Source organism: Nelumbo nucifera, chromosome 7, assembly GCF_055504915.1.
Source record: "Nelumbo nucifera cultivar China Antique chromosome 7, China Antique-T2T, whole genome shotgun sequence".
Classification (NCBI taxonomy): domain Eukaryota; kingdom Viridiplantae; phylum Streptophyta; class Magnoliopsida; order Proteales; family Nelumbonaceae; genus Nelumbo; species Nelumbo nucifera.
This window is the reverse complement of record NC_142655.1, coordinates 11,112,198-11,164,767: the sequence shown is the minus strand read 5'-3', so window position 1 is coordinate 11,164,767 and position 52,570 is coordinate 11,112,198. Positions and strand designations below refer to the sequence as shown.

The 52,570-nt window shown below is 42.8% G+C and overlaps 1 protein-coding gene across 1 annotated transcript; it reads left to right on the top strand.

Annotated features, from left to right (window-relative positions):
- The first annotated feature begins 22,111 nt into the window (after positions 1-22,111).
- On the top strand, positions 22,112-48,342 carry LOC104608930 (uncharacterized). The gene is given in 8 exon segments (XM_088892213.1): positions 22,112-23,027; positions 23,157-23,321; positions 24,553-25,722; positions 37,933-38,074; positions 44,104-44,798; positions 44,801-44,974; positions 45,077-45,259; positions 47,162-48,342. Coding segments are annotated over 8 exon segments (4,596 nt in total). The 5' UTR covers positions 22,112-22,141.
- Positions 48,343-52,570: the final 4,228 nt, after the last annotated feature.

Here is a 52,570-nt window from a genome sequence, read left to right as displayed (position 1 = left end):
AGGCCCACAAACTTGATCTTCAAGTGAATGCTGGGGAGACCATCATCGAAGGAGACTCTCTATTAGTCTGCAAGGAAAATCAAAACCACGTTGGACGTGTCATTTTATCTTCAAGGAGTACATGCAGATCAAGCAAAGGAGTCGGGCTATGTTCCACTATGAGCACACTTTCAGAGAAGGTAACAGAGCTGTGGATTGGTTGGCGTGCAAAGGTTATGTTCTTGAAGAAATGGAGGTCGACGAGAGCCTGTGGAAGTTTAGGTTTCTGGTTTTTCTCAATGTTGCTGGCCGGCTGCTCCTCCTTTGGCAAGTGATTTGTATTTGGTAAAAAGTGGAGAATAAATACTTTTTGTTAAAAAAATACTTCTTAAAAAGGTGATTTGAATTTGGTTTTTTTTCTAGCACTTAGTGCTTTTTTCAATAGAAAGGGACAAATCAGTCTTTGGTATTTTTTAATACTCAAAATACCCCCACATGAGGGTTTTACCACCTTCTCTTCTTATTCAAACATAGTGAATCAAGTAGCGGTGCACCCCAGTTACAGGCCCACCAACAACGATCAACGGTGAGGAAAAACGACCAACGGGCCTGTCGTTTTTCCATTTTCTTACATTTTGTGAAGTTTGTCTTCATATTAAGCCATTTTTCTACGATTTGGAAGAGTTTAACAACAATAATCTCACCGTCTAGCTAGCGACAAGGGGGTTAGTTCCGCCAACTCCTCCCCTTCATGTTTGGTGTTTTTTTTTTTTTTTGTATGATTATTTGTCAAATTTGAGAGTATTTTGGTTTGGTATGAGAAATCTGATTTTTTTTTTGTTAAAAATCATGCAAAAAAAGATTGTTGAAGTTGGAAGTGGTCCTTGAAAATACTTTTTGAAAGTACTTTTGTGAAAATTGATCCTTGAAAGTGTTTTTTGGAAGTACTTTATGAAAATCGATCATTTAAATGCTTTCTGAAATTATTTATTATTATTATTATTATTATTATTATTATTATTATTATTATTATTATTATTATTATTATTATTATTATTATTATTATTATTATTATTGTTGTTGTTGTTGTTGCTGTTGTTGTTGTTATCCATGTGACACTCAATGTGTGGGCCCACATGGGCTCTCATGTGTCATGATGTGGTGATGTGGTAATTTTTCATTGAAATGTATATTATAATTATATGGAAAGCATTGTTTATATGTATGAGTGAAGTGAGGGTTAAAGCTGTCATTTATGCTAATATAAGCATTTATGGGGAAAGTAATTCACCAAACATCCCCATCCAATAAATGCTTAAAAAACAAAATAAGTGATTTGGCAAGTGAGTCACCAAACATTCTTAAGTGGTTGTACTTGTTTACTTCTTTTAACAACCTCTTATTCATCAAACATAGCCTTATTCAAGTAAGTGGTGAGACCACACAATAAGTGACAAATAAGTACTTATTTATATTTGGTAAAAAAGTAAAAAATAAGTACTTATTTTGAAAAAAGTGTGTAAAACAAGCAGCTTTGGATAAGCTGATTTTAAGCACTTATTTCAAAATAAGTACTTATTCTTAACTTTTTTTACAAAACATAAATAAGTTCTTATTTGTTAGTTATTGTGTGGTCTCACCACTTATACTTATTTGAATAAATATTTAAAATAAATGATTTGGGAAAGGACCCGTCAAATAGTAATAAGTACTTATTCAAATAAGTACTTAAAAATAAGTGTTTATTTCTCAAACCACTTATTCACCAAACATAGACTTAATAGCCTAATGGGAATTCTAAAAATAAGTACTTATTTGGGCCAGGACTGATGCGATGCAATCTGACTGCTCTTAGTTGGAGATGACTTGGCTTCCAGTAGACGACGGAGTTGGCTAATCTGCACAGAGAGAATCAGAGAACCAGGGGGGTGCTTACCGGCGAGGTCGCTCCGATGCTTAAGTCGGTAATTTGCGAGCTAATGGTAGCTTAGAAAGCAAGAGAGCTAGTGAGCAGAGATTACGCGTACCTTTGCCCCTGGAGGGTTGGGGTCTTTATATATTGGAGTCTTCGTAGGTTTTTCGGAGTGGTTTCGGGATCCTTGCTATGAAGAGGCCCATTTCCGTATTAACAGGAGATAACGCTACTAGCCGATAAGGCTTATCACTGCCGCCTGAATCGGTCGAGGGAGATAAGGCTAGCGGTTACGAGGCGTGATCCCGTAAAGCGTGGAATCTGGTGGCGAGATCTTTGGGGTTGTCATGCAGTGGTCAGTCACTATTACCCGAGCTAGTGCCCTTTGGATCCGACCTAATTCGAATGCCGAAGTGCCTTGGAACCGAGGTGGTCCTTATGCGATTGTATCCCGAGGTGAACTTGTCCCGAGGTGGACTTACCCCGAGGTGGACTTGCCCCGAGGTGGTTTGGTTATCCGAGCTCGGTCAATTTGCAGACTTGATGTGTCGGAGTGAGCTGTCATCCTGTCAGTTAGGTTGTGTCCACGTGTCCCCCTATTACTAGATCGGGCCAAATCACCCTAAATCAAGGACCACTTTTTTTTAAGAGTAAATGGAAAAAATTTTATTAAAAAGGAAAAAAGAGAAGAAGAGAAGAGAGAAATACAAGCTAGCTAAGGCTAAGACAAGCGCCCAAAGAAGCACTCCAAGAAACGGCACACTAACACAACAAAAATAACCACACCAAAGGAGAACCCAACAAACAAAACAATAAAAAAAAAAAAAACAAATTCGGAGAAAACTTAGGACCCAAAACTTTGCTTCTAGCAATTCCTAAATCTAAAATCTCCGAAGCACTACCACCCTGACAATTTTGCTCTACCTCCTCTACCCCTAGTTGCCTTTCTTCCTCCTCTATCAGTCTTCTTCATATATACTCCCCGAGACACCCCCATATTTAAAGACCTCATCGGCTTCAACCAATCATTACTTTCTAGATCATCTTGCACGACACTAACATCCCCTCTTTTGGATCGCGCCCCTGCTTCAAACCTTCGAAAAGCTTCTCTTATGAAAGCTTCCATGCCCCATAAATGTAACCCAAAGACCTTGCCACCTGAACATCTCTATCTGCACGAGCTTCTACTAAACCAGTCACCTCTAGCAAAATTGGCAATCGGTGGATAGACCCCCTGCACAGAGTAGCTTGCCTCCGAGTATAGTTTGTCCCTCTCTCTCTCTCTCCGACTCTCTGTAATGGTATTTGGGAAATAAACCCGAAATAATTATTTATTTTAACAATAAATACTTATTGAGAAGCTCAAATTTTATGCTATTAATTTTTAAGTGTTTATTCAATAAATGCTTATTTTTCTTTTATCTATTTCAGTCCATCATGTCATTTAGAAAATACTTAAGGCCCGTTTGGTTCGCAGTTGGAATCAAAATCGAAATTCTTTGGAATCGGAATCGGAGTGATCCATTCCCATAATCTGTTTGGTTCAAACAAGAATAGGAATTAATGGAAATGGGAATAAGCAGGAATGGGATTTCATTTCCAAGTGAGGGGCAAGGAATGGTCATTCCATCAAATGGGAGAATGCCATTCCAACAAGAATGGGAATGGGATTACGATTCCACCCAACCAAATAGTTGGAATCGGAATAACCCATTCCAATTCCAATTCCAAACTCCTATTCCCACAAACCAAATGGAGCCTGATAATATTATCCCTATTTAAAATAAGTTCTTTTTCACAAAACACTAAGCACTTATTAAAATAAACACTTATTTTAAAACTCTTATTTTTCAAATAAACACTCACAAAATTGGCGTAGTCAAACAGAGAACATTAATAGTGGTGATGGGAGGATGATTTGACCCAACCCATTGAGACGATGACACATGGACCTGACTCAGCACGAGCAACAGCTCTACACCACAGCCTGACTGCAACTAAGTAACGAGCCTGTAGGACAGCTTGCTACGTCATAGCTCACTGTAGGGGGCGCAAGCTCTAAGTCCCCCCGAGCTACTGAGAAGGGAATACTCCAAGACTATTTCAGGTCGCGAGCTAGGGTAATCAGCTCGCTCCAACACTTAGGCAAAAAAACTGCCCTAAAGACAATCTCGATGAGGGTCACCTCGAAGTATCCCTAGGAGCTCGCTACAAAGTAGCTCGCGGCAAAGATAGCTCGCTACACGACAGGGTAGCTCGCTACAAGGTAGCTCGCAACTATGCAATGCAATGCTCTCAGGAAGTTTCTATCTGACAAGGCCGTACCCGTCAAACTGCACCACGTCTCTCGACTGATGGCGCAGTCCCTGCCCATTTGACAGTCTGCACCCACGTCTCTCGACAGATGGTGGCATGCCTGTCCCTTCGGGACGTGTCACTCATCCAAGCGGATAGTATGTTGTAATGATCACTTGCGCAGATCTGGCAGGTAACAGCTGTGACAGGAGCCCAGTGGCGGTTACCCCCGATTTGACAGGAACGCCCCTATAAAAGCCCTTTAATCGAAGGGAAGGGGATTCTCTTGAATTGGATCTGAACTTGAATTCTTACTTGCTCACGATCTAATCTTGAGAGACAGTGATCTAGCGCGACCAACACTCTTCGCCTTTTATACTCTTTTCTTCCTCCCCAACGTTCTAACTTAAGCTTCGGAGTATTCCCGCCGGGCAAATCCCCCGGGAATCCTTCACCTTCGTCTTCTTACGATGGCACCCTCGGTCGCTCCACTCCCTTCCACAGTTGGAGCAACCTTTGTTGAATCCTCGGCTGTGCCCCCAGCGGCCAACCCAAACCAGTTGGAGGACTTAATGCACTGCATGCGAGCCATGCAGGCTCAAATGCAACAATTTCAACAATTCCAACTCTATCAACAACAAGTGCTGCACCAGGTTTGCCAATACCAATACCAGCAGCAGTTCCCCTCTCTGCCCTAGGCCCAGCCGTCGCTTCCCCTTTGGCATCCGGCCACAAAGCAGACCAAGCCTTCCCACCGGAGTGAGCGACCTCACCGGGGAGAGGCCTCCCAGGCTCAGGATCCTGCCAAGAGCCAAGCCTCCTCCCATAGCAAGGAGAGGCCAACTACCCCCGCCTCGCAGCCTATGGGCAGGTCGGGGGCCTCCCAGCCAACCAAGCTCGTACCGCCCCGGCCTTCGCAATTCGAGCTCCCACTCCCGGAGAATCCATTCGAGGTCTTGGCCACAGACTATAGGCAGGGCCCTTCGGTCCAGAGTCACCACCAACAGTCTGAGCCTATCGAGCTCGGCGATACTGAAGCGTCAAGCACCAACACCGAGCCAGCAAAGATGCCGGCGAGCTCGCCGAACTACTACCCGAGTCTCTCCCGAGCTCAAAGGAAAAGAAGAGGTATGCTCAGGTGAAGTGGAAGCTACCCTCTCCTCTCAGTTTCTTCCCCGTTATCTCCAGAATTGTTGTCCCCATGCCAAGGGACTTCAAGCTCCCTCCACTAGACAAGTATGACGGATCCTTCTATCCAAATGACCATGTGGACGCTTTCCAATCCCAGATGCACCTGGCAAGAGCCAGCAAGTCCTGCATGTGCGTGGCCTTTTCCACCATTTTCAAAGGAGTAGCCCGCACCTGGTACCGAAACCTCGCGCCCGATTCAGTAAGAAACTAGGCACAGTTTGTGCAAGTTTTCACCTCCCACTTCGTCACCAGCAAAAGGTGCCCGAGAACTCAGGAAAGCCTCCTCGGCATAGTCCAAAAGGAAGGGGAGTCCATTCAGAGCTACATCAAGCGGTTCAATGACGCTTGTTCGCAGATACTCGACCTGGATCCCGTGGTTCGCCTCACCGCAGCCAAGCGAGGTATCACCCACAAAGAGTTCAAGTGGTACGTAGTTGTCAATCAACCCATAACCGTGATCGAGTTCCTCAAGCTCGCAGATCGGTTCATAGGAATAGAGGAGGAAATCAACTAGAAGGGCGAGCAGGCCCTTGAGAAAAGGAAGAGGGAACTAGAGCCCCCATCTTAGGGAGACAGCAGGAAGAAGAAGGACCAAGCTCGGGGGGCGAAGCCAAATCAGCCTTTCCGAGCTTCAGCAACAGAAAGGGACTATACACCCCTCAACGCAAAACGGGCCGAGATCCTCATGGCGATCAAGGACGCTCCGTACGTGAAGTGGCCACCTTGGCTGAAGGCCGACCCTAACGTCAGGAATAAAAATTTGTATTGTAGCTTTCATAAAGATCACGGTCATAGCACCGGAAGTTGTAAAAATCTCCGCGATGAGATAGAAGAACTCATTCATCGCGATATTTGAGAAATTTATACAAAGTAATAATAGTAATAAAGCAGGTCGACAAGGGGAGCAGAGCAGAGACACTCCCGAGTCTAGCAGGCAAGCGGAACAGCAGCAGAAGCAGACCCCCGAAGAGAGACCAGTTCGGGGGACCATCCATGTCATATTCGGAGGTTCGATTGTGGCAGGCTGCACCTCAGCAGCAGCTCGCGCATCAGCTCACGAGACCGGAAGGGAAGAGCGGAACCCACCTGATGGAGTGCAATCCGGTCGGTCCTAGCTGTCAACGATCTTGCCTCTGACTGGAGCAAAAGGTGCATGAAATGGGAAAGAAAGCGAGTAGTCTCCAGGGAGGAACCTAGTGAGAGTGCTCCGAAGCTCAAGTTAGTATTTTCTCAAAGGCAAGATAAAAAACTAGATGGCGCAAAGTTATCACGTACCTCCATTCTTGGGGGGAAGAGGGCCTTCTATAACCTCTTCGCGCACTCACTCCCAAGCTCCTGTCAGGTCGGGTATAATTACCTCTGCACTTCTGCCAGTTCGGGTGTCATCACCTCTGCTGGGGCAAACAACTGCCACTGCTCTCTTTGTCGGAGCCGTCTCTGTAACTGGAGGTGGCAATGGCAGGTGGCCGTTGAAGTGCGGCTGTCAAGCGTCAAATCCTAAGTCAGTCAGGTGCGCCGCCTCAGGATACGGACTCCTTTGGTGTCAGGTACGGTTGTTCAGTTCGGCGGCCTGGAGACGAAGTGCCGGAGTGGTGTGCGAGGTGAAATCTTGAGTTCAGATAGAAGTGTGGCCCGAACTGCCCTGGGGTGGGCCGGTTCGGGTTGTTGCCCTTTGCGCTCCTCGTAAGGCTCGAGGTCAAAGGGAGAGTTCGGGCTCCTTTTGGGGAGCTCGGACTGCTGGTTCCTCCTCTCGGAGCTCGCGCCTTGAGCAAACTGCCGTGCCGAGCTATCACTCCTGCCAGGTCACCCTCGGTTGCTTCCACGTGTTGGCTGGCCAAGAGGTCGGGCCAAATCTTCCACGTGTTTGTGAGGTAACGGGCAGATTTGACCCGTACTTCAAACCGGTTGACTGATGGCGTGAAGTGTGCATACTTCAGGAGATTTTCGGATTCCTCGAGCGCCAAAAAGTCAGAAAACGCGCCAATCCGTCTTTAAATGCTGAGAGACGTGATGGCGGGCGTTATTTGAAATTCAAAAAACGTGCCACTACTGCCTTCAATGCTGGGAGACATGCACCGGTGCCGCTTCGGTTTCCAAAGATGTGCGGCCAGTCACGTCTCGGTCTTAGAAGGCATGCGGTCAGCTTGATCGTGAGCCGTTGGATTTGTCTCGATCAGGGCCGTCGATTTTCGGTCACTGTGGGTATAAATAGTAGGGGACCCCTAGTTGCCTTCCATCGCCATTCTCCTGCGTTCGCTTCTTGAACTCACATCCAAGTTTTAGCTCGCGTCAACCTTCCATAGTCCATTAGCTTTTTACGGGTGAGACAGTACTTTCTTCCAGGTTTTCTTTTCCTCCCGATGTCTAGCTCGGACAGCTTGGACAGCTTCTTGAGGGGGTCAGATGCAGGTTCCACGAACCGAGCTGCAGCCCCCGACATCCTTAGTGAGCCCGAGGTAGAGCTCGAGGAAGAGCTCAAGGAAGAGTTCAAACCCGTAGGCCGAGTCGCCTCGGGTAGTTTGGCGTCCTCCTCTCGTCGAGGTCAGACGTTAGACAAGTTCGGGTCCGCAACCATGACGCCTGAGGGGCTTTACTCCCTTATCACCCAGTTCAACCTACCCGGGGAGTATACTTACTTTATACCCTCGGGCGACTTCCCTTGGGAACACGGTCCGAACGAGTTCGTGATATTCTGGGAGCAGCTCGTCGCCGGGCTGCGCATACCTTCCCTCTTATCGTCGAGGTTATGAACCACTTCGGTGTCACCGTCGGTCAGCTCCACCCGAACTCTATTCGCAATTTGGTTGGGAATATCTCTCTCTTTTGCGAACACATTCTTCCTTTAGACTTAAAGATCTTCTCTTCTATTCTCATGCTTAAGAAGCAAGCGGGTCCCCTTCCCGGGCGTAGGCGGGCGTACTACCTGTCTCCTCGCCCGGGGTTCAAACTTTTACACGATCTTCCCAACAAGGTTCCGGTGTGGAAACGGGAGCACTTCGTGGTACGAAGTACAACGGGGTGGCCGTTCCAAACCGAGTGGGGGTTGGCTGCCCCTGACCCCGGTGTTACGTTAGATAGGGAGACGGTGAAGGGCCTCCGGGACTAGGCCGGCTCGAGCTAAAATTTCACCATTATTTGACGGAGGCCAAGCTCATCCAGGTTGGCCTGAGTTCGGGTAGGTTCCTTGCTCAGAGGCTTGCCTTTGTTTTCCATTTTTTTGTTTTCCTGATGCCGAGCTCTTTATGCAGGTGTGATGGACGCAGAAAAGACTCGCGGTGGGAACCTGTTTCATGTCATGAAGAGGAGGAAGCGAGTTGCCAAACGGGCTCGTGCCGAACCGCCCTGAGATGCGGAGCCCGAGGTACTGAGCTCTCCGCCAATGGATCTGCCCAGGGAGCCCGAGATGGCCCCTCCAGTACAAGAAGCGGCAGGGGCCCCTTACGCCGAGGCTGCTTATACAGGGGCTCCTTACGTTGAGGCTGCTTATACACAGGTTGGGCCTTCAGGCTCGGGAGGCCAAGGCGAGTTCAAGAGCGTGCTGTCGCCGAACTGGAGGTGGCGATGGAGGCTGCTTACCTCTGCACTTCTGCCAGTTCAGGTGTCATCACCTCTGCTGGGGCAGACAACCGCCACTGCTCTCTTTGTCGGAGTCGTCTCTATAACTGGAGGTGGCAATGGTAGGTGGCCGTTGAAGTGCAGTTGTCAAGCGTCAGATCCTAAGTTAGTTAGGTGCGTCGCCTCAGGATACGGACTCCTTTGGTGTCAGGTACGGTTGTTCAGTTCGGCGGCCTGGAGACGAAGTGCCGGAGTGGTGTGCGAGGTGAAGTCTTGAGTTCGGATAGAAGTGTGGCCCGAATTTCCATGGGGTGGGCCGGTTCGGGTTGTTGCCCTTTGCGCTCCTCATAAGGCTCAGGGTTAAAGGGGGAGTTCGGGCTCCTTTTTGGGAGCTTGAACCGCTGGTTCCTCCTCTCGGAGCTCGCGCCTTGAGTGCACTGCCGTGCCGAGCTGTCGCTCCTGCCAGGCCACCCTCGGTTGCTTCCATGTGTTGGGTGGCCAAGAGGTCGGGCCAAATATTCCTCCATCACCACCGAAGTGGCCAAGGACAGAAGACCGCATCTTCTTCACAGGGGACGCGCGCGGGGTCCACTACCCCCATGATGACGCGCTCGTCCTAAATGTGAAGATCAACGACTTCGAAGTTAGGTGCGTCCTTGTCGATTCAGGCAGCTCAGCAGGCATCCTCTTCAAAGCGACCTTCGACCAACTCCAGCTTCAGGAGTGCGACCTAAAGCCCGTGAACACTCCCCTGGTAGGCTTCAGTGGAGAGGAAGTTCGACCCCTAGGAAGGGTAACAGTAGCTGTGGAAGTCAGCACCTGGCTCAGCATAGTAAGGCTCAACCACGATTTCTTAGTGGTCGCAACCCCCTCCCCATACAATGCCATAATAGGTCGGCCGATTACCCATGCCTTACGGGTTATGGTGTCCACCTACTACTTGGCCATGAATTTCCCCACGGACTTCAGCATCGGGGTAGCGCGAGCTGACCAGCTTGAGTCTCGCAAATGCTACGTCGCCGCCTTCAAGGGAAAAGCCAAGGTGGCCGATGACCTCGAGTTGGAGCGACCTACGGAGCAAAGCGAGGAGCGAGCTGCCCCCACGGAAGAGACCGTCTCTATCCTAGCCTCAGCGGACCCTGCCCAAACTCTTCAGATCGGTGCTTCCATTGAGGAGGTCGGCAAGAAGAAACACAACCTAGCCCTAGAGCGATGGAGGGCAGTTGACGAGGAGGTCGGGAAGCTCCTTGCAATCGATTTTATCAGGGAAGTCCATTACCCGAGCTGGGTGGCCAACCCCGTTCTGGTGAAAAAGGCTAACTGTAAATGGCACATGTGCGTCGACTACACAGACCTGAACCGAGCTTGCCCAAAGGACTACTTCCCACTTCCCAGGATTGACCAACTGGTGGACGCGACCTCGAGGCATGAGTTGCTGAGCTTTCTAGACGCCTACTCGGGCTACAATCAGATCAGGATGGACCCGGTAGACAAAGAAAAGACTGCCTTCATAACCGAGCTCGACCTGTACTGCTACAAGGTCAAGCCCTTTGGGTTAAAAATGCCGGGACAACCTTTCAAAGACTTGTAAACAAACTATTTGATCCATTGATTGACCAAAAGGTAGAATGTTATGTAGACGACATGGTCGTCAAAACCTAGTTCTCATGTGATTTAATACAAGACTTGAATTTAGTTTTTGAAATCTTGCGTAGATTCAATATGAAGCGAAACCTGAATAAGTGTATCTTTGGTGTCACCTCGGGTAAATTTCTGGGATACATCGTAAACCGACGCGGCATTGAAACCAACCCGGACAAAATAAAGGCCATCTTAGATATGAGATCACCCCAAAAAATGAAGGAGGTTCAGAGGCTGAATGGCCGAATAACCGCCCTGAGTCACTTCATGTCCAAGTCAGCAGATCGCTGCCTACCATTCTTTAAAGCAATTAAAAGCAAAGGGTTTGAATGGACCCAAGATTGTCAGCTCGCGTTTGACGAGCTCAAAAAGTACCTCGCTGGTATACCGGTCTTAACCCGGCCCAAAGAGGGCGATGTTTTAGAGTTGTACCTCTTGGCAAGTGACAAAGTCGTCAGCTCGGTACTAATAAAAGAAGTAGATCGGGTCCAATGATCTATCTACTATGTTAGTAAAGTGTTGCAGGGAGCAGAAACGAGATATCCAGAGATAGAAAAACCGGCATATGAACTGGTCATTGCAGTCCGAAAGCTCCGTCCATACTTTCAAGCTCATACTGTTATCGTCCTCACCAACAAACCTCTGAGGCAAGTCTTACTCAAGCCCGAGGTCTCTGGTCGACTGACGAAGTGGGCCGTTGAGCTCAGTGAGTACGACCTCCAATATAAGTCGTGAGCTGCTATTAAGGCCCAAGCCTTAGCAAATTTCGTTGTGCAGTGCACTTTCAGCTCCGAAGTCCCCAGGCCGGTTGAGCACGAGGCCCCCAGTTCGGGCAAGCCCGAAGCTCCCAGGCCGGTTGAGTCCGAGCACCGTGAGGTAGCAGCCAATGCGACATCTTTCCTAGTTAGGCCAAGCGTGAATTGGGATGAGGAGCCCTGGATCCTTCACGTAGATGGCTCCTCGAACCAGTAGGGCAGCGGAGCTAGAATAGTTCTGCACGGCCCGAGTGGCACGAAACTAGAGTACGCACTACGCTTCGAGTTCGCGGCATCCAACAATGAAGCAGAGTACGAAGCGTTGATAGCCGGGATAGCTCTAGCCAAAGAAATGAAAGCCAAGCACATTATCATCTGCAACGATTCCCAGCTCGTGGTCAATGAGGTCAAAGGAGAATACAAAGCTCGCAAATCGACTATGATTGCCTACTTAGCCAAAGTAAGAGAGGCCCTGCCCAACTTCCAGTCACACTTTATCAGGCAAGTCCCGTGGTCTGAGAACGTTGAGGCCGACGCCCTGTCTTGGTTAGCCAGCACCAGTGATAACACCATAAGAACCGTATACATAGAGAACCTGCCTCGGCCTAGCATTCTCGGGGGGGGGGGGGGGGAGGCAGAGGAGGTCGCTCCTGTCATTCAACCAGAGCCGAGCTGGATTGACCCACTCGAGAGCTTCTTGCTACATGGGACCCTCCTTGCAGATCGCAATGATGTCAGAAGGGTAGAGCGTCAAGCGGCCAAATACGTCATGATAGACGAATGACTATACCAAAGATCCTACATGCTCCCCTACCTGCGCTGCTTGCGACCTTCCGAAGCCGAGCTCGTACTCCGCGACACTCATGAGGGCCTGTGCGGCGGACACTTGGGGGGTAGGGCCCTCGCCCAAAAAGCACTACGACAGGGATACTACTGGCCAACAATGAAAGCAGACGCTATTGAGTTCGTCAGAAAGTGTGACAAGTGCCAGAAGCATGCCAATATCCACCATCAGCCCGTGGCCTTTCGCGCAATGGGGCATCGATATACTTGGGCTGTTTCCACTAGCAACAGGCCAGAGGAAATTTCTAGTGGTAGCAGTGGATTATTTCACCAAGTGGATAGAAGCCGAACCTCTCATAATGATCACAGCCCGAAACGTTCAGAACTTCTTTTGGAAGAATATAGTGTGCCACTTCGGGTTACCTCGGGTACTAATTTCTGACAACGGCAAGCAATTCGAGGACATAAAATTCCAGAACTGGTGCCAAGACATGGGGATCCGACAGAACTTCACTTCAGTCGCACACCCTCAAGCAAACGGTCAGGCAGAGGTCACAAACAGAGCTATTCTCCGCGGACTAAAGGTACGCTTAGACCGAGCTAAAGGACTGTGAGCAGACGAGCTACCCAGTGTTCTATGGGCTTACCGAACCACAAAGAAGACCGCCACATGAGAGACTCCCTTCAACCTCACCTACGGCACCGAGGCAGTCATCCCAGCTGAAATTGAGGTTCCCTCGCTACGATTGGAAGCATATGACGACAAGGCAAATGAAGACGAGCTACGTACCAACCTCGACCTACTCGACGAAGTAAGGGACCTCGCATATATCAGGACCGCAGCTTACCAGCAAAGAGTAGCTCGGTACTATAACGCCAGGGTCAAGAAGCGGAACCTCCGTGTCGGCGACCTGGTCATTCATAAAGTTATGGTACCTGAGCCCGGCGTTGGCAAGCTCGGACTGAATTGAGAAGGACCCTACCGAGTGAAATGGGTGCTCGGGGAAGGAACATACGAGCTCAATACCCTTGAAGGGAAACAAGTACCTCGGGCATGGAATATTGTCAACTTAAGGCAATATTACCTGTAACTACTGAGTAGACCACGAGTCACTCTCAGAGCCTAAGGGCCAGAATGCCGAGGTAACACGACCTTGGCGCAACAAGACCCAGTCGCCTCCATGGCATGGGCAAGCTACTAAGTAGACCATAAGTCACTCTCAGAGCCTAAGAGCCGAAATGTCGAGCTAACACGACCTCGGCGCAATAAGACCTAGTCGCCTCCATGGCATGGGCAAACTTCAAGGGCAGACTATCACCCCCCCAGCCTAAGGGCTAAAACACCGAGCTAACTAAGATCTCAGCATCAAGGAAGACTTAGCCACTTCAGTGGTGAAGGTAAAACAGAGCCTCCAACCTCAGGGGTCCACCTCGTCCTCATCCTTCGGGGAGTCAGGCTCTTCCTCCTCCGCCTGGTCCGCAGTCTCGGGAGCCAGGCCCTTCATGGTAATGCCGTCAAGGTTGAGCCCAGAGAACTTCTTTCGGACCAACCAGCAGCAGAGCTTGAATCCGGAGCGGTATGAGCTCGAGCCAAACTCCACTTGGAGGTTGTGATACTCCTGGGAGTCCTTGAAGTCCCAGACCGCCCTGTCCCGCTCGGCCTCCACCATGGTGTCGAAGTTTCGAGTTCGGTCTAGAAGTGTGAACTCCAAGTCCCGAACCTATTGGCGAAGGAGCTCCCTCTCCGCTGCCACCCTCGACGACTCCTCCCTGTAGCGTGCGCTCTCCTCGGAAAGCATGGCGATCTGTGCCTCCTGGTCACGGATGAGCTGCTCCTAGGACTCGCTCCCCCTACAAGTGTGAAGGAGCTCACCCCGGGTCCGGTCGAGCTCGCCATGGAGCTTCTGAATGATGACCCTCTGATTGCGAGCGTCGCCGGAGTGGATGTTCGTGTGGAGGGCCATGGCGTTCACCTGCCAACAAGAGACTAAGGTTAGAAGACAGCAAAAGGAAGGAGAAGAACGAGAAGAGGGGAAGGACTACTTACCACCATACAATGAGAGGCAGCGAGCGCGGCGAGATCCCCGGGCTCCATCTCTCCCCACTTAGCAATCTCCTCATTGAAGATCACCCTTCGGCTCTTCCGCCTGGCCACAACGTAATCATTAACACCCTCCCAGTTCCCCACTAGGAGACACAGGTAGGGAAATGGACAGGAAGGACCAGGGGGAACCCCCCCTTGCTGCGGGAGCTCGCCCTCCTCGAGGCTACCTCCGCCAGCACCTCCTTCAGATGGAGGCAGCGGAACTTCAGGCGGTGGAGAAGTAAAGTCTGGCTCAGCAGACCCGAACTCAGTGCCCCCAGAGGTGATAGTCCGGTCAGGATGCGACCTCTTCACGATGCGCTTTTGGTTGCTCGATTGAAGGCGGCGCGCGTCAATACTGGACATGATGGCTGTTAAAAAACCACAAGGTGTTAGTCCAGTAAGAAAGGAAATATATGTATACACAATATTGTTACAAGGCACTACGCAACCTAAAAGGGCAACCTACCTGGGCTCAGGCCAGCCTGCGCGAGCTTCTCCTCGGTCAAATAGTCCGAACAGAGGAAGCCTACCGATGCCCAGGATAGCATCGTTTTCCAAATTTCAGGGTTCAGCTCGGCCCCGGGGTCCTGGATGGCGCCCCTCCAAGAAGTTGGGAAGGGCCACCCCTCGGGGTTACGGACCACAAAATAGTCCCGCTTCCAGGCAAGAATCTTATTCGGTAGCTCGTACAGGAGCTTATAGCCGCGGTGGGGAGAGAGGTAGTAAAAATGCCTTTCCGAAGGAGCTCTGGGAGCGGCATTCTTGATGTAGAGAATAGAAGCGAAAATTTGAAGGTCAAGGGGAAGACAGTACTCATAGCACAAAGAAATGGTCCCAACCATGTTCCGAATGGCGTTGGGATGGAGCTGGTTGATGGTGACGTTGAAATGGTTTAACACCTCCACTATTAGGGGATGCAGGGGGAGACGCAAGCCAGCCTCGAGCTGTTCCTAGAAAATCACTTTATCGTTGGGACCATGTTCCCAAGGAAAGTTACCAATGGGGATACTATAGAGGAGGTCCCCGGGAAGGTGAAAGTAACGGATTAGAGACCTGAGTCTCTCCACCGTCATGGAGGAGGGGCTGAAAGTGTCAGGCTCCCTCCCCCAAGAAGTAGAGGCCACATCACCGGAGGTCTCCCGAGCCTCCGGAACCTGCTCTCAAGCTCCCCCTGAGCTCAAGGGGGCGTCGTCATCCTGGTTACCGTCTCGGGAATAAACATGGTACGTATACCCAGACATGATTGACAAGATGATTAAGACTCACCGAGAAAAAATGAAACGATGTGAACAGAAGAGCTCCGGCAGACTAGATGGATGCGCGACCTCAAAATCCGAAGACAGCAAGTTAGCGTAAAAGAAAATGAGGCCTGGGGGCCCTCCTATTTATAGCCATTGTGCCCCTAGACCAATCGACCCAGATTGAGACAGATTTGATGGTTCGCAGTCAAGCTGACCGCACGTCTCCCATGATTGAGTAATGGCAGATGCACGACATCCGGAGTTAAGAGCCGCTTCAACGCATTTTTTGATATTTGAAAAGTCAGAAATCCTCTGATTCCCGCGTACGCATTTAATATGAGCAGTCAATCAAGTTTGAACTTTGGTCAAATAAACCCGTCACACTTCATGAACTCCTCACGCTAAGGTAGCACTCTTAGCCCGAGGTGTGGGGAGCAATTGATGGAGGATGATTTGACCCGACCCATTGAGACGATGACACGTGGACCTGACTCAGCAAGAGCAACAGCTCAGCACCACAGCCTGACTGCAACTAAGTAATGAGCCTGTAGGACAACTCGCTACGTCATAGCTCACTGTAGGGGGGAGCTCGCTACAACGTGAGCTCCAAGTCCCCCCGAGCTACCGAGAAGGGAATACTCCAAGAATATTTCAGCTCGCGAGTTAGGGTAATCAGCTCGCTCCAACACTTAGGCAGAAAAACTGCCCTAAAGACAATCTCGATGAGGGTCACCTCGAAGTATCCCTAGGAGCTCGCTATAAAGTAGCTCGCGGAAAAGATAGCTCGCTACACGACAGGGTAGCTTGCTACAAGGTAGCTCGCAACTATGCAACGCAACGCTCTCAGGAAGCTTCTATCTGACAAGGTCGTACCCGTCAGACTGCACCACGTCTCTCGACTGACTGTGCAGTCCCTGCCCATTTGATAGTCTGCACCCACGTCTCTCGACAGATGGTGGTGTTCCTGTCCCTTCGGGATGTGTCACTCATCCAAGCGGGTAGTACGTTGTAATGATCACCTGCGCAGACCTAGCAGGTAACGACTGCGACAGAAGCCCAGTGGCGGTTATGCCCGATTTGACAGGAACACCCCTATAAAAGCCCTTTAATCAAAAGGAATGGGACTCTCTTGAATTGGATCTGAACTTGAATTCTTACTTGCTCACGAGCTAATCTTGAGACACAATGATCTAGTGCGACCTACACTCTAAGCCTTTTATACTCTTTTCTTCCTCCCCAGCGTTCTAACTTAAGCTTCAGAGTATTCCCGCCGGGCAAATCACTCGGGAATCTTTCACCTTCGTCTTCTCAAGTGTCGTCCATTGCTAGCAAAGAGTCAATCAACAACCAGATAGGAGTGCCCGAATCATACCACATCAAGTGGTAGAGTTCATGAGTCTGAATCTGCTACTCACATAACACACCTCTCATGGACCTCATAATCGCATCACACTGTGTATTGAAAACATCTCTCGCGTTTTATGTTATTATTCATGAGATGTTTACAATACATGGTGAGATGGGGGTGTGAGGTCCGCCTGATCCCAATTCAGAGTTTACATCTGTTACAAATAAAACACTACCAACATGTCCCGATACGCCACTGCAATGACGTTACACCACTCGCGTCATTCTCACAGCCAGCTGGATTAAACAACTCTATTAACTGCATCTAAAAAAACTGCTGAGGGTCAATGATGAACACGTATTTAAAACGAGGTCGCCATGGAACAATTTCTATTTAAAGATTGACCGTGTCAATTGGGATTTCTCTGCGGCCACTACGCCGCATGGCCGCAGACTAAATGTAACCAGTTATTTCTACTTGTTTAATGAAAATTCTGGGTTATATATATATATATATTAATAATTAAGTATATATGTTGTATGTATGAATATATATAGATAGAAATTGAAAATTAACAAAAGTAATAATATTGTTAAAAATAAATTTAAATATTTGTACTAAATGTATATCAGCAGAAATTTTATATTATAAAAACAATTATTATTATTATTATTATTATTATTATTATTATTATTATTATTATTATTATTATTATTATTATTATTACTAAATTTTGTATCCATTTTTGTCTTAATTAAAAATAATTTTTATTTAATATGACGATTATGTAAAATTAGAAATGTTCCGAAATGTCTTTGGCAAAACTTTGTACTTTTTATCTTTTGTGTTCTATCCTTTTTTAAATATTTATTATTCAATTATGAAATAATGAATTTCTTTAAAATGTTGGATCATTGACCCACCATTTAAATAAGAAAACATCTTTGCTTTCAAATCAATTTTAAATTATATATTTCATCTACATAATATATATAATTTTTACATATCACACTTAATTTTTGTTTGATATAATTGATATATAATTTATTATATATTCTTTTGATTACTTATGTTTTTTATTATTTTTAAATATTTATTATTTAACTATTATATCATCGATTAATCCATTTGACCCAAACCACTAACCCACCACCCAAAAAGAAAAATAGTTTGATTTTTATGTTGACATTAAATTTTGTATTACATTTCCATTATTTATAAAATTATATCTTATATATAATATTTATTTTTATGATTCTTTGTATTTTCTATTTTTAAAAATTTTATCATTTGACTATGACATCATTTCATTTCTAGGTTGATTTCAATTTTGGCATTCCATTTTCATCATTTACAAAAATACTTCTTACATTTCATACTTATTTTTGTTTAGTATAATGAATATACAATATTAATGGTGGGCCCAGTTTTTTATTTTTTATATTATATATTTTATTTATTTTAATTTTTTATTATTTAATTATGTCATTATTTATTAACGGATTGACCCCATATGGTTGAATTTCTTACGCACCACTAAGAGGGAATACAATCATTTTGTTTTCAAATTACTTTTCAAAATATTTATTTTTACATTATTAAAATTAATGTTGTGGATTTAATTAGTAGTATTTAATGATGAGAAAAACATATCTTAAATATAGGATTTAATAAGAGAATATACCTTAGATATGAGATTTAATGAGAGATAATAGGAAAATAGTTTTACTTCTAATTGGTTTTAAATTTTACACTCATTTCCATCATTAATAAAAACATTTCTTATTTATAATCAATGTTTTCAACTTGTTTTTGACCTGCCCGATTGAACCGTTTGAATTGTCACTCAACCTTGATTCTACGTTTGGTTTTGTTGAACCCCCACCTTTGGTTAAAAACCGTCTAACTTGGGCGATTCAACCATTGACCTGTTTGATTAAGTAACCAAGTCGTAGGTTGTGCACTTAATTATGTGCAAACTTTTTGGAAGCTATAACTTTGCATTCTGATGTCCAATTGGGGTTTTCGCTTTTTTTTTTTTTTGAGTAACTTTTCAAGATTTATATGTCTCAAAGGCATTATGTGCACTGCCTTGCTATTTTTGTGAAAAAACCCTTTTTTGGCCCAAATTACAATTTTTAATATTTTTTATAAATAAAAAATTTAAAACATAATTAAAAAACATAAATAATTGTAACAAAATACATATATTATATATATTATATGTAAAACGTAATTATATTATTCAGTGATAAAATATGTATTTTTACACACATACACACATAGTTTTGACGAAGAGTAGTTTGACTCGTTTGACCTTGATAGTCAAACCGGTGACCTATGACCTAAAGGCAAAAGTGGGTTAGCCTCTGCATCGGTTTTTAAAACATTGTTTATCATACTTATTATTGTTTAATAGGTCAAATATATGATATTAAAAGTGTTCCCATTTTTTTATTTCTATATCTTTTCATTTTATTATTTAATTATAGCAACATGGATTGGCCCATTTAACCCAAATGGTTTAATTTCTTACTACTACCTAGATGATAACACTATTTTCTCTAGGAAGATTTTAAAAGTATAAGTTTTTATATTATTGAAATTATTAATTTATTATGTATGTATTTAATTATAGAATTTAATGATGAAAAGAAACAAAGAAGCCTTAAATATATGATTCAATGAAGGTGATGCAAATTAATGCCTTAAATGTTAGATTTAATGAGAGATAATTGAATGCATTGAATATATTTAAATTAACTCTTTCCAACTCATTTAATATCATTAACTAATTACCCTATTTGCCATCATTTTTATCAATAAATTTAATATAGAAGGGTAAGTTTTGTCATCAAAAAATTCTAGAAATATTCTTGAGGCTATTCGTACTTTTTAAATTAGTATAGATTAATAAAAAGGAAAATGAAGTCTTAGCATGGTAAGCAAAAGGTTGACATACACAATACTCTAGATAGGGCTGCAAGTCGGGCTGGGTTAGGTCGGGTTGAGGCCAATTCTAACCCAACCCTAAATTCTAAACACCAACTCGACCTACCCAACCCTAAATTCTAAACACATAATCCTAATCTAAATCCAACCTGACCTACCCAATTCTAACCTTAAAACTAACTAAATTCCTTCAACCCTGACCCAACCCGAAGTTGACTTTGGATTGGGTTGGGCCCAACCCATCCCTTAAAATCTCATAGAACTTCTCAATTTCAGATCTTAATTCAACTTTCATTACATATCTCATGTTTTATTAGTTCTTTTAGTACAAAATTCATAAAAAAAAAATAGTATTTGAAATGACTATAGTTTATTACGAGTTATGGTTTATGATAGATCTTTTGTGTTGCAAGCTTTGGGCGACAAATAGTAGAGAGGAAGTGAAGAATAAAATATTAAAAAAAAAACATAAAAATATTTTATTATGGTTTTAATCCTTCCAATTAGGATTAAGTGAGTGATTATTTTGAAAAAAATACATGAATAGTATGTAGTGGGGGCTATACAACTATCATGCATCTAAACAAATCAATGTATGATATATCATATATTTATATATAACATGTACTATAGAGTTAGGTTCGGATTGGGTTGGATTGCCTAAGAGGTCAACCCTAATTTGGATTTATGAATTTTAACCCTAACCCTAACTCGAGTATTTGCAGCCTTAAATTTAAATGGTCCTCGCAGGTTTTAGCCACTTCAAACTTGCTACTGGAATCGCTGTGTATCGCGTGTTGTGTAGCCGATCACGAGTTACCTCGCTAGTTTTCCGTAAATACAATTCCTGATTCGATCGGTTTGGATTAAAATAACAACGTGAGTATGAGCCATGAAATTTCACGCTATTGACTTGAGATCAACAGGAAGGTTGTGGTGAATGTGCCCGTTTGGGAGGGCTGGATAGGCTTTTGTGTAAGGGCGTTCACGCTTCAGTTAACTGAATTGTGGACATTTTTTTTTAAACCAAACGGCGGTAATGGATTTTAGAAAACCAGTAACCAAAACCTAATCTATCATTAGACTCCTACATAGAAATAATCATTTATAACTTAATTCAACCCAACAAAATATATACAGATCATAGTTTTCTCCATCCTGTCAGGTACTCAGATTTTGCAACCTGATTGATGGAATTGAGGGTGGAGATTGTCTTGGCATGAATGGGGTAGGAATATATAAAAATTGACAGTGTCTAGGAACAAGGACGAGAATGGAGAGTGAATTCACCACCCGCCTCAACCCTAATTATATATATATATAATATTTTATATTATATATTTAAAAATACTTTTAAATTAAAATTTTCAGTTATTTAGATCCCTAGAGCCACCAAACCCTTTTTCCCTCTTCTTTTTCACATAGATCAAATTCTACTAGGATTTTGTACACCACCATAGACTTGATCTTGATTCTTCAAGATTATTGAAAATTTTTAATTTCTAAACCACTAAGAATCTTTCACCGATAGCCGACCGATACATAGATGCATACATACACGACCCCTCCTGATCCGCGACCCAAAACACACTCCAAACCTGATCATGGTCAAAAAGAACCCACTCTGACCGGGTCAGATAGCTGAGAGCCATTTCTACTTTTCACTAAGTTACCACGCATTTGTGTCAAGTGGACCTACAAGATATACTTAATCGTAGCGCATATGGTATATTTAAGTAATTTAATCTCTGGAGTCACATGTTATATTCAAGTAATTATTTTTCTTTGGATAGTAGGGGTGCTATTTAATCAATAATGACTCCCACTCCCGTATGAAAGTGAGTGATTGTAGTGGTCCATCGCGATCGGCTTCAGTGCTCACAAGACTCAAGATTCTGTTCGTAACGTTTGCACAGCCTTGAAACCCACCATTTGTACAGATTTTTACAGCCATTTATTGGGAATATCTCCCATTTGTACACCAATTGCAAGCGACCGTGTTTGTGAGCACTGAAGCCGAATTCCTAGTGGTAATGGCCTCATGGGAGCGGCTGCATATTAAAAAAGACTTCATTAATTGTTGTTAATTATGACATGATTTTAGCGCAGGTATCAAACCGGGAATGCATACGAAGGCTTTGATTTCTATCTTTCTTTCTTTGTTTTTTTTGGATAGAATCGAAGACTTTGATTTCGTGGTCAGTGGTTTGGTCTTTCTTTAACAGGGTCAACTGAGGTTGGAGGGCGATAAAGAAACCGAAGGAAGAAAGCCGGAGGAAAATTACGTGGTTGGAGCAAAAAGTAAACTCAAGTCCACATCCTGACTTATAAAAAGGACGAAATCAAATGTACGTTTCATCATATCTCATGAAACAAAAAGTTACAAAGCAGATTTCGGTAACAATGTCTCTGCTCGTTCTGCTTCTTCAGCTTCTTTTGTCATGGTCAAGGCCAATAATGGCGATATCATCAACAGTGTCAGTGGCTAAACCCGGCTGCAAAGATAAATGTGGCACTATCAGTGTTCCATACCCTTTCGGCTTCGGAGAAGCAAACTGTTACAGAGAAAGCTTCGACCTTACCTGCAACAGCACATCCTTCGACCCTCCCAAGCTGTTCCTAGGAACAAATGGTACCGTGGAAGTTATAGACATATCACCACTGGGCAGTTTGCGGGTCAGAAACTTTGTAGGTTACGATTGTTACAATCGTTCGGGGGGTCATAGCCGGAACCGTCCTTGGATGGATCTGAAAATGAAACCCTATTCTTTCTCTGATGTTCACAACAGATTCACATCCATAGGCTGTGACATCTATACCTACATATCAGGTTCTAAGGGCCGCAACTTCACAAGCGGATGCTCCATGGTTTGCAGCGACCAACAGAGCTTGGTGAATGGATCTTGTTCAGGCATCGGTTGTTGCCAGACATCCATCCCAAAGGGATTCAAGGAGTACGATGTCGAGGTCCATAGCTTCCATAACCACACCCGAGTCATGGATTACAATCCATGCAGCTATGGTTTCTTGGTTGACGCCGAGTGGTACAAATTCTCAGTAGGAGATCTGTTCGGCTATATGGATTTCTACAATAGAAATGATGAAAAGGTTCCAGTGGTCCTTGATTGGGCAATTGAGAACTATACCTGTGAAAATGTTTCAAGAAGTGATCCCTCTTATGCATGTGGTAAGAACAGCGATTGCTATAACTCCCCCAACGGTCTCGGATATCTCTGCAACTGTTCTCAAGGCTACCATGGAAATCCTTACCTGGAAGACGGATGCCAAGGTGTGTGTAATTACCAATTAAAACTCTTCTGATCATAAGTATTAATTTTGTAGAAATTAATTTGATATTTTGATCGATCCTCACCGTATAATCTAATCTACTGGATATTTCTCATAAATTGGTTTTCAGATGTAGACGAATGTGCTGGTGCACATATGAATGACTGCAAGATGATTTGCACTAATACGCCTGGGAGTTACAACTGCTCCTGCCCTCCTGGTATGGAAGGGGATGGAAGAAAAACTGGAACGGGTTGCACTGCTCTTCCATCTTCACTGATGCAAATCGCCTTAGGTAAATATGTTAATCCATAAGTATTCTCTCTGAAATTTTACAAGTTCGGAAATTAAAAAAAAAAAAAAAAGAATCGGCTTAATTTACTTTGAAATAAATAAGGAGCCCAATTTTTGGATAATAAAAATCAGTGTTGTCGGACTCCGACCAGACGGGACGGCTGAACTCGTGACCCGGTGAGCTTCCACATCCCGATTATTTGACGTAAAGGTTGGTTTAAACGATTTAACTGGTGTGGTCTAACTGTGACTGATATTGATAAAAGCCACCTCTCATCACGGATAAGTGTTACCGAGGATCCTTTGATCTGGTCCACTTCTTTCTGCAGTCTGTCATTAAATTTCGGAGTAAGTGGTTGAGGGGTGCTTACCATATGTCTTTTTTCCTTCTTTTTTTTTGTAGATTTGTGTGTTGCTTGCAGAAATTTCAATATACTATGGTGGGAAGTGGGAACCACCACATCGGAACAAACCACGCCTATAGGAGTTAATCAGTCGATTGCTTTAACTGCTGGCTTTCTTGTGGTTAACCACGCCTATAGTGAGGTTAACTTATTGAAAGAGTCTTCCACTATGGTGTAGCGCTGCAACTCGGACTGGCCCAACTCTAGCCCGACCAATCCAACCCGAACTTTTACACATGTTGGGATTAAGTTTTGGGCTTTGGGTTGGGCATGGCCAGAAATCTCAGCCTTGACTTAAATTTAAGTTGGGCTTTGATTGAGGCCTTGTTTACTTGAGCCTTTTTGACATTTTATGGCACCAGTGTAACAACATGGGCACAAGTAACTATTAACCAAATAGGAGATATAGGAGATATGGTATTTGGATTTAAATTTTATGACTGGCATAATGCCCAAACCAAGTATCCACTGTTTTATTAATATAAATATATAGATGCGAAATATGTAAATTTGTGCATTCTCAGCTTATAACCCTCTAGCTATCTGTCACAATTTTCATCCGGTAGCCCCAATCACATAACCAAAATGAAGCCTTTTCCCTGCATTTTTCTAATTAGTTGTTATTAATGTTTCTGAAGTCAATTAATGTGAATTAGGCAAGTGGATATTATCCCTTATTTAGGATAGATTCGTAAGCATAAGTGTTGTGATTCTAGGCCATTCCATAATAGCCTAGGTCCTTCAGCGTGGGGTATGGATGTATAATTTTTTGAACTATGTATTACAATGAATCCTCATACATTAGCTAAGTGGACATTTTACATGTAGGAACTGGTTTTGGGATCTTGCTTCTACTATTTCTTAGCTCCTGGTTATACTGGGGAATCCAGAAGAGAAAGCAGAACAAACGCAAAGAGAAATTCTTTGAGCAAAATGGTGGTTTTCTGCTGAGGCAACAACTTTCTTCACGTAATGGAGGTGTAGATGCTGCAAAGATATTTAGCGAGGAAGATCTCAAAAGGGCAACCAACTATTTTGATGAGAGTCGAATCCTAGGACGCGGTGGTTACGGTACAGTTTACAAAGGAATTTTACCCAATAATAAGACAGTTGCCATTAAGAAGTCCAAGATAATGGATGAAAGCCAAGTTGAGCAATTCATCAATGAGGTGATCATCCTTTCTCAAATTAACCATAAAAATGTGGTGAAGCTTTTGGGTTGTTGTTTAGAGTCTGAAATTCCATTATTGGTTTATGAATTTATTACAAATGGAACCTTATTCCAACATATTCATGATGAGGAACACAAATCTTCAATTTCATGGGACAATCGTCTGAGGATAGCTACAGAAACTGCAACAGCACTTGCCTATCTGCACTCTGCGGCCTCTCCTCCTATCATTCATAGAGATATTAAATCTGCTAATATACTTTTGGATGATAATTACATGGCAAAGGTATCAGATTTTGGAGCTTCAAGGTTAGTACCATTGGACCAAACTCAATTCACAACGTTAGTACAGGGGACATTGGGGTACCTAGACCCAGAATATTTTCATACAAGCCAATTGACAGACAAGAGTGATGTTTATAGCTTTGGTATAGTTCTTGTGGAATTACTAACTGGAAGAAAAGCACTCGAATTTGATAGACCTGAAAAAGAGAGGAACCTCGCTATCCATTTTATTACTTCACTGAAAGAAGACAACGTTTTAGAGCTTTTGGAAGATAGAGTGTTGCATGAAGCCAGCAAGGATCAAATCCAAGAAGTCACAAACCTTGTAAAGAGATGCCTAAGCGTGAAGGGAGAGGAAAGACCCACAATGAAGGAAGTAGCAATGGAACTAGAGGGGCGGATCAGGAGCATTGTTCAACATCCATGGGTAGAACCTAACCATGAAGATGCAGAGTATTTGCTTGCTGAGCCATCAAATCCACATAATTGCAACACCACAGAATACGATAGTTTGAGGAATCATGTTGTTATTTCATTAGACAGTGGGCGATGATGTATAAGTATTTCACATTTCAACTTCATGGTCATTTTCTTTGTTTAGATTTCCAGAAGAATTCTTGCTGCGTTATTTACTGTAAGTTCCAGGTTGTATAAGAGATTCTAATAATATGATGTAAATTTCCTATTTGTGAATAGAGAACTTTGAAGTTGAACTATGTTTGCTACCTATCACCATTACATATGGCTATCAATTTAATCCGATCAGATCTAATAAGAATCTGATATAAACTATACAAATCCAATCCGATCCGAATCCATTTCCTTTCGTTTTAATACAAATGGATCATATTTTGACTGAAGAAAAAAATATTCGTTTTTAATCCGCTCTCCCACTGTTAAAAAAAAAATAATACTTACGGGTGAGCATATTTCAGTATTCCAGTTGAAATCAAAAACCGAATTAAAAATTTAAATTTTGGTTATTTTGGTTTTAGGATATTTCGGTTATATAATAAAATTCAGTTTTAACCGAATATAAAATTCAGTTCTAATGTTTTGATTTAGGGTTAAATACTTAAAATAACTTTATGGTTTCGCAAATAGACAAGAATTTGTCTTATCACTTATGTTATATTTGGTTTGAAGGAAAAAATAGGGAAAAGAAGGGAAAGGCAAGGGAAGCTTTACAAACTTTGTATAGATTTTCATAATTTTTGCATTATCACTTATTGTTTGTCTTATTGTTTGCATTATCAAGTGTTTTTTGCATTAAAGTATCTCAATAGTTTTTGACAATGGAAAAATCCATTAAAAAAGTGGTCATGTTACCCTCTAATTAAGTAAAGAGGTAAAGATTATAAATACATTGGAAGAGAAAAACACACCGGAGAAAATGACCGTTATAAATCCCAGATCTCCGATGACCCTACAAATCCAGCCGACCACAGGTAAGGAAGAATGCATTTTCATTTTTTTCCCTCCGAAGGATGGTGATCGCTTGACCCTGAATTCAAGCAACTCTTCCGGGAGCCTGGTAACCTAAAACAAATCGGATCAGGGGAGTGGCCTAATGTTGGGTGTGGGTCCAGCCCATATGAGGGGCCCACCCCACCTTTGTTTGCTCCCAAAAGGAGTCATATAGTGAAAGAAAAAGGCTTCCACCTTTTCAGTTTTTTGGGCATCATGTTCATAACCACCCGAACTGAGAAAAACAAGAAAAAAACATTGAACCGAGGGTTTTTTCTGGATCTTTGAGTTTTGTGAAGAAGATAAGAAAAGTTGGCTCTTATTCCATTCAAGATCAAGTTTGGAGGTGTCTTTCAAGTCCGTTCTTGATGATATTAAGTGTTGGAGTTAAGAATCTCACTCCAATTCAGATATGGTGATTTTTCCTTTCTCTATTTCTCAGTTCAGATTTATAGCAACTTTGTGAAATCTAAACATTTGTTTGTGTTGTATCCACCTTGCATTTGGTGATATTAATGTTGTTCTTGTGAGCCAAGGATTATTTCCTTGATGTTTGTAAGCCTCTAGTTGCAACTAGAGAAGACTATTCTACTCATTAATTTCTGAATTAACTGAAGACTTTTATGGACCAGAGGTTCCATGGTTTTTTCCCCGATTTTAGGATTTTCCACGTAAAAATTCTGGTGTGCTGTTGTGTAGTGATTGTTATCTGTTTTTCTATTACTTGGCTAAATTGTTTACTTGTTATCAATGTTGTTCGTATACCCATCTCTCACACACAAACTTAGGGGAAAAGTTCTTGCTGTCCTAGGATTGGTTTTATACTCATTTCTTTTACTATAGTGTAACTTACCCAACACCTAAAGTATCTCCTAAGATCGTTCATCATTAAACGCATTCCAATGATCACCTCCGTTTGACTTGCAAGCGTTCCGACAAAAGAAAATTGTTGATCTCGCGACTATCATCCACCCCGACATCGTGGTCCGCCCCGACGGTGTGATCCATGGGATTGAACAGTTGTTGGTTCAACGATCTGTGCAAGAGATCCGGATTAGACTTCAACTATCATTGGAGCCTTTGCTCCATCTTGACCGTGTTACTTGAGGAAACACTAGAGGTCTATCCTATGGCCCACCAATTGAAGAAACCCACGCCGCCATCCCTCGCCAGTTCACCCCCGCACTATCGATTTGTTACGCCATGGCTCTAGGTCCATCTATTGCACCAGCGCCTACTCCAGGGCAGGGAGGACTACACCATTGGTTCGATGGTAAAAGCCAAGTAAAGGACTTCATCCAGACTCTGTTGCTTTATGGTGGATGCAACAAAATGACTGCTATTTCCACGAACCTCAGCTTGTTAGCAACAGATCAGATGGGGAGACTTGATGTTAGAGGGATACGTACTGATTGTTTTGGCCCCAAATGACAAGGCCATGGCGAAGCTAATGATGGACCTGCTGGGAGAATCCCGAAATCAAGCAAACTCTAACCAAGTTTCAAAAACAGCAAAAATAATATTTTTCTCCCTCTTTGTGTGAATCTGTTAGGAAACAATTTACTAGAACTTAAAACCAAAGAACAAACACACAAGAACACAACCAAATTTACGTGAAAAAATCTTCCCAGTGTGGGAAGAAAAAAAACCACGGTCACCCAAAAACTTCTACTATCAAAAAAGTAATTGTACAAGGGTTCTCTCTAGATAAAACTAGAGGCATACAATCAGCAAATCATCAAGAAAATACATTTCTTGGAAACTAACAAATATCTCAAGATAATGGAGAAATCTCACCCAAAATAGAAGTACTGATCACGGACTCATATCTCACAAACCGGTGAGCCAAACCAGATCTCCACCTTTCGGATTGAAGAACCTTAAGTCGCGCACATACCTGCAAAATTTCAGCTCAATTGGACCACAAACGGCCTTCGATCAAAGCACAAGATGAAAACTGCACAGGCTGGAATTTGAAAAGTCTGCTCATTTTCTCTCTGTTTTTACACGGGATTCACTTCTTTTTCTTTTCTTCTTCCAATATTTTAGTAGTCAACACCACTAAAAAGTTATTTCCTTTGACTATTTTCATTTAGACAAAAATACCCTCATCCATGGGCTCAAAAATACCACATGTGTTTCTTGGACCATCCTCCACATAAGAGGGAAACCCAACAGGACCAATTGAATGAACCGAGTGCACCGGAGTAGATCATGTACTACCACCTCATCCTAGAATACCAAATGAAAGAGAGTTTTCTCAACAGTGCAAAAATGGTGATATTGTGCTTGCCAACCGCATCCTCTAGGGTTTGCAGGAGGAGGGCTTTCTCCATGAGCTCGGCGAGTTTTGGTAAGGAAGAGGGGGAGAAGAAGCCCATAGAAGAGCTTAGGGACACCATAGATCTGAGAATTCATTGAGATTGAAGAGGTAAACCAGTGTCAGAAGTGGATAAATTCACAAAAAAAATAAAAATAAATAAATAAAACAATAGGCCTTTGCTCCTACAAAGCCCGTTATTTTCTTCTTCTCCTTCTTTCCACCTCAAAGAGAAACAAAGAATAGACAGTAAGGGGTGAATAGTGTCCACAATCAAAAACTGTAAGTACTTTAAGTTATTATGCAAACAGTAGGATAAGTTCTTAATTATTTGTTAAATCATTGGGATAGCGGAGGGTCCGAACTTGTCTGGCATCCGAACTCGACGAGAAGTGGATTCCAGGCTGCCAGAGGTGACCCGGACTAAAGGCCCTACCTCCGACTCATCCAGAAAGGCTGTCGAAAGAGGTAGCCCGACCCGAAGTCTCTGCCTCAGGCCCTCCTAAAAGAATATCTAAGCTACCCGAGCTACCCAAACTAGACATTGAAAAGGAAAGGAAATTGAAAGATGCTAAAGGGACTCACCAAGGAAAAGCTACTGAACTAAGAAAAGTGACGTGAGCTGAAGACCATGGATGCGAGCTCAAGAAACAAGCACTGAATACTAGCGAAGGAAAAGTGACCAAGGCCCCCACTATTTATAGCCGCTATGCCCGTGCATCAACGGTCAAGATCAAAGCCATCCAACAGCTCTCAGGAAAACCAACTGCACGACCCTCGAGGTGAAATCAGTTTAGCGCGAACTTTTGACGTCCGAAAACTGATAATCGTTTGACGTCCGCGCGTGAGCTGTACGCGACCCGGGTTGACCTTTGGTCGAGCTGAGCTGACCTTGGTCGAGCCAAGAGAATAGGCGGGTCAGACCGGAGAATCTCCGAACTGGATGAAGCACGCCACGGGGCAAATCCACCTGTCAATCCATGAACTCCCCACACTGGGTCAAGACCCCGGGCACGGGGAGTGGGGGGCAATTGATGGAGGTAGATTTGGCCCAATCCCTTGGCTGTGCGACACATGGAAGCAATCGGGTATGACTTGGCAGGAGCGTCAGCTCAGCACAGCAATATAGCCATATCCCAAAAGAAGCTCGAGCTTCCCAAGGAGAGGCCTTGAGCTCTCCCTAGAAGTCTCGAGCCTTGCAAGGAACCCCGCAAAGGGCGAAGCCCGGATTAACCCACCTCGGGTCAGTTCGGGCCACAACCCGGCACCTCGAGACAGTCCGGGCCACAATCCTTCCCGGACTCAAGACTTCACCTCGTGCACCACTCCGGCACCTCGGCTCCAGGTCACGTGACAGAATAACCGTACCTGACAAAGAAGCCTATACTCTGAGGCAGCGCACCTGACTGATCAGGGATTTGACAAATGACAATCGCACTCCAACAGCCACCTGCTACTACCATCTTAATTGTTGCAGAGACGACACTAACAGAGAAGACAGTGGCGGTTATGCCTGAACCCCACAGAGGCGGTTATACCTGATCTGGCAGAGGTTTGGGAGTGAGTGCACCAGGGTGGTTATAAAAGGCCCTCTTCCCCCAGAGTAAAGGTAGGTGATATTTTGTACCTTCTAGTCTCAGAATCTCTCATTCTCCTTGCCTTCTCAAGAGTACTAACTTGAGCATCGGAGCATTCCCACCGGGTTCTTCCCCCGGAATCTCTTGTTTCCTCCCTGTTTTAGGCATCTCCTGCTCCGTTAGAGGCAAGGTTACCGGCAGCTAGGATCGATCGGATCGTGCATCATCATTTGGCGCCGTCTATGGGAACGCTTCAAAAAGCCTCCCCCAACCTCCAGCTCTTTTCTTAAGAAAGAAAACTTAGCATTCATGGCTTCTTCCGGCAGTGATAGACGTAATGCCGACCTGAATGCCGTCGGGGAACACCCTCAGCCCCCCACTGTCTGCATCAGGCAGTTCACCATCCCCCTCTCGGTGGACGGAATACCTAGCCTGAATGTGCCACGAACAGTGGCGCCTGTGAATGTTCCCCTTCCCCCCTCTATCGAGACAACCTTCGCTGAACCAACCATTGTCCCCCTAGCAACTAGCCAGAACCAACTTGATGATTTGATGCAATGCATGCGGGCCATGCAAGCCCAAATGCAACAGCTTCAGCAACACCAACTCTACCAGTAGCAGGTACTACATCACGTCTCTCAGTACCATTACCAACAGCAGTTCCCCCAACTGCCTCAGAACCAACCACAGCTCCCACCTCGGCACCCTGCTATCAAGCAAGTCAAGCCCTCTCCTCAGGGCGGGCGCCTTCACCGGGGAGAAGCTTCCTAGGCTCAGAACCCCTCCAGAAGCCAAGCCTCATCCCCTGGCAGAAGGGAAAGACCCACTATCCCCGCTTCGCAACATGTCGGCGGATCGGGAACCTCCCGACCTATCAAGCCAGCGTCAGCTCGGCGTTCTTAGTTTGGGCTCCCGCTCGTGGAAAACCAGTTCAGCACCTTAGCCGTGGACTACCACTAGCAGTCCAAGCCCGTTGAGCTTGGTAACACTGAAGCAAGCAGCGCCAACACCGGGCCTTCCAAGCAGCCGCGGAGGGGCCGACGAGCTCACCGAACTACCACCCGCATCCTACCCGAGTTCAGAGGTAAAGAGGAAGTGAGCTCGGACGAGGTAAAGGCTACCCCTATTCTCTCAATCCCTTCCCCCTGTCATCAGAACTCCTCGCTGTCCCCATGCCCAAAGATTTCAAACTCCCCCCGCTAGACAAATATAATGGCTCCTTTGACCCAAGTGATCATGTAGATGTTTTTCAGTCCCAAATGCACCTAGCGAGGGCCAACGAGTCCTGCATGTGTGTGACCTTCACTACCACCGTATAGGGAGTGGCTCGCACCTGGTATAGGAACCTGGCCCCCAGGTCGATAAGGAGCTGGACCCAGTTCATACAAGTCTTCACCGCGCACTTCATCACCAGCAAGCGGTGCCCCCGAACTGAGGAGAGCCTCCTCGATATAATCCAAAAGGAAGGGGAGTCCATCCGGGGCTATATTAAGCGATTCAACGACGCGTGCTTACAGATACCACGCCTAAACCCCGCAAAACAGCTCGCAGCGGCCAAGAGGGGAGTGACGCACAAGGAATTCAAATGGCACATGGTGATCAACCAGCCCGCAACCATAGCTGAGTTTCTCAAGCTCGCAGACAGGTTCATAAGAATCGAAGAGGAGATCAATCAAAGAACTAAGGGCGGGTTTGAAAAAAGGAAGAGGGAAAGCGAGCCTTCCAACCAAGAGGACAGAAGGAAGAAAGACAGCTCGGGGGGGGCAAAGCCAAGTCAGCCGTTCCGAGCTCCCGCGTCAGATCGGGCAGACTACACACCCTTGAACGCGAAGCGGGCCGAGATCTTGATGACGATCAAGGATGCCCCATACGTAAAGTGGCCACCCTGTATGAAAGGGAACCCAAATGAAAGGAACAAAAATTTATATTGCAGCTTTCACAGAGACCACGGTCATAGTACCGAGCACTATACGAATCTCCGTGACGAAATAGAGGAACTCATTCGTCGCGGGTACCTAAGGAATTTTGTACAGAATAATGGTAGTAATAATAACAATAAGGCAGGTCGGCAGGGGGAGCACAGTAGGGATGCTCCCGAGTCCAGTAACCGGCCAGTGGAGCAATCACAGAAGCAGCCCCTGGAGGAAAGGCCAGTTCGGGGAACGATCCATATGATCGTTGGAGGATCGATTATAGCGGGTTGCACTTCGGCAACAGCTCGGGCATCAACCCGTGAAGCCGCCAGAGAAGAACAGAATCCCCCAAAGTGGCCAAAGACAGAAGACCTCATACTCTTCACCGAGGACGACGCGCGCGGAGTTCACTACCCCCACAATGACGCCCTCGTCATAAAGGTAAAGATCAATGATTTCGAAGTTCGGCGTGTCCTCGTCGATTCAGGCAGTTCGGCAGACATTCTTTTCAAAGCAACTTTCGACAAACTCCAGTTCCAAGAGGGTGACTTGAAGCCCGCGAACACCCCACTGATCGGCTTCAACGGAGAAGAAGTAAGGCCCCTGGGAAAGGTTACAGTACCTGTGGAAGTCAGCACGTGGCCTAGCACGGTGAGGCTCGAACATGACTTCTTGGTGGTTGCGACCCCCTCCCCATACAATGCCATAGTAGGTCGGCCGATCACCCACGCTTTAAGGGCTGTGGTCTCCACCTACCATTTAGCCATGAAGTTCCCCACGTGGAACATAGCGAGGAGCGAGCTGCGCCCACGGAGGAGACCGTTCCCATCCCTGTCTCGGCAGAGGACCCAGCCTGAACACTTCAGGTTGGCGCTTCCCTGGAGGAGCCTTTGCGATCCGAACTGGTACGCTTCTTACTTAGTAACTTAGATATTTTCGCTTGGTCCGCGGCAGAAATGCCCGGCATAGACCCTAACCTCATAACTCACAAACTCAATACTGACCCTGTAGTTAAGCCCATTAGACAGAAGAAACGCAACCTAGCCCCAGAACGATGGAGAGCAGTCGACGAGGAGGTCGGAAAGCTCCTCGCAGCAGACTTCATAAGGGAAGTTCATTACCCGAGCTGGGTGGCCAACCCCGTTCTGGTGAAAAAGGCCAACGGCAAGTGGCGCATGTGCGTCGACTACACCGACCTGAACCGAGCTTTCCCAAAAGATTGCTTCCCCCTCCCCATGATCGACCGCCTAGTAGGCGCGACCTCGGGGCATGAGTTGCTAAGTTTCCTGGATGCCTACTCGGGCTACAATCAAATCAGGATGGACCCGGCCAACAAGGAAAAAACCGCCTTCATAACCGAGTTCGGCCTGTACTGCTACAAAGTTATGCCCTTCGGACTGAAAAACGCTGGGGCAACCTTTCAAAGGCTTGTGAATAAGTTGTTTAAACCCTTAATTGGCAGTAAAATAGAATGATATGTAGACGACATGGTCGCCAAAACCCAATTTTTACACGAGTTAATACAAGATTTGCATTCTGTCTTTCAAATTCTACGCCAATTTAGCATGAAGCTAAACCCAAACAAGTGTGTCTTCGGTGCCACTTCGGGTAAATTCTTAGGGTACATCGTCAACTGGCGCGGTATTAAGGCCAACCCAGACAAAATAAAGGCCATCTTAGATATGAGACCACCCCGAAAATTAAAAGAGGTTCAGAGGTTGAACGACAGGATAGCTGTTCTGAGTCGTTTTATGTCCAAATCGGCAGACCGCTGCCTGCCTTTCTTTAAGGCAATGAAAAGCAAAGGGTTCGAATGGAACCCAGGTTGCCAGCTCGCGTTTGACGAGCTCAAAAGGTACCTCACCGGTATCCCAGTTCTAACACGGCCCGAAGAGAGCGATGTCTTAGAGCTGTATCTCTCAGCAAGTGACGAAGTGGTCAGCTCGGTACTAATAAAGGTAGTAGATCGGGTCCAATGACCCATCTACTATGTTGGTAAAGTGTTGCAGGGAGCAGAGACGAGATACCCAGAGATAGAAAAACTAGCCTACGCATTGGTCATTGCAGCCCGCAAGCTCCACCCATACTTCCAAGCCCATACCACTATCGTCCTCATCGACAAACCCCTGAGGCAAGTGTTACTCAGGCCTGAGGTCTCTGGTCGATTGACGAAGTGGACCATCGAGCTCAGTGAGTACGGCCTCCAATTCAAGCCGCGAACTGCTATCAAGTTCCAAGCCTTGGCGGATTTTGTTGTGGAATGCACATTCAACTTCGAAGTCCCTAGCCCAGTTGAGCACGAAGCCCCCAGTCCGGGTGAGCTCGGTGCTCCCAGGCCGGTTGAGTCCGAGCACCGTGAGGTCGCACCCAGTTCGGTATCTCTCTTGGTTAGGCCAAGCACGAACTGGGATGAAGAGCCCTGGATTCTTCACGTAGATGGCTCCTCAAATCAGCAGGACAGCGGAGCCGGAGTAGTTCTTCATGGTCCGAGTGGCACAAAACTGGAGTACGCACTACGTGTCGAATTCGCGGCATCCAACAATGAGGCGGAGTACGAGGCGTTGATAGCCAGGCTAGCCCTAGCCCAAGAGGTAAGTGCAAAACACATCGTCATCTACAACGATTCCCAACTCGTGGTCAATCAGGTTACAGGCAAATACGAAGCTCGCGAACCGACTATGATCGCCTACTTAGCCAAAGTAAAGGAGGCTCTACTTGACTTCCGGTCACACTTCATCAGGCAAATCCCGAGGTCGGACAATGTTGAGGCCGATGCTCTGTCTCGGTTAGCCAACACCAGTGATAACACCATAAGGACCGTGTACATAGATGACTTACCTCGGCCTAGCATTCTCGGGGGGGGGGGGGGGGGGGGCGTAGAGGAGGTAGCTCCTGTCGTCCAAACAGAGCCGAGCTGGATCGATCCACTCGCGAGCTTCCTGTTACATGGGACCCTCCCCGCAAACCGCAATGCCGCCAGGAGGGTGGAGCGCCAGGCAGCCAAATACGTCATAATAGACGAACGGTTGTACCGAAGATCCTACACGCTCCTCTACCTACGCTGCTTGTGGCCTCCCGAAGTCGAGCTTATACTTCACGACATTCATGAAAGCCTGTGCGGCAGACACCTGAGGGCTAGGGCCCTCGCTCAAAATCAGTAAACACTGCCCATAACTGCAACAAAAACTTAACATAATTACCTCAAATTGAGATATACATTTCAATTGGGACTTACTATAATATCAATAATATTTGCAGTATTTTAGTTGTTTGAGAAATAAAATTTATATATATTTGCTTTCCGTTTTCAAATTTGTTATCTTATTGTTATTATTGTTATTAAGATGAAAGATATTCAAACTGGATCAAGAAAGCTTGAATGATATTATATGAACTCACCTATGGACTCTTTAGATCAACAATTTGCTTAGTCTGCATTCGCAGTCGACATCACCCTAATATCCCAGGCCCCATCTGTTGTTGAGCTTTTGCTCATTACAATATCCATACGAACAATTCTAATTGTAAAATTGAATTCTGGGAATGTGACAAGGATTTTTGCCATGAAATTTAAAGAACTGAAACAAGTTGCTACATGAAAGACTCCGTACTTTAGCAAAACTGAATATTAATGAACTAGCTGAGTAACGGACCTATGCCCCTTATAGTTTTATAATGCTTAAAGCGGTCCCGTCTTTTTTTTTTTTTTCTTGCCATTATGATTTCATTTTATTAATTTCCTAGTTTTCTTCTTTTATTGTGAAACATGCTTTCAAGTAGTATTAAAGGTGTTTAGCTTGGAGGATACTCTATCTAACAATAATTTGCTTTGGGTCAACGTCTATACAAGAAATAGGGAGTATAGGAGGTAGGGTTTCAAGAGAAATGGGGATAAAAGATTTGGGTCTATTACAGATTCTTTTAAAGAAAAAACAACTAAAAAATTTTATTTTTAGGAATTAGAGGAGCATTAAAGTCTCTGTTCGCTTTTCGGTAAGTTACTTATCCAGGTAAATACAATTATCTGAGTAAGTTTTTCATGGGAAACATTTATCCTGGTAAGTGCATTATCCATGTTCTTTTATTTCTAATGTAATTAAGGTAATGACCATTTTATCCATAAAAATCCATTATTAAAAGGGGTATTTTTGTCCAATTCAAGTGTTGACAAATTTCCCTCTAAATGATTAAGAGATGTGATACCCAAAAAAATAAATTTTTCCTAGTTCTCACGTAAATCTAAAAAAATAATATGAGATTTTTGGTCATAAGAACCAAAATCTTGACCAACTTCGTGTGGTGTGGGGGGTGCAGTGACCCCACCGATATCCTCGGTTTGAATGTATAGTCCAATTAAACTCAAAGCTTGTATAAGTTCATATGAAAAGTGCTTATAAGAACTATAGGCCGATAAAATAACTAAAAAGTCAACGGCAGAACGCGTTGGTCCGAGTCAATGAAAATGAAATTACGCCAAAAGTCAATGAAAATGAAATTACGCCGACCTTAATTAACTGATGTAACAAGTGATGAAAGTATCATTTTTTGGTAGTTTTAGACTGCTGGTCCGAGTAATCCCGTGTTCTGAACATTGTACTTTGACATAGTATTTATTCTTAACTTTTGTTTACAAAACATAAATAAGTAATTATTTGTTAGTTATTGTGTCGTCTCACCACTTGTACTTATTTGAATAAATATTTAAAATAAATGATTTGGAAAAGGATCCATCAAATAGCAATAATTACTTATTGAAATAAGTACTTAATTCTCAAATCACTTATTCATCAAATATAAACTTAATAGTAAAAATAAGTACTTATTTGGGTTAGGACCAGTTTTTTTTAAGAGTAAATAGAAAAAATGTTATTAAAAAAGAAAAAAGAAAAATAGAAGAGAGGAGCTAAAGCTAAGACAAGCACCCAAAGAAGCACTCCAAAAAACGGCACACTAGCACAACAAAAATAACCACACCAAAAGGAGAACCCAACAAACAAAACAAGAAAAAAACAAATTCGAAGAAAACTTAGGACCCAAAACTTTGCTCCTAGCAATTCCTAAATCTAAAATCTCCGAAGCACTACCACCCTGACAAGTGACAAATTTGCTCTACCTCCTCTACCCCTAGTTGCCTTTCTTCCTCCTCTATCAGTTTAACGACAACATCCAGATAGAATTCAACGAGTCTTCTTAATATATACTCCCCGGGACACCCCCATATTTAAAGACCTTATCCCTTCAGCTTCTGCTTCAATCCTTCGAAAACCTTCTCTTATCTGCACGAGCTTCTACTAAACCAGTCACCTCTAGCAAAATTGGCAATCGGTGGATAGACCCCCTGTCCAGAGTAGCTTGCCCATCATGTTATTTAGAAAATATTTAAGGACCATTTGGTTTACAGATGGAATCGAAATTAAAATCTTTTGAAATTGGAATTGGAGTGGTCTATTCCCATAATCTATTTGGTTCAAACAGGAATAGGAATTAATAGAAATGGGAGTAAGCAGGAATGGGATATCATTTCCAAAGGAGGGGCAGGGAATGGTCATTCCATCAAATTGGAGAATGCCATTCCAGCAGGAATGGGAATGGAATTACAATTCCACTCAACCAAATAGTTAGAATCAAAATAACTCATTATGATTCCGATTCCAAACTTTTATTCCCACAAACCAAACGGAGCCTGATAATATTATCCCTATTAAAATAAATTCTTTTTCACAAAACACTAAACACTTATTAAAATAACCACTTATTTTAAAACTCTTATTTTTCAAATAAGCACTCACAAACTTGGGTGTAGTCAAACAGAGAACATTAATAGTGGTAGAGTTCATGAATCTGAATCAGATACTCACATAGCACACCTCTCATGGACCTCATAGTCGCATCACACAGTGTATTGAAAACATCACACTGTGTATTGGAGAATGCCATCTCCGCCTGATCCCGATTCGGAGTTTACATCTGTTACAAATAAAACACTACCAACATGTCCCGATACGCCACTGCAAATGACGTTACACCACTCGCGTCATTCTCACAGCCAGCTGGATTAAACAACTCTATTAACTGCATCTCAAAAAACTGCTGAGGGTCAATGATGAACACGTATTTAAAACGAGGTCGCCATGGAACAATTTCTATTTAAAGATTGACCGTGTCAATTGGGATTTCTCAGACTAAATGTAACCAGTTATTTCTACTTGTATAGACTAAATGTTAGTTTATGAAAATTCTGGGTTATATATATTAATAAATAGGTATATGTGTCGCATGTATGAATTTTTTTTATATTAATTACTTTAATTTAGATATATATATAGGATAGAAATTGAAAATTAATAAAAGTAATAATATTGTTAAAAATAAACTTAAATATTTGTACTAAATGTATATCAGCAGAAATTCTATATTACAAAAATAATAGTAATAATTATTATTATTACTAAATTTTGTATTTCATTTCTGTTTTAAATAAAAATAATTTTTATTTAATATGACAATTATGTAAAATTAGAAATGTTCCGAAATGTCTTTGGCAAAATTCTGTACTTTTAATCTTTTGTATTCTATCTTTTTTTAAATATTTATTATTCAATTATGAAATCATGAATTTCTTTAAAATGTTGGATCATTGACCCACCATTTAAATAAGAAAACATCTTTGCTTTCAAATCAGTTTTAAATTATATATGCCATCTACATAATATACATAATTTTTACATATCACACTTAATTTTTGTTTGACATAATTAATATATAATTTGTTATATATTCTTTTGATTACTTGTATTATTTATTATTTTTAAATATTTATTATTTAACTATTATATCATCGATTAATCCATTTGACCCAAACCACTAACCCACCACCCAAAAAGAAAAATAGTTTGATTTCTATGTTGACATTAAATTTTGTATTACATTTCCATTATTTATAAAATTATATCTTATATTTAATATTTACTTTTGTGATTCTTTGTATTTTCTATTTTTAAAATTTTATCATTTGACTATGACATCATTTCATTTCTAAGTTGATTTCAGTTTTGGCATTCCATTTTCATCATTTACAAAAGTACTTCTTATATTTCATACTTATTTTGTTTAGTATAATGAGTATATTTTATTTATTTTAATTTTTTTTATTTAATTATGTCTTTATTTATTAACAAATTGACCCCAAATGGTTGAATTGCTTACCCACCACTGAGAGGGAAGAAAATCGTTTTGTTTTCAAATTACTTTTCAAAAATATTTATTTTTACATTATTAAAATTAATGTTGCAGATTTAATTAGTAGTATTTAATGATGAGAAAAATATATCTTAAATATAAGATTTAATGAGAGAATATACCTTAGATATGAGATTTAATGAGAGATAATAGGAAAATAGTTTTACTTCTAATTGGTGTGGGTTCATCCCATATGAGGGGCCCACCCCACCTTTATTTGCTCCCAAAAGGAGCCATATAGTGGAAGAAAAAGGCTTCCACCTTTTCAGTTTTTTGGGCATCATGTTCGTAACCACCCAAACTGAGAAAAAACAAGAAAAAAAACACAGAACCGAGGGTTTTTTCAGGTTCTGAGTTTTGTGAAGAAAAAAAAAAAAAAAACTGGCTCTTATTCCATTCAAGATCAAGTTCGGAAGTGTCTTTCAAGCCCGTTCTTGATGATATTAAGTGTTGGAGTTAAGAATCCCACACTAATTCAGATTTGGTGATTTTTCCTTTCTTTACTTCTTAGTTCAGATTTATAGCAACTTGGTGAGATCTAAACCTCTATTTGTGTTGTATCCACCTTGCATTTGGTGATCTTAATACTGTTCTTGTGAGCCAAGGATTACTTCCTTGATGTTTGTAAGCCTCTAGTTGCAACTAGAGGAGACTATTGTACCCATTGATTTCTGAATTAGTGGAAGACTTTTACAGACCAGAGGTCCCGTGGTTTTTTCCTCAATTTTGGGTTTTTTCACGTAAAAATTATGGTGTGCTATTGTGTGGTGATTGTTATCTATTTTTTTGTTACTTGGCTAAATTGTTTATTTGTTATCATTGTTGTTGGCATAACCATTTTTCACACACAAACTTAGGGGAAAAGTTCATGTTGTCCTGGGATTGGTTTTATACTCATTTCTTCTACTATAGTGTAACTTACCCAATAGTAGTATCAGAGCTAGGTTGGCTGAAATTAATTGTTTGTGTTGATACAAATGGAGGAATCCTCGGGTGTTATGATGAAATTGACTTCATCGAATTATGCCATTTGGAAACCCAGAATGGAGGGCATTCTTTATTGCAAAAATTTATACCTACCCATAAGAGGTGATGAAGCAAAGCCAAGTGACAAGTCAAGTGATGAATGGGGAATCATGCATAGGAAAACTGTAGGCCAAATCCGATAGTAGATCAGCCACAGTATTTTTCACCATGTTGCACAAGAAACTAGGGCTGATGTTTTATGGAAAAAATTAGAGTCTATGTATGAAAGGAAAATGGGTTTAAACAAGGATGCCTTGATTAGAAAACTAGCACACTTGAGATATAAAAGTGGGACTAATATGTCTGAACATATGAATGATTTTCAAGTTTTGATAAATCAATTGACTACTATGAAATTGAATCTGGATGATGAAGTGCAGGCCTTGTTGTTACTTAATTCCTTGCATGACAGTTGTGAAATCTTGGTGGTTTCAGTCAGTAAATCAGCCCCTAATGGTATAGTAACTGATGATGCACGATCCGATCGATCCTAGTTGTCGGTAACCTTGCCTCTGACGGAGCAGGAGATGCTTGAAACAATGAGGAAAAAAGAGATTCCGGGGGAGGAACCCGGTCGGAATGCTTCGATGCTCAAGTTAGTACTCTTGAGAAGGCAAGGAGAATGAGAGATTCTGAGACCAGAAGGCACAATATATTACCTACCTTTACTCTAGGGGAAGAGGGCCCTTTATAACCACCCTGGTGCACTCACTCCCAAACCTCTGCCAGATCAGGTATAACCGCCTGTGGGGAGCAGACATAACCGCCACTGTCTTCTCTGTCAGGGCCGTCTCTGCAACAACTGAGATGGCGGTAGCAAGTGGCCATTGGAGTGCGGTTGTCATATGTCAAATCCCTGATCAGTCAGGCGCACCGCCTCAGAGTACGGGCTTCTTTGTCAGGTACGGTTATTCAGTCACGCGACCTGGAGTCGAGGTGCCGGAGTGGTGCACGAGGTGAAGTCTTGAGTCCGGATAGGAGTGTGGCCCGGACTGTCCCGAGGTGTCGGGGTGTGGCCCAAACTGACCCGAGATGGGTTAGTCCGGGCTTTTCCCTTTGTGGGGTTCCTTGCAAGGCTCGGGACTTCTAGGGAGAGCTCGGGGCCTCTCCTTGGGAAGCTCGGGCCTCTTTTTGGGATATGGCTGTGTCGCTGTGCTGAGCTGACGCTCCTGCCAGGTCATACCCGATTGCTTCCACGTGTCGCATAGCCAAGGGGTTGGGCCAAATCTACCTCCATCAATTGCCCCCGACTCCCCGTGCCCGGGGTCTTGACCCGACGTGGGGAGTTCACAGACTGACGGGTGGATTTGCCCCGTGGCGTGCTTCGTCCAGTTCGGAGATTCTCTGGTCAAACCCACCTATTCTCTTGGCTCGACCAGGGTCAGCTCGGCTCGACCAAAGGTCAACCCGGGTCGCGTACAGCTCACGCGCGGACGTCAAACGATTATCAGTTTTCGGACGTCAAAAGTTCGCGCTAAACTGATTTCACCTTGGGGGTCATGCAGTCGGTTTTCCTGAGAGCCTTGGATGGATTCAATCTTGACCGTTGATGCGCGGGCATAGCGGCTATAAATAGAAGGGGCCCTGATCACTTTTCCTTCGCCAGTATTCAGTGCTTGTTTCTTGAGCTCGCGTCACTTTTCCTAGTTCGGTAGCTTTTCCTTGGTGAGTCCCCTTAGCTTCTTTCAATTTCCTTTCCTTTTCAGTGTCTAGTTCGGGTTGTTCGGGTAGCTTAGATAGTCTTTTAGGAGGGCCTAAGGCGGAGACTTCAGGTCGGGCTGCCTCGTTCGACAGCCTTCTGGATGAGCCGGAGGTAGGGCCTTTAGTCCGGGTCACCTCTGGCAGCCTGGAATCCACTTCTCGTCTAGTTCGGGTGCCAGACAAGTTCGGACCCTCCGCTATGACGTCTGAGAGACTTCGGTTCAACCTGCCCGAGGAGTACACTTATAGCTTACCTACGGGCGACTTCTCTTGGGACCACGGTCCGGATGAGATTGTGATTTTCCGGGAGCAGCTCATTGCCGGGTTGCGCCTTCCTTTTCATCCCCTAATCGTCGAAGTCTTGAATCACTTCGGCGTCACCGTTGGTTAGCTCCACCCGAACTCCATCCGCAATGTCGTTGGGACCATCTCCCTCTGCTGTGAACACATCATTCCTCTAGACTTATAAATTTTTTCCGCCCTTCTTATGCTTAAGAAACAAGCAAGCTTCCTCCCCAAGCACAGGCGGGCCTATTACCTATCTCCCCGCCTGGGATTTAAACTTCTACACAAGCTTCCAAGTAAAGTCCCGGCGTGGAAACGATAATACTTCGTGGTACGAAGTGCTACGGGGTGGTCGTTTCCCACTCATTGGAGGGCCGCTGTTGTTGTGCTATTGTGGGGTATTATTTGTCATTTTGTCTAGTGAAATCATCTCACATATGGAATAGAAGGATGTAAACAAGATTTTGCACTAATAGTTTAGTGTGTCTTCATATATAACGGGAACCAACTTATTTTATATTTATTTTTATTTTGAGTGCATCCCATTTTTATAAAAATGCAAAATTTATTTTCATTTTAAGTAGGAAAACACATTATACGGTTTATACCCGCACCCGCAAAACTACGTACACCAGAGTGCAATTTCATTTTCTCTACAAGATTTGTCAAGGCTTTTTTACCTTTTTCTTATTTTTTCTACTTTTTCCTTTAAACCAAACGCAACCTTAGGGTCTTACCTGCGAAACTGAAATGATTAATGACCTAGACTGTAGAGTGCTGCTAATCTGAAAAATAAGTTTTACTTTTTGACCATCATGATCTAGCAGCCTTAGAGTACTGCTGCTAGCGGAGACTTCTGCGTTGGGTTGGTGGATGGACTAAAGATATCAAGAAAAAAAAAAAAAAAAAAAAAACTTGCAATGGAGTGTTATATTCTTTGACAAAACAAGCCAAAGCAGTTCTTGCGACCCCCCGGCCCCACCCCAATTAAACGTGAACACGTGTTTTGTTTTTTATTCAAGCACTAGCGTGTCGTAAGCAGAAACTCCTGCACTCCACCTATCATGTGTCGGACTCTGACGTTGACGCTGGCGTCCGATAAACTGCATTTTACACGTTGATTTTAGTGATTAACTTTTGGGTTTTAACTGTTCAGTTCACCTCCACAAATCTTAAATCTTAGCTCACGTTAATTCTGACCGTGGATTGATGTCAAATTCACGGATAAGATGCGATTTATCTCCGAGGGGAGTACAGTCTATTTATCCCAAAATTTAATTTTTTAACGGACGTCAGACGCTTTCATTCAAACAATGTTGGAGCAAATTAAGTAAAAAGCAGTAAAGCCCTGGATCCAGCCTGCAAATGAATGATGTATCATGTAAATAAATGAAGTAATGAACGATCAGTATATCCCATGAAACAAAAGCAGAGAGGTTCGGTACAAATGGCTATGATTGTGCTGCTGCTTCAGCTCCTTTTTTTGTGGCCGGCGACGGCGATGTCATCAACCCTGCCGACAGCAAAGCCCTGTTGCCAAGACAGATGTGGAGACGTCACCGTTCCCTACCCGTTCGGCTTGGACGACAACGCAAGCTGTTACAGAGAAGGATTTAACTTACACTGCGACAGAACTTCCGACCGTCGCAAACTACTGTACGATAAATGGGAAGTTTTAGAAATATCGGTACTAGGCGATCTGCGCATCCTAAACCCTTTGGGCTATGCTTGCTACAATAAATCAGGGTATTCAGATCTGTCACTACCCGACCTCAACGTAGCAGATAGACCCTTCACGTTCTCCGACACCAAGAATAGATTCACGGCGATCGGTTGCGACACTGATGCCTATGTCAACGGCTCTCCGGGCCGCGAATTCACCAGCGGATGCTCCATGACTTGCTACGACCCACAGAGCCTTATCGGTTTCGGTGGGAACTGTACTGGCATGGGATGCTGCAAGACTTTCATCCCAAAGGGGTTCAAAAGGTTGTGGCTGAACCTCGAGAGCTTCTATAACCACAGTAATGTCTTGGGTTTCAATCCATGCAGCTATTGTTTCGTTGTTGACTACAGCTGGTATAACTTCTCGGTGTCCTCGACTGGGCAATAGAGAAGTATACGTGTGAAAATGTTCCGAGAAGCGACCCCTCTTATGCTTGCCGGAATAACAGCGAATGCTTCAACTCTCCCAATGGCCTCGGATATCTCTGCAAATGTTCTCCTGGCTATCACGGCAATCCTTATCTGGATGACGGATGCCAAGGTATGCATTAATCTTCTTCCTCCTCACTCACTCTGAGTACAAAAGGCGTAGAAATTTGATTTTCATTATTCAATATATTACAATTAATTGGATGGGTTGCAGATGTAAATGAATGCGCCGATGAAGCTAAGAATGAGTGCAAGGCTCCTTTAGCGATTTGCACTAATATGCCTGGGAGTTATACCTGCTCCTGCCCATCAGGTTGGGAGGGAGACGGAAGAAAAAATGGAACTGGTTGCACTGCCCTTCAAAATAAGCGATCTTCGGTGATGCAAATTGCCTTAGGTAATAAAACCTAGACTAAGCCTTGTATTAATGAAGAATCAAATCTTCTCCAATTGTTTATTGTAAGTGGAGAATTGTAAATTTCTCCCCTACAAGTTTAGAGGATTCCATTTAGGGCCTGTTTGGTTTGTGAGAATAGAGGGCTGAATCGGAATCTCATTACCATTCCTGGTGAAATAGCATTCCCCCATTTGAGGGAATGGTCATTCCCTCCCCATGTCTTTGGAATGAAATCTCATTCCAGTTGATTCTAATTTTCAGTCCTATTCCTGTCTGAAACAAACAGATTATGGGAATAGATCATTCTAATTTCGATTCTGATTTTGATTGTGAGTCAAATGGACCTTTAATTCTTTTTTATTAGTACTCTCAAAAATGTAAGGGTGCAAATGGATCAAATCCAATTTGGATAAGGGTATATTTGAGTTCAATCCGGTAAGGAAATGATGATATATATCAAAACTCGATTTGAATCCAAAGAATATATTACTTCTCCTATTCGAATTCAATTCATTTAGATTAATAGATATTAATTGAATTTGATTTTTGGTTTAATTTGAATCTTAATTTAAAAGATTATCAGAAGAGAATAGAGATGAAAAACTAAGCATGGAAGAGAATCTACAAAAAGAAAATGAGGCCATGGACCATGCCCATAAATAAACTTTGAAAAAAAAAACAAGTAGCAAAAAATGTTATGCAAGTTGAAGATATATCTGTCTAAAGAAACCAACAAAAAATCTTCATAATTGAAGTCCCTATCTCCTACCAACAAATTATACATGGTGGGTACCAGTCTTATAGAGATGTGTGGTGCCGGATCATGTTGGTAGGGTATTGGAACATGTTTTGTTGTCAGCAAGAGATCCCAATTCCTTTAGAGTTGGGATCTCTTGCCAACAAAATACGTTCCAACCACCTACCAACATGATCTGACACCACACATTTCATCGTGAGTCTGGGACCCACCATAAAAGTGAGACCATGTATGAGATGTGCAATTTCAGATTGTGTGGAGAGGATTTTGTAAATTCTAGACCCAATTTGCCTCCCTAGACCTCCCAATTCATACCCTCTTCAAAAACCATAGTGGGTTGGATTTTTAGAATTCAAATCCTCTCCACACATGAAAATGCAAATCCCTCCCCGAGCCTACTCTCCCCACATTTAAGGGTGAGATAGGTCTGATTAATGGCAGGTTGTTGGATCTAGAACCCACATCTAATTTCCTATTATCATGAACAAACATCAAAACTTTCAATTATTTGATTAAACATATAAAAAACACATAAGCTATCAATTATCTAGGTGTAAAATTCAAGTTATTATTACATTCAACACTTGGTGCATAAGTTCATATGCTTTGCAATAATATGCAGATCGGGGATGGTCGGTTAACCTAATACGAGTATCCTATCCATACCCATATAGGTTGTGAAATCCCAAAACTCATCTCCACCCAAAAATCCGCCCCATTTCCCATTGGGGCAGGTAGGGGCGGGTATCCACTGGGTAAGGTAGAAATTGCCATCCCTAAGCATATCATAAACCAAATCATAACAGATTTAATAGGGGAATATTCAATTTCCAGGTTTGTTAGTGCTCATTGATTATCTGAACATGATATAAACGGATTGGATTTGAATAGGATATCCAATCCATTTTCTTGCCAACTGAAATCCAACAAGGGAATCACCTACTACCAAGGATCAATTCGGCCCATTCCCAGTCGAGTTGTTCTTCGACTCAGTACAAAAGAGAAGAAAAATAAAGGAAGAAGTTGAAATTTTGGATATTCTTTCACCTGGTTTTAACATATATGTTTGAATTGTGTTAAAATGAAGTCTTATTCTTGCAAATTGGATACTTTCATTTCATGACACGTTTATCACGTTTATGTAGGAACTAGCTTTGGTGTCTTGCTTCTCCTATTCATTGGCTCTTGGTTATACTGGGGAATCCAAAAGAGGAAACAAACCAAACTCAAAGAAAAATTCTTTCAACAAAATGGAGGTATTCTATTGACACAAAAGCTCTCTTCACGGGATGGAAATGCAGAGATGGCAAAGATATTTACAGAAGAAGAACTCAAAAAGGCAACCAACAACTATGATGAGAGTCGAATCCTTGGTCGTGGTGGCTATGGTATAGTATACAAAGGTTGTTTACCTAACAACAGGATAGTTGCCATCAAGAAGTCCAAAATAAAAGATGAAAGTCAAGTTGAACAATTCATCAATGAGGTAGTTATCCTCTCCCAAATTAACCATAAGAACGTAGTGAAGCTCTTGGGTTGTTGCCTAGAGTCCGAAGTTCCAATGTTAGTATACGAGTTCATCACTAATGGAACCTTATCCCATCATATTCATGATGAAGTGCATAAATCTTCATTTTCATGGGAGTATCGTCTAAGAATAGGTACAGAAACTGCATTAGCATTAGCCTATTTGCACTCAGCAGCCTCACCTCCAATCATTCATAGAGATATTAAATCGGCCAATATACTATTGGATGATAACTATATGGCAAAGGTGTCGGACTTTGGAGCTTCAAGATTGGTTCCATTGGATCAAACTCAATTTACCACACTGGTACAAGGGACAATGGGGTACTTAGATCCAGAATATTTTCAGACTAGTCAATTAACAGAGAAGAGTGATGTTTATAGTTTTGGTGTAGTTCTTGTTGAATTATTAACCGGAAGAAAAGCACTCGAGTTTCATAGACCTGAAAAAGAAAAGAATTTAGCCACCTATTTTATTACTTGGATGAAGGAAGGAAATGTTTTGGAGATTTTGGAGGATAGATTATTGCAAGAAGCTAGCAAGGATCAACTCCGACAAATCACCAACCTTGCAAAGAGATGTCTAAACATGAAGGGAGAGGAAAGACCCACAATGAAGGAAGTGGCAATGGAACTAGAGGAGCTGAGGATGCACAAAGAACATCTATCGTCTGAAAATAATGATGAAGAAGCTATCCATTTGCTTATTGGTGAGCCATCAAATTTGCATAGTTGCAAAACTAGTGAACACCATAGTATAAGGGATCATGTGGTAATTTCATTAAACAGTGGACGATGATTGTTTAACTTTTCAAACTCCATGGTCATCTTCCTTGTTTATATTTTCATAAGAATTTCTGCTCTTTGTATTATTATCCTAGCTAGATATATAATTTTCTAGTAATAAAATTAGAATTCCTATTTTTTGATAAAAATGGGTAGAAATTGGCATAATGAGAAAATATTGTTATATATATAAACCAAACGGTTGTCTTCAAAAAAAATGAATTCTTTTTGTGACAAGAAGAAAAAAAATTTTGAACCCATTTGATTAAAAATATAATAAAACATCATATAATTGTGCCATGTTGCTCATTTTTATTCTTTAAAGAAGCTTTGTGCCAGCAGTCTAGGTCTCCAGAACCATCAGCATAGATTTTTACTGACAGATGCCTTGGCATATGATGATGACAGTAGTAGCCAATGGACAGTTGACCGCTGACCAATGTCCAATAAAATATTCATGCTGGTGGTTAATGGCAAGATCAAATCAGCCCCCACAAGATTGCTCTCCACAATGTCCCACAGCACATCCCCGCTGTGTATTGGAAATATCTCCCTGATGATAACACTAAAAATGATAATGTCATTATCGAGAGACATTCTTAATACATGGCGGAGATGTGCTATTGGACATTGTGGTGGGGCAATCTTGCAGGGGGCTGATTTGAACTCGTTTATGGCCACCTGCACAGAGCTTTTTAGAAGAATGAAAATGAATAACATAAAGCACAATTAATTTTTTGTGCTACAGATTACCTCAATTTTTATGCTTTCACTGATGACAAGAAATAAGAACCTAAAGAATGAGACTCATAACAGCGAACCAAACTTGACCGATCGAAATGGTCCCATACTTAGACCAGTAGCTTCGAGTTGTCATCATTTGCTCTACGAGGGTTGCCAAATTGCCATAATGGTTCAAAGGAGATCGGTGGAGTATCGATGCGCTCAATGAACCATGGCTCCCTCGGCATTGCAACAATGTGATATCTACGCATGCTCATTGATGATATTTCTAGTACTGGAACCGATAAGAACTGATGAACGGTTTCTTTGATCAGAACACATATAGGATTAGTAAATATCTAAAACTCCCCAACACTTTTCTCCAATTCTTTAAACATACCCTGTTTGTCTCTACATTTTGATATGGCATCACCTAAGCTGCCACATGTCTCCATTGCATCTTTGGTGAAATAACTGACCTTCTCTATCTCTGCTTTCTTCATAAACAGTCCTTTGTTTACTCCTTCAGGCAAAATCGTTTCATTGCTCAGATAATATCAGCATATATACAAAACCCCTAAGAGGAATTTAGGAGGAGTAGACTATGTAATTACATGAACTACCATACCTAGCAATACAATGAGCTACATAATTACATGATTCAGGAACAAAGGAGAGACTGAGTAATTGAAGATTTCTGAAACAAAATCTTGTAATCAGCAATAGTATTGATATATCTTCCCCCAACAAGAAATAAATTAAACAATCACTTTGGCATCCCCTTCAATAAAGACATGATGAAGTTCGAGAGACTCTACCAGCTTAAGAGCTTTCAAGAGAGCACAAGCTTCAACTTCCAAAGGAGAACAAGCAGAAAACTTAACTCCACGAGCCACCAAGATGGAATAATCCAGCATCATTCCTTAATAACTATAGCCGCTGCAGCAGCATCAGCATGGTTATTACTTATTACAACAAGTGTCAAAATTGACTTTAACACAATTAATAGGTAGATATGTTTATGGGCCGGATTTGGACTTGGCTTTTGCAAAAATTTGAATGAACTTGCCTGAAGATCAACATAGTGTAATGTCAGGCCTGAGTCCTGCTACCCCATGAACAAGTCTATTATTAATAGATGGCAAATCCAGCACTGTGTGGCACCCTCAGAATGATGAGGCAAAAACATTTGTGTTGCTACCTTCACAAGAGATAGAACAAGAAAATGCTAGGCCCTTGAGCTGCGCATAAATAGGAGCAATAACCCTACGAGGGTCGATGGAAACCTTCCCATAAACCAACTTGCATCTGACTTTCCACGTCTGCCAAAGAACCACTGAACACTCGAGGAAAATAGAAATGTTGTGTTTCTTGGTTGCATCCTCCATCTTGAACCAGAAGGACTTCGGGAACTCTACTCACAAAGGCATATAACTTCTTCAAAACAGTAGTCCCCCCACCCCCACCCAGCACCCAACTCTTCTAACAACTTTGGTAGTTTGGGTTCTATCCATAGTTTTCAAAACCAGATCGGACCGGACAGTTGGATCGGAAAAATTAGGAACTGGTCACCTGACCGATTCCATTTTTCCCAAAAAACAGATTTCCTCCCAAAATCATTGATTTTGGTCAGTAAATCGCTGAACCGGACAGTTAACCATTCGAATGATTTTGACCGTTTTTTATTTTTTTTATTTTTCTGTCAGAACAGACTAAGTATTCGGTTCGAACGATCAAACCATTCAAATCGATAACCAGACATCCGACCGATTCGATCACCTGGTCGATTTTAAAAACTATGATCCTATCTGCATTCTTGATTCGTGAATATTACTTTCCTAATAGACAAAGTTAGCAAGGGATTCCATAAAACAGCACCGGGTTTAGCTTTTTGTAAGGTAATATTCCGTGAACAAAACTGCGGTAATCATCGAAATCAGTCATATCTGATGGTTCGAACGATCAAACCATTCAAATCGATAACCAGACATCCGACCGATTCGATCACCTGGTCGATTTTAAAAACCATGATCCTATCTGCATTCTTGATTCGTGAATATTACTTTCCTAATAGACAAAATTAGCCAGGGATTCCATAAAACAGCACCGGGTTTAGCTTTTTGTAAGGTAATATTCCGTGAACAAAACTGCGGTAATCATCGAAATCAGTCATATCTGATGGTTCGAACGATCAAACCATTCAAATCGATAACCAGACATCCGACCGATTCGATCACCTGGTCGATTTTAAAAACCATGATCCTATCTGCATTCTTGATTCGTGAATATTACTTTCCTAATAGACAAAATTAGCAAGGGATTCCATAAAACAGCACCGGGTTTAGCTTTTTGTAAGGTAATATTCCGTGAACAAAACTGCGGTAATCATCGAAATCAGTCATATCTGATGGTTCGAACGATCAAACCATTCAAATCGATAACCAGACATCCGACCGATTCGATCACCTGGTCGATTTTAAAAACCTTGATCCTATCTGCATTCTTGATTCGTGAATATTACTTTCCTAATAGACAAAATTAGCAAGGGATTCCATAAAACAGCACCGGGTTTAGCTTTTTGTAAGGTAATATTCCGTGAACAAAACTGCGGTAATCATCGAAATCAGTCATATCTGATGGTCCTTACTCCCTAAGTCCCTGTACCAGCCGTTATTATTGTCCCATAATTCATATTACAACAAATTAACATGTCAGAGGTTTTTCACTCCTTTATGGCCTATGCTAAGCTTTTAAACCAAATAAGAGAGATGTTCAACAGCTTCTGAACGTCATCCTATCAGCTCTCTAGTCTCCTCCTTAATGGGTTAACAGAACAAAAACATGGGGGCATTTTGATAGCTTCAACATCTCTTTTATACAAGGGGAGGTATTGACATCTTTTTTTAACACATTCCGGGAGGTTTTTATAATTCTCCCTTTAAAACTCATTTGCTGGCTTAGATTGCAAACGGATTCTATTCAATTTGGATATATCTGCATGCAATTACTAATGAGTCTGGTTTTTACATAAAAAAATATATATATAAATTTTATAATAAAATAAAAAAAAATAGAGTTTAAAATTGTAGTTTTACTTTTGAGCGATTTAAAAAATAAATCAATTTTAGAAAAAAAAATAAGAAGGGTCTGAAGCAGTGATTGATATGAAGAGAAATTTTAAAAAATAAACATTTTGGTCAAAAATAACTGTATGGATATTCTAACAGGGAGTCTACTTGCAACAAGAGCCGTACATGGGCCAGGTTTGAACATGGCTTATGCCAAAAATCTAATAGGCCCAGCCCAAAGCCTGAAACAATGTAAAATTGAGTCCAAAGTTATATATATATAATTATGTATGCAACATTTACATATATACATATATATGTATAAATGTATATAGTTGAGTCGAACTCAAGCTACCTAAGGGCTAGGCCTGAGCCCGAGCCGACTCGCAGTACAATTACATAGTGCATAAACGTTTTCTCAAAAATTACAAAGAAAAACCAAAAGTTGAA